This window comes from Bos indicus x Bos taurus, chromosome 19 (assembly GCF_003369695.1).
Source record: "Bos indicus x Bos taurus breed Angus x Brahman F1 hybrid chromosome 19, Bos_hybrid_MaternalHap_v2.0, whole genome shotgun sequence".
Lineage (NCBI taxonomy): Eukaryota > Metazoa > Chordata > Mammalia > Artiodactyla > Bovidae > Bos > Bos indicus x Bos taurus.
In genome coordinates, this window is record NC_040094.1 from 34,876,675 (window position 1) to 34,947,884 (window position 71,210).

A 71,210-nucleotide genomic window follows, 5' to 3' on the forward strand; every position below is an offset into this window, starting at 1 on the left:
ATGTTAATGAGCTGGTAGGAAAGAAAACTCTTTTAGGCCCTTCAAAGGAAGCCGGAGGCCACGCTGCAGGACACCCAAGGCTGGGAAGCAGTTTCTCACTAGAGCCTTGAAAACAACCAAAACTGAGTCTACGAGCATTCGCATTTATTTCTCTAGGACTGTCATCAGTTCCTCACAGAAGCCAAGTGGCCGCAGAAGGTGCAGGATCCCTGACCTACACACCCATGAGGGTAAATGCAAAAGGGTGGGGGCTTGGCGGCGAGGCCTCTGGCTTCGCAGGGCGCGGAAAGGCCTGGATACAAGAGATGCTCCTTTGCCCTCATCGCATCAGTGGGGTCCACACTGCACAGGGATGCCCCCGTCCCTCCTGCCGCCCCTTCCCGGAAGCCCGCCTCCCCGCGGGTCTAGCCCTGGGAGCCGCCGGTTCGCGCGCTTCTTCCCGCCTCCAACGGCAGCTGGGCACTCATTTTCCCGGCGGAGGTAGCGCGTCCGCCGCGCCGCGCACTGCGGCATTCAAGATGCGCTGACGTCGCGGAGGGCCGGCAGTCGGCGCGGAGCGGCCGGCGCGCGCGTGCGGGCCCTTCGCTGGTTAGGCTGGCGAGGGCACAAGGCCGGGCCCGCGAAGGGCGGCGGCCGGGCGGAGCCGCACCCTCGGAGAGGCCAACGCGCAGACGGGCGGGGATGGGGGGCGCCGGGGCCCGCACCTCTCCCCGGCGCTCGCGCGGCCCCGGGAGTGCTCAGTGACGACGACGGCGCCGCCCCTGCTCGGCAGCGCCGAGTCCGCTTCCTCAGGGAGCCCGCTTCGTCAGGGAGTCAGCGGCCGGCGGCGGCCGGCATGAGAAGCGGCCGGGGCCGGGCCAGGCCTCGCTGACCCCGGCCCTGCGCGGCGCTTCCCGGTTTCTGCCCGGCCTCTCGGCATGAGCGCCCGCCCAGGCCCGGGGCCGCGGCTGCCCCAGCTCGGCGGCCGGCGGGCGCGCTCGGGGCCGGCGGGCCCGCGGTGCTGATCGCCGCCCGCCCGCGCGACCCCGGGGCGCGGCCATGGAGGTGGTGGGCGACTTCGAGTACAGCAAGCGGGACCTCGTGGGACACGGGGCCTTCGCCGTGGTCTTCCGGGGGCGGCACCGCCAGGTGAGCCCCGCCTCAGGCGGGGCTGCGGCGGCTGTGAGGCTGCGGCCGGGGTGGCGCGGGGCCGGTCCGGTCGCGCTCGGACCCTCCCCGGTGGCGGAGAATTGCAGACCTAGCGGAAAATGGACAGGTGGCCCGCGAGCCCCGGGCTTCCCCAACTCAGTGTCGCGTTTCCCCGCGCGGAGCCCCGACCGCCCACCCACCTTCGTTCCTGGGCTGGGCGGACGGCCGGCCGTGGGGTGAGGCGGGGAGACCCAAATCGACCCGAGAGCGGGCTCAGCTTTTTTTTTTTTTTTTTTTTCTTTTTAAGCTTATGCTGTTTTGAAAACAGGCTCCCAGCAGGTTTTAGAATCTAAAGAATTCGGAAAGGCACCTCAGGAGTGGAAATAATCCTAAGAGAGTTTGAGCCAAGGGGCAGGTCTGAAGAGGGCTGGCTGGCCTGGTTGCTCAGCCTGTAAAGTAGTAAATACAATATTACCGAGTTTTCCTTTATCGTGAGAATAACTTAAAACTCAAGAAAGAAAAAAAAAAAAAAAACCACCACGAATCGTTTAATCCTGCCTAGCTGTCAAATCCTATTTTCGGTTAACTGTTAACCATCTCCCAGCTTATCCTCCATAACTTTTAAGTCGTTGTAGATAAAGTGTGTCCTTTTTTTTCCCCATTTATTGCTAGTTACTACGGAGGCTTCATATTTATTTTTACTGGCTGTCTTGTGGGACGTTAGCTTGCTACACCTTTGTAAAATCATTTTCTTGTTAGAAATTTGGGTTCTGTTTTCATCTTTATGCTTATAGATTCTTTTTTCTTTGTTTCTCTTCAGTTGTTTCTGTGGAATAATTTTCAGGAGTAATTGTTTTTCCTTTCCAGAAAACTGATTGGGAGGTAGCCATTAAAAGTATTAATAAAAAGAACCTGTCAAAATCACAAATACTGCTTGGGAAGGAAATTAAAATCTTAAAGGTATGTTTCTTTATGGGGTATTTCATACTAGATACACTAGAATAAAACTTAAATGAACACAAGATGACATCCTTTCCAGTTTGGGTAGTTGACCCCAAGTTTGAGAATGTTCACCTGTTGCTCTCATTTTTGCATGCTCAGTTTTTTGAAACATTGAGTACTTGCAAGCTGTTTTTAAGAATAGATGCTTGCGGCTCTTGGTCAGTGCTTAGAGGGATTAGATGAAAACTGATTTTAGCTTCTCATCATTCCTTTCCCTTAGTTATTGCGTTGTCCTTTGAGAAGAGGCAGGCATCTCTTGGAGGTTTCCCTCGTGGCTCAGATGGTAAAGAGTCTGCCTCCTGTGCAGGAGACCCAGTTTCAATCCCTGGGTGGGGAAGATCCCCTGGAGGAGGTCATGGCAATCCACTCCTGTATTCTTGCCTGGAGAATCCCATGGACAGAGAAGCCTGGCTGGCTACAGTCCATGGGGTTGCATGGAGTCGGATATGACTGAGTGACTACCACTACACACAGGCCTCTCTTACGCATTATTTCTCTCTTTTTCTGTTGATTCCTTTCTTGTTAAATATTTTTTGGAGAACTGGGGGCAGTTGTAATCTATTTTCCTTATAAATTGAGCAAAGTTATTTTCCTTGGAAGTTGTCTTTTTAGATCACTCATAAGCAGAATTATCCAAGTGGGATGCTTTGAGGGGGGAAAGGAGTCCATGGTCAAATAAATGTGGAAAGTCATGTTTACTTAATACTTCTTGGAGAGTCACAAAGCCCTTGATTCATTATAAAGAAATTCGAAAAAAATATGCAGTGAAGAAATAGGTTTAGGTGTGTTTAATCCCAAAGTAATATAAACATGGAACCTTCATCTAACGTTCATCAGAACTGCTGTTCTGTGGACAGCTCTTGGGTAAGAATTATAGCTTGTTGAATTATATTTTGTTTTCTTTTAGGCAAATCATGCTTTCTAAAAGCAGTTTGGAATTTTAGGCCTTTCTTGTTAGAAATTATGTATTAAATCTAAAAGACTAGCAGTAAAATATGTGGTCATACTGACGTTTTATTTTGTAAATGAGAATAAATTAGGACAGTGAAAAAATGTTTGCCCCAAGTAGTTTGATCAGGCACATTTCTTGTTATTCTTAATTAGACTGAATTGTTTTAACTAGTAACAAAAGTGTAGTATACTAGAAATAGTATAAATGGATATAAATGTGTGTATATACTTAATTTTATTTGCATATTGAAAAATTACAATTCTTAAATACAAATATTTTGAATTCTCAATTTTCTTAACAGGAACTTCAGCATGAAAACATTGTAGCACTCTATGATGTTCAGGTACCTTATTTTGGATTTTCAAAGAAATATATGTATGTTTGTTAATAAAGAACTTAATAGAAATTTTTTCCATTTCATACAAATTTAAATGTCATCATAGAAACAGAAAAATTGCTTTTTTCTTGTTGAAAAGATATATAGCTGGAGTTGTGTGTTTATTAAGAATTTGTATAAAATAGTATAGGGCAAAAGGATAAAATAATGTGCTGCATAAGTAAACTTACTGATAAATGATAATATGCTACAGTAGTGTTGTTTTAGGTCAAGTAGAGAAATATTGACGCGAGATCTGGCATTTCTGTGATGAATGTAGAAAGGACTATTTTGGGCTATTGAAAAATCAACTAGAGCTTTTTTTCTTATTGCAGAAGCAATGTTTGCTAATAGTGGTGATATTAGGCGATAACATGGCATGATAACAAGGAAACTGCAGATTCATCACCTGGATTTGTTTATGTTGATTGGGTACAGTAGAGTCGTATTATTTTTGGAGGTGGGAAGGCTGGATTCTGAAGTTACATTCTAAGGCAACATTTCTGTATAGTCAAAATCACCCTTGGAAATCCTTTTCAAAAGCCCAGGTTTAGAGAAAATTCCTGCTTATTGGGTGGAGCACCAGAGCAAGTAGTTGGCTTGTATTTAGGGGCCATATTGTGTTTTAAAATCCTTGGATCCTAGAATCACCCTTCTAGTGGTATTCACCTGATGGGAACTCCAGGAGTCTGATCCTGAGGGGCGGTGCATTCAGCTTTTCCCTCCACTCCTTCCACAGCCGACCAGGTGCTTGATGCACATTACTCTGTTCTTTTGTTTTCTTAGTGTGGACAGTGGAATTCCAGGAAGTAAATGAGTGTGTTATGTGATTCTGCTATTTTATTTCTAGCTAAAACCATTTCCCTATACACTTACATTATTCAAATTCATTCATTTTGTGAGGTTCCATGCGGTGAGGTGCTGTGTGCCAGGCATTTGTAAAACAGGCCTTGCTCTCAGTGTGATTAATTTTAGTGGGCTCTTCTGTATGTCCTTTAAAAAATAGTTATTTTTTATGTAGTCATATCATACAGCAAAGTATTTATTTAACTCTACCCAAGTTGTAAGATGTTTAGATTTTTCCCATTACAAAAAAATGCTCCAAGGATAATACATAACTTCTGAAGATACCTGATTATGTCTTGTGAGTTCAGTTTCTAGAATTGGAATTATTGGGACAAGCAGAACGATCAGGTTTAAAGTTTTTGATGTCAGTGTGTGATCTCCAAAAATACAACAGATTCCATATACAGAACATGTATACTCTGTGGGTATATTTTATTACCTATTTAAATAGATACAATTCATTCCTTCATTTGAGAAATTCAAAGCAGCCTAGAAAAGGGAAAAACAGTTAAAGTCAAAACTAATCTGATGTCACAATCCCTATTGAAATGCTGGTTCTCCTCAGAGCTGTTTGTGTAGTTGTCAGAGTTTCTGTAGATAGAGGGCACCACGAGGTACAAGTCAGTGCCTCGTGTAAAAATTGGTAAGTAATATTAACTCTTCTTTGCCTGTCTCTTGAGAGGTACAGAAAACGCTATCAAGTTCAGAGTTGATTTTGCTTTCAGGGTGGAGAGTGTAGTTAGATTTTTGTCTGTCGAAATGAATATTTTAAAGTACTGGCTTTGGCTGCAGAATGAGATATCATTAGGGAGAACATGTTCCAGAAACCAGAACTGTGGAACAATTGGAAATATCAAGGTGACTGCTGAGAAATGTTTACTGTTTTGTGCATTGTGTACTCCTGGAATTAATTTATAAAAATAGACTTCAGAACTCTTGGTCAGATGAATATAATCTTGACGCTTGGCTGTTGAGTAGACAGAGTTTAGATTTGCTCGCTGGATTCTGATTGGGGTACAGGGTGTGGGGTGCAGAGGTGGGTGCAGTCATTTTATCCACTGGAGACGAGCACCATTCACACTGGCCGCCACTTGTGGAGGTCTATCTCAGACTTATGTGCACTTTGATGAACTGAGAACTTTTGACATTGTAGTCCTCAGGTTTCACTTTAGATGACACTTAAACACATTTTCCCTAATTACAGAAGTAATATATGCTAACAGTTTGAATGGGGCTTCCCTAGTGGCTCAGCTGGTAAAGAATCTGCCTGCAATTCAGGATACCTGAGTTCTAGCCCTGGGTTGGGAAGATCCGGTATTCTAGCATGGAGAATTCCATGGACTGTGTAGTCTATGGGGTTGCAAACAGTTGGACATGACTGAGCGACTTTTACTCACTCACTCACTCACTCACAGTTTAAATATTCCAGCATTATCAAAATGAATAAATTAGAAAAGATATGGCACTTCCCAGGGATAACCACTGTTTGTTATATTTGTTTTAGAGTTTTCTAAACACATATATGAATCTATAGTCATGTAATACAGTGGGAGGAGGCTGGGCTGGGCATAGGCAGGTCAGCTTCCCACGCAGATGCAGCCTCTGTGAGGACCCGACAGGAAAGACAAGAGTGAGGACCTGGAAGAAGGGATGTGGCAGGAGTGCTGGGAGTGGAGGGAGTGCTGGGTGATGTAGGGGACGGTGGAGGGCTCACACGGGATGGATCGCTAGTCCAAGGATGGTGCAAAGCCGTTCGGAGGGTGATATCATGACTGCTTTTGAAAGATACATATCTTTGAGTATTTTGGGCATGAGGTAAGTATTGTCAGCTGGGAATACTTCCCTGCATGAATGTCAATGGTCTGGAAACATCTACCTCTTGTTAATTTTTAGTGTAGTGAAAAAGAGATTCGTTCAATACATGATGCTGGCAAACTGAGACATCTGTCCTCATCATTTTTCCAGAATAATTTTCAGTGACTCAAAAGCTTAAATATATAAAATAAGCAGTAATGATCTTAGAATAATATTTATATGACTATATGTAATCTAAGAGCTAGAAGGGTATTTTATTTATTTTTATTTTTGGCTGTGCTGGGTCTTCATTGCAGTACGCGGGCTTCTCATTGCGGTGGCTTCTCTTGTTGCTGAGCACAGGCTCAGTAGTTGTGGTGCAAGGGTTCAGTTGCTCAGCAGCACATGGGATCCTTCCAGACCAGAGATCAAACCTGTGTCCCCCGCATTGGCAGGAGGACTGCCAACCACTGGACTACCAGGAAAGTCCCTAGAAAGGTATTTTAAGTCAAGATAAACTCAGAAGCGATAAAAGTAGGGACATAAAAGTTTTGAAAGACTTATTTTATGTCAGATGATACAGCCATAAATGGGTGAAATTTTCATAAACAAGTAGAGAAAGGTAAATTAAGGTGAAAGATGTCACTTCTCACCTTTCCTATTGGCAAAAGTAGTAAGTGCAGTAATTCTTACTGGTGTGATTGAGGAGGAGATGTGTCACTGGTACAAATGTCAGGCTTTGGATATGATTTTTGGAGTGTGTGACGACACTTTGCCTCCACCCTGAGGAAGAGTCTGGGCATTACAGTCCAAGTACTCCCAGTAATGCAGGTCAGGGTGTGTTCCTTATCTGCATGGGTCCTGCAGGGGCTCCTGTTTCTGTGCGTGAAAGACAAACCCCGCTATCCCCGGTCTCCCCTTCTCTGCATGTTGCTGCTTCTGTTTTGTCTACTTGGGCCTCCTGTGGTTCTTGGCCACTTCCCCCTTTTCCTCATGCCGAGGGCCTCCTTCCTGCAGGGAGATTATATGTGCAGGTGGATCGCCATGTCTGTTGTCTGCACAGGTACACCTCAACCTTCCTTATGTCTTCACTCAAACGGTGTGTTTTCAGGAAGCTTTCTTTAGCCACCCTAAATGGAATTGCAGTCCCCTCCCAACCCTGTTTCTCCTCCTTCCCCAAAGCACCTATCATCATCTCCAGGCTCTGTGTACTTAATGCTTTTGTTTGTTGACTTGCTCCTGACCCTCCCTTCTTAGAATTTAAGATTAGGGAGAAAAGGATATTCTACTCTGCTGTCTTACTGCTGTACCCTCGGGGCCTGGACCAGTGTCCTGTTTATAGTAGGGAGTTAAAAAGTCTGTCATTGAGGAGTATCTGCCAAGGATGTTAGAGCTGCACATCCTTGACTAAACAACCCAGAATCCTGGACATCTATCCGAGGGCCATAAAAGCCTGAGAACTAGGATGTGTGTCCAAGAAACAATACAGCTTTGCTTATAATGGCCCAGACTGGAAACAAGTGATGTTCCTTGGTAGGAAACAGCTTAAATGGTGATATAGTCACACAATGACATATGACAGTTAGGAAAAAGACTTGTGCATATGCATTTGACTTGGATGGATTTCTTTGGTATATTATTGAGTAAGGAAAGCAAGGTTCAGATATTTATATGTGATATCCCGTTTTTTCAAAGTAAAGTGTGTTTGTGTGTGTGTTTAGCTTCTGATTATATGAGTAGGAGAAGGGTATGGGGTTACATACCAGACGTAAATATTGGCCAGCTGTTGAGGTGAAGATAATCAAGCAAAAAGGTGGAAATGTATTATATTACAGTTAAGAATCCCAGCAAGTACATGCTTCCTTCAGGTGTGTGTGGGCCGGTAGGACAAAGCATCCCAGACCATGTGTTTCAGAATCGAGACTGCACATTTAGTGTTGCTCTTCCTTTAGTTCTTTGCATGAATAGACTTGAACTTCTTGATGACTACATTAGCCATTTAGTGTCATTGAAGCTGAGATGCTTATGTCAGTGTTTAGGGGATTTTAAATTTCACTTACTAATGGATTTTGTGATTTCATTTTACTTCTTTAAAATGAATACGTATACTATTTTATTAACAATCATTATTTTAAAATTTTTGCTTGCTTTTTTCTCTAATCTAGACCATGTATAATATGTTTACTTTTCAGGAATTACCCAACTCTGTCTTTCTGGTGATGGAGGTAGGTAGTATCCAGGTTTCTTTTTAATTTTTTTCTTTTGATTAATGCATACCTTAAAATTGACAGGTTATTTGAAATTTGAATTAATAAAGTTTCAGTGATTTAGATTCTATTTTATAAGGAATATAAAATTTTAAAATGTTGATTCTATGATTCTTATAATTTGTTTGGGACTGGATTTATAATATTACAAATGTATTTTTAATTAAAATTAACTGATAGGATTTCCATGGTGATCCAGTGGTTAAGACTCCAAGCTTCCAATGCAGGGGATGTGGGTTCGATCCCTGGTCAGGGAACTGAGATACTATATGCCATGTAGCCAAATTAAAAAAAAGAAAGCTGATAATGAATTGAAATAATCTTGAATCAGTGTCTTATTTTAATTACTTTTTGTTTTGTATATCAGTATTGCAATGGTGGAGACCTGGCAGATTATTTGCAAGGTAATTTTTTGACTTTGTCAGTGGTCAGTATAGTACTATAGTGTGTTTAATCTTCATTTACTTCTGAAATATGCTACCCTTGTTTTCTGTACGTGTATAGAAACATCCAATAAATATTTGTATATGTTTAATTGTGGTTGCTTTGCTGCCTGACTGTTGTGTGTTGTGGTTTTACTCCTTTGCTTGTATATAAGTACTTGTTTATGTGTGCCTTTCTCTGACAGTTTGAGAGGTGAGGTTTCTCACCATCAGAGAAAAACCAACAAAATTTCTCTTCAAAGGATTCTAGTTAGGGGCTGGCAGTGAACCTTTAGTCTCTTTCATCTCCTTAAAAAAAAAAATAGTGGGAGAATATGTCCTAGGATGTGTTTATTAACGTGAATGTTGCTTGTAAATTTTAAAAGATGTCGTAAGGGATTCAGGGTAACCTTGACATTATTTTGTGGCATAGAGGTAAGGTTTTAGTACTAGATGTTGCTTGAAATTCCATATATAAAGTGTGTTCGTGTTCAGATCAAATTGTGTCCCTCCAAAGTACTTTTTAAAGGACATTAGATGAAGTCAGCACCTACTTGTTCACCCTTGAAAGTATATGGGAAATAGGCAAAACAAACAAATAAAAAAGTAGTAAAAGGTTCATCTCTCAGCCTAAAACTGCTGCTGCTAAGTCGCTTCAGTCGTGTCTGACTCTGTGCGACCCCATGGACTGCAACCCACCAGGCTCCTCCGCCCATGGGATTTTCCAGGCAAGAGTACTGGAGTGGGTTGCCATTGCCTTCTCTGGTATTTTTCCTGAGATTCTCTCAGATTATGTCAGTTTGGTAAAAAGGTTTTTCAAAAAGTCATTTGCTAGTAGATAAAATTCAGAGATGGGCATTTTTTTCTCTATTGGAGGAGAGGAGTTAGAGCTAGAAGACACCTTGCTTCTACCTTCTGTTAACCTCTGAATCTTGAGATCCTTGACTTCTTATCGATCCAGGTAAAAGCCCCTTTCCCCGGGGTCAAGCTGAAGGGCACTTAGCTATTTCACTTCCTTGTCGGAATATCAGTGTTCTTTTCTAACAGAAAGCCTGTGGGCTGACACAGGTGCTGATGCTGCTGTAGCAGGTTTGTTAGCTTCCTCAACAATCTATATGTGATGTTGAACTCTGCTTTGGATGTTCTGGAGCAGTAGTGTTAGATCAGGAGAGCAGGGAATGAAGAGCTTACCTGAATGTTGGGGTCAAGACAGGCAGGCTGGTTTGCAGTAGTTCCTTTGTTATGTCACTTAATTGCTGGTCATACTTAATGGTCATACTTAACCTCTCCCTGTCTGCCACTTGAAGAGATGTGTCGAATAACTTAGGTACTCAAGGCATTGTCTAGAGCTGTACTGTCCACTACAGTAGCCACTGACCACATGGGGCTGTTGAGCTATTGAAAGGTATGCTGTGATATGCAACACACATTGCATTTTGAAAGAAAGAGTGATTATATCAAGATTTTTAATGTTGATTATAGGCTGAAATGATATTTTGGAAGTACTAGGTTAAATAGATATTATTTCACCAGTTTCTTTTCATGTTTGAAAATGTGGCTACTAGGAGATGTTAAGGTATGTATAAGGCTCACATTATGTTTCTGTTGGGGAGCATTGATCAAGAAGATCTGTCAGAGGTCTGGAGGGCATAATGCCATTAAATCACAAGACACCCATTTAGTCCTTGTATTTGGTTTGATAAAGTGCCTTTCACATCTTCAAAAGATAAAAAACAAATTCTTTTGATTGCAAGTTAAAATAAGGGAAGTTGGAAAGTAATTGGTAAGTTGTACTTTAACATTATTTTTAGCAGATACCTTCAGTTTGGCAGCCACGGCTGAGCCTGCCCTGTCAGGGCCAACTGCTCAGGAGTTCATCCGTCTGAGAGTTTTCATGTTGGCTGTGCCTTTAAAATGTTAAGCTTTTACCAAGAGAATTTCAGTTTGTGGGATTGTGTTGAGAGTAGGCATTCCGTGTTCATAGAAATACGTGAATTTCTACTGTAGTTTGTGCCCAGAAACAGCCTAAATGAGATCATTAATTTTTCTGCACAGAAACAGTGTTAGAATTTGGTCTCTGAATCAGATAAACTTGCATGTATCATGGGGCAAAGATACAAGTTCTAAGCAGCTGCAGTCATTGACAGTAGCAAAAGTTTTCTAAGCCCTAAAATGAAAATGTAAATGAATGAGATGGAAAAAGCCGTACCATCCATTTTTATTGCTTCAGTGTAATTTAAAATGTTACAGCAGTAAAGCTCCAGTTGTTGCTTTGCTGCTGCTGCTGCTAAGTCGTTTCATTTGTGTCTGACTCTGTGAGGCCCCATAGACAGCAGTCCACCAGGCTCCCCCGTCCCTGGGATCCTCCAGGCAAGAACACTGGAATGGGTTGCCATTTCCTTCTCTAAGGCATGAAGGTGAAAAGTGAAAGTGAAGTCACTCAGTCGTGTCCAACTCTGTGGGACCCCATGGACTGCAGCCCACCAGGCTCCTCCATCCATGGGATTTTCCAGGCAAGAGTACTGGAGTGGGGTGCCATCGCCTTCTCCGCCAGTTGTTGCTTTGACCCTCCCACTAATGTGCTGTCATCGTTGCGTTCATCTGCAAGGGAAGTGTCAGTAGAGCTGGGAGAACCGGGAGAACGTACTCCAGAGTTTAACAGTGTTCATTCATCTCTAGGGAGGGGAGCAAGGAAGCTTTCACTTTTTGTATGTTTTAATGCATTTGGATTTTTCTTTTTAATAGTGAGCATCAGGGAAAGAACCCCAAGGAATTTTTAAAAGTAGATGAAAATAGCCCTCACAGAAAAAAGTATTTGGTAATTTTTAAACCATGGGGATTTAGTTCATTTGAAGATAATCAGTTCAGTCGCTCAGTCGTGTCTGACTTTTTGTGACCCCATGGACTGCAGCACACCAGGCCTCCCTGTCCATCACCAACTCCCTGAGTTTACTCAAACTCATGTCCATTGAGTTGGTGATGCCATCCAACCATCTCATCCTCTGTTGTCCCCTTCTCCTCCCGCCTTCAATCTTTCCCAGCATCAGGGTCTTTTCAAATGAGTCAGTTCTTCGCATCAGATGGCCAAAGTATTGGAGTTTCAGCTTCAGCATCAGTCCTTCCAAGGAATATTCAGGACTGATTTCCTTTAGGATGAACTAGTTGGATCTCCTTGCAGTCCAAGGGACTTTCAAGAGTCTTTTCCAACACCATAGTTCAAAAGCATCAATTCTTTGGTGCTCAGCTTTCTTTATAGTCCAACTCTCAAATCCATACATGACTACTGGAAAAACCATAGCTTTGACTAGATGGACCTTTGTTGGCAAAGTAATGTCTCTGCTTTTGAATATGCTGTCTAGGTTGGTTATAACTTTTCTTCCAAGGAGCAAGCATCTTTTAATTCCATGGCTGCAGTCACCATCTTCGGTGATTTTGGAGCCCCCCAAAATTAAGTCTGTCACTGTTTCCACTGTTGAAGATATTAAGGACAAAATGTCACTCATTAAAATGATTTTAAAAGTAATATTTCACTTGTTCAGTGTATTAGTGTTATTTCTGTCTTTCCTAGTTTTAAGTGCATAAGAGAAGGTTATAAAGAACATGTTCTAGAGTTGTATGGGCAGAAGTATGTTCACAGAGACTCTAAAATGGGGTCGACCTAGGGATTGAACCCGGGTCTCCTGCATTGCAGGCAGATTCTTTACCATCTGAGCCAAAGAAGTCAAAATGGGGGCCCGGATATTAAATACCTAATGTAGATTGAAGGAATTGGACTTTTGACTTTTAGATCCACTGTTATAAAATACACATTTGTGTACTGACTACCTTGTTTCCCTGGTGGCTCAGATGGTAAAGAATCTGCCTGCAGTGCAGGAGACCCAGGTTTGATCCCTGGGTCGGGAAGATCCTCTGGAGAAGAAAATGGCAACCCACTCCAGTATTCTTGCCTGGAGAATTCCTTGGACAGAGGAGCCTGGTGGGCCACGATCCAGGGGGTCACAAAAGTTGGTCCGACTGACACTTTGCACTTTCACTTTACCTTTGAGTACTTATTACATGCCAGGTGTTTTCCTTAAGTCTTTATGATTAAACGTGCTGTCTTGTTTGAATGTTGCAACAGCCCCACATGGTTAGTCTGTTTTCAGTTTTCTGTAGAGGAGTTGGCACAGAGGGGTCAACTTCCATGGCTGTGCAGTGAGTATTAGTAAGTGAAAGAACTGGGATTTGAACAAAGGCAGCCTGACTCCACATCCAGCCATGCTCTGGTGTGCATGTGTGGGCGTGGCTGTTTGCTGGATAGCGATGACTCTCCAGTCGTGTCCCCACCACCTCTTGGTAGCAGTGAAGACGCAGCTTCTTACAGGTGTCTTTGGTTAGGAGAGGTGCCTCTGGGAGGTGAAAAGGAGACAGGTGTGGGCCTCGGCCCCCTGACAGGTCCAGTTGGGGGTAATGCCTTAGTCTCGCCAGCCAAGCATATCACGTGTTTTTAATTTGTACTCAGGTAGTGTTTGGGATTAAATATGGACATTTATCCCAAGTACTTGATGTGAAGGGGACTTACTTTTGGCTTGTGGAGGAAACTCGCATTTGCTAAGCATCTGTTGTCATGCTCATTCTTCCCAGTAAAAGTGGGAAAAGAAAACCATAAAGGATCGCTGATGAGAATAGAAGATATAAACATAAATCAGTTCTCTTTACAATAAGTTGATTAAAATTTTTGAGATATTTGATACCTCTTCATAGACTTAAATTGTTAGAGTAAAAACAATGAGAAAAAGTGAATTCCCATTCCTTACTCCCACAGATGAGACTTGGTTTTGTAGGCTTAAGTGTTTATGGAATGCCTTTTCTCCCAGCTAAGGGCACGCTCAGCGAGGACACCATCAGAGTGTTTCTGCATCAGATCGCAGCTGCCATGCGAATCCTGCACAGCAAGGGCATCATCCACAGGGACCTCAAGCCCCAGAACATCCTGCTGTCCTACGCCAGTCGCAAGAAGTCCAGTGTCAGTGGTATTCGCATCAAAATAGGTATGTGGCTATGTTGTTTCACTCAAAGAACACTTTTGAGACTCAATATTCTTAGGTAATTTTAGTTCAGTGAGAATGATGAATTTTGTTGAGACACTTTTGAGATTTTTGTTCTATTCACTGAAGTCCATTTGGATGTGGGAATGCTTTACATTGTTGGCAGCAGGTGCTAAATTTCAGAAAGGGCTGATGGGCCTGCACCAGGGCTCCGAGTAGGAATCTCAGGAGGAGATGCTTCTCTTCATCAGATGGAAGCTAACACACTGCGTTGCTGGCAGCAAATTAATACCCTGATTCTTCACAGCTCATGGGATTTTAACCTAAGGGATCTGAGAGACCATTTAGTTCAGGCTTCTTATTTGGAAGGTTTTTTTTTTTTTAGCTCACTCAAGGCAGACATGGCTCAGATGGTAAAGAATCTACCTGCAGTGTGGGAGACCTGGGTTCGGTCCCTGGGTGGGGAAGATCCCCTGGTGAAGGAAATGGCTACCCACTCCAGTATTCTTGCTTGGAGAATCCCATGGATAAAGGAGCCTGGCGGGCTGTACAGTCTATGGGGTCACTAAGAGTTGGACACGACTGAGAGGCTAACACTTTAGCACTCTCAGGATTATTTGAAGCACTTGGTAATGCTAGATTTTTTTTTAAAGCTGTTCTCATGGTTGTTGGAAAAACAATTTTTTACCAGTATTTTAAGAAATGTCTGTTATTATATAGGTTACATCTGGTATCTGGAGGAGGATGAAAACAGCTCAAACTCTGTACCTGGTGTTGATATTTTAATGAGAGCTTTATTAATGAATCATTTACTATTATTGGCATTTTCTCTTGCAAAGCGAGGAACTCCCTTCTGGGTTACAAAACTGGCAGAGCAGCGACCTGTGCCATTGGTGGCTACTACCATTATTTAACTTGTTGAAAGTGAGGTGGCCACTTCTTTCTTTGGTGGACAGTCTAAGTCAATAAGCTTTAGTTTCTCATAGTTCTTTTGTGCCTGCTTGTATCTTAAAGAATCATGATCTGTGTTAAGTGTGGGCAAAGGTATCATTTGACTTTCTCCCTTTTATTTTGTGAAACAGCTGATTTTGGTTTTGCTCGTTACTTGCATAGTAACATGATGGCTGCCACACTATGCGGGTCCCCAATGTACATGGTGAGTGTTTGCATCCTTTGTGTTTACAGCAGGAAGCATTGGGATTTAAGTATAAAGCTTGTTTCCAACTAAGATGTGATTTTTATCATAGTCTGAGTTTTTAGTATTTACAAATGTTAATTATATTACTGAAATGCTGTAATACACACGTCTTTCGCTTTAGCCTAGTGGACTATAAAAGTCATCTTTGCCCATTGGCATTTATTTTTTAACATGATTAGTTATGGTAGAAATCTTCTATTAGATTAAATTAGAAATAAAAATTGATGAAGTATGGTCATGCTATACATGATGTGTAATTTTAGGAATACTTAAAAAAATCTTTTGGGGCATATCTTCACCTATAGGTTGTAGTCATCCTTTGCATGTTGTCTCTTTTGACAGGATCCCTATACTATAGAAATGTTTCCCATTCGTGTCACATGTAACAGCTGAAAAATCTTACTTTTCTTCTTTATCCTCTCCTGTGGTTACTGTCAGGTCTAATAGGGTAAGGCTGTGACACTTCTGAACTAATGTGAGGTGGTAAGCCTGGAAACACCTTGATTCTGGAGCTTCAGAATCCTGTGAAGTAAATGAACCTAATTCAGTTTGAATTTAAAATAGGTTTATGTTCAGTTAGGGTTTCTTCTAATGTAAAATCAACTTTGAGATCAAGGGAACTAGTACTCAAAGTTCAAAAAAATTTTGTGTTAGGTTTACTTTTTCTTGATCATAACCTTACTGCTTATATAGTAAATCTTATAATTTAATATAATTAAATGCTACTTTGCACTTCTCGAGTGTGAAATCAGTTCAGTCTTGAACTTACAGCCTTGAGGATAGAGTACTTGGGCTGATTATTAAAGGAAGTTGACCCAGTAAGAAGTTTACTAGGAACAATAAATAAAAATGTTATGCCTAGAAAATAAAATGTCATTGTCATTCAGTGTATTTAGCACTTCCAGTCAATGCTTGCCTTGATTGATGGTAGTTTTAGAAAGCAACATCTAATGAGAGGGGAGAAAACAGCTGTAACAAAGTATCAGAGACTTTTTGTTTGCTTTTAAGACTGTTTTTATTATGTTTTGCCTAATAGATTTTCCGCTATTTTAGAGTTTTAAGTGGCGGAAATAGGACTAATGTAGCAAACATTTGTGTGCCTACCATCCGCATTCGACAGTTAACATTTTACCGTGTTCACCTTGGTCTTCTTTTAGAGGAAATGATATATTTCGAAAGTGGTTCATGTACCTTCTGTAACCCACCCTTCTCACTCTCCTACTCTCCCATCCCAGAAGTAACCCTGGTCCTGGGATTGGGGTGTACTCTTTGTTACTATTTTAATGCTCTTTGTGTATTTTGTGTGTCCATACTATTATATAGAAATATTTTCTTTCTGCAACCTGCTGCTTTTCCTCCAGTGTTGTTTTTGGGACTTGCCAGTAAACCTCAGTGTAAGAATGTGGGTCTATATTGGTTGCAGTATCATTTGATTAGGGCAGTATCACAGTGTGTTGTTTTTATTGTTGTAGTTTTGTTAGGAGTGTGATCTTCTCCAGTTAACACATGCAGGTCAATTATGTAACTGACATTATGCACGTCTCTTGAATTGCTTTCTCCCCAGGCTCCTGAGGTTATCATGTCTCAACATTATGATGCCAAGGCCGACTTGTGGAGCATCGGGACAGTGATATATCAGTGCCTCGTTGGAAAGCCACCTTTTCAGGTACCGTGACTCTTTTCAGGTATACTTAGTTCGGGGCTCTTTTCATTTTGCAGTTGCCTTTGACTTATAAAATGGGGAATGCGGTTGGCCCTTGAACAGTGTAGGGGTTAATACTAGGTAATACTAGGTTCTCCAGCTCAGGCTTACGACCCCGTGGGAAATAGGTGTGAATGGTGATATTAGCGCTTCCTGCTTAGCCTGGATTTGGGGTCTGGGAATCCGTGTGAGGGCGGGGGCAGGTCTGGGAAAATGGGTAACAGCTCTCCTCCTGCCTCTCCTGGAGGAGAGGTCATTGTTTAGGTTTTACACAATTTATCTTAGGTGGGTCTGCCTCTCCATTAACATTCTGTCAGAAAGAGCTCTTCTAGCATATGATCACAATGATTCTTCTTGAGTTCATATTGGCCAGTTACAGAGACAGTTTTTTTAAATTTGAAAACTAAAACAGAGAGAAATAATTTGCCCAAGATGGCATTAAAAGTCAGTGACACAGCAGGTTGAACACTTGATTTCCTAGCCTGGTTCAAAGGCAGAGGCAACTTCAGTAATTCAGCAGCTCTTACAGGGAGGCTGCTGTGTTGTGTTCTGGAGAGGCTGGAAAGGAGCACTTTCTTAGTTCTCTGGCTTGACTCCCTTGAAGGTACGTTGCACCTGACTTCACACAGCACACCTGTTGGATGGGCCATGTAACCTCCAGAGTAGTCACTCTTCTGAGCCTCAGGCCTCTCTGAGAATCTGACCTCAGAAAAATACATTATGCCCAGATGTGCAGAATCTGTACAGTGTCAGAGGTGTTAGAAGTTCCTTGTGCCCATCGATGGCTCCCTCAGGAGTCCATGGCTTTCAAATTCAGTCTCTATTCTATTGCAAGAATATGAGCATCCATCATGTAATTTGGAGTTTTTGCACTTGGTTTTTTAGGAAATTAAACCATTTTCTTCTTCTTTTTTTTAACAGGCTAATAGTCCTCAAGACCTAAGGATGTTTTATGAAAAAAACAGGAACTTAATGCCTAGGTATGTGTCTTGATTACACTGGGTTTTACTTTGTCGATACTGTGTTATTTATCTGAATTCTGTGTGTTTTATGTATGTTTTTCCATTATTGCATCTTTTTTCCAGTTAGCAGTAAAGAGAGCATTCATTTTAACAGGAAATTAGAAAGCTACTAGAGCATCATGCATGCCCATGTGCTGTGCCATTTTCTTCCTTTTTAAAATGTTAAATTTATTCAGAATAAAAACCTATACAAGTTATATGTGTTTTTTTGAGAGAAGGGAGGGAAATGCAAACAGAATAGATGGGTGTAAAGCAGAAAGTGGCTGGGCTTCCCCTGCTCTTACGGAGAACAAGAGTTTGCTGTGTACCTTTTGAAATTTTTTTTCTTTAGAAATATTTTTGGTGTGAGTTCTCTTTACATGTTTGACTGCTTATTTATGTATATATATTTATTCTGTTGTTCAGTTGCTAAGTTGTATCTGACTGTTTGTGACTCCATGGACTGCAGTATACCAGGCTTCCCTGTCCTCCCCTATCACCCGGAGTTTGCTCAAATTCATGTCCATTGACTTGGTGATACTATCTAACCATTTCATCCTCTGCCACCTTCTTCTGCTTTTGCCTTCAGTCTTTCCCAGCATCAGGGTCTTTTCCAATAAGTTGGGTCTTCACATCAGGTGGCCAAAGTATTTGAGCTTTAGCTTAACATCAGTCCTTCCAATGAATATTCAAGGTTGATTTCCTTTAAGATTGACTGGTTTGATCTTGCTGCTGTCCAAGGGAGTCTCAGGAGTCTTCTCCAGCACCACAATTCAAAAGCATCAATTCTTCAGTGCTCAGACTTTTTTATGGTACAACTCTCACATTCGTACCATGACTACTGGAAAAACCATAGCTTTGATCATACAGAATTTTGTTGGCAAAATGATACCTTTACTCTTTAATAGGCTGTCCGGGTTTGTCATAGCTTTTTTCCCAAGGAGCAAGTGTCTTTTAATTTCATGGCTGCAGTGAAATTTAATGCACTGTCCATGGTGATTTTGGAGCCCAAGAAAATAAAGTCTGCTACTGTTTTCCACTTTTTCCCCTTCTATTTGCCATGAAGTGAAGCCATGAACTTAATTTTTTGAATGTTGAGTTTCAAGTCAGCTTTTTCACTCTCCTCTTTCACCTTCATCAAGAGGCTGTTTAGTTCCTCTTCGCTTTCTGCCATTAGAGTGATGTCATCTGCATATTGATAGCTTTACCGACAATCTTAATTCCAGCTTGTGATTCATCCAGCCCAGCATTTCGTGTGATGTTCTCTGTGTATTAGTTAAATAAGGAAGGTGATGATATACAACCTTGTCGTATTCCTTTCCCAATTTTGAACCAGTCTTTTGTTCCATGTCTGGTTCTTACTGGTGCTTCTGCACACATATAGTTCAGTACAAGTTACTTTGCAAATTGTTCTGTGGCTATTTTTAACTTATGTATAGCATTTGTTTGCAGACATTATTATTTATTTAAGCTCTACCCTTTTCCAGGCAGAATTGGAGGTTGCTCTTTGTTTAACAGAGAACTCTGTAGCAACTCTCGGTGCCAGGTTGAAGTTGTGTTAAAACTCAAGGTGGCTGTGCTTCTGAGAGGCTTTGTCCTGCAGATGTTCTGACAAAGGCAGTAAGAATCTCAAGACAAGAGTCTTCCCAGACTGATGCTGCTTCTCAGAGGCAGCTGCTTAGTGGGTTGTTTCTCTTTTAAGGAATGAGGCTTTATCATGGTTGTCTTGGTATAAAATGTGGTATTTGTGAAACTGCATATACATTTTCATTTACCATAATGAAAGCAAAAGTTGTGTAGTTAATATATATAAACTCACCACTTTAGTGTTTTTTTTTTCCCCTCCCCTGCAGCATTCCCAGAGAAACATCACCTTATTTGGCTAATCTTCTTTTGGGTTTGCTTCAGAGAAACCAAAAAGATAGAATGGACTTTGGTAAGTAATATTTTCAAATTTTGTATCTGGTTTCTAATTTTGTGTATTTTGAAAAGTTTTTTTTTTCTTAATTTATGTTTTATTGAAGTATTGTTGATATACAGTGTTTTTTAGTATCTGATGTACAGCCAAGTGATTCTATTACACACACATATATATTCTTTTTCATTATGGTTTATCACAGGTTGTTGAATATATTTCCCTGTTATACAGTAGGACCTTATTGTTTATCCATTCTATATATAGTAGTTCACATCTGCTAATCCCCAACTCCCAGTCCCTCCTTACCCTCCTTTCTCCTCTTGGCAACCACATGAAAAACTATTTTTTTAAGATACTGTAGAGGTTTCAGAGGAAAATGAAATTCATTTTTACTTTTCTTTCTATCTCTGTGTTTTTCCTTTTTACATATTTTGTAAATGTATGGAAAGAATAACAAATATTTAATATAATCAATAATTTGCAAACTATTATCCTGTATGTCATTTCATTATTGGCCCATTTTTCTCATGGTTACTGGGCAATGTCCATTTAATTTCTTTCTTTTAAAGATAGAAATATTTACCAATTTCATGATCTAAAGTTTAATTTCAGTTTTTATAGAAGTTTCAGAAAAGATATATCCAGATTATTTCATCTTACTCCCTATACAGAAATTGTTAGAACTACTTTCTACTGAGGCCATGAACTGAGTGCTTCAGAGAGTGAGGTCATTTAGACTAAATCTGAGTTAATCTCACTCCTGATCTTGTATTAATCCGGCAAATTTCCATGCTGTGCTATTCTCCTTGTCCACTCTGTGCTATTTAGTAGCACGTAATTTGGAGACCTAATGATAAATGAGATGGTCTTTGTGGGCTTTTAAAGAAATAATGAAATAAATTATACATACAGGAAAAGAGAGTAAAATAATAAACTTTCATGTACTCACCTACCTATTTATCTTTATCTAATTAGCAGGCTTACTGTGTAGGTTTTATCCTTGGTGAATAGCTGAAGGAACTAAATCAAATTAATAGCTTTTTTAAAAACGTGAAACCAGCTGTAGGAATACTTCTTCTGGGATAGAAGGATGGAATTTACAAATGAGCTGCCTAAGACTTCTTGTCAGGACAGTTGACAGCCGTAGTTCACATATGTGCTTAACGAGGGCCTGGCTGCGGTTCTCTGTGTTGTCGTCTACTTGAAGACAGCCACGCAAGAGGACAGATCCACTTTAGTCATCTTGGTGGTACTGTGTTAGTAATGGGCATTTGGAGAATTCACAGCCATTATTTTTAAATTTTCATTGATTGAGAACTATTTACAATTTGATGATTTTTATAGATGATTTACAAAAATAACATGCTGTTACATTGAAAGGAAATTGTGTTTGTATAAAGAAGGTAATAATAATTATGAGCTTCCTTGGTGGCTCAGTGGTAAAGAATCTGCCTGCTAATATGGGAGACCTGCGTTCCATACCTGGGTTGGGAAGATCCCCTGGAGAAGGAAATGGCAATCCACCCCAGTGTTCTTGCCTGAGAAATCTCATGGACAGAGGAGCCTGGCGGGGTCTATGGGGTTGCAAAAGAGAGTTGGACATGACTTAGCAACTAAACAACAGTAATAATTATATATGATTTCAAGGGTACTATGTTGACTACATTGACAAGATCAACCTGTCTGCCAAAATCAACGTCAGTTTAAAGGTTGCATTCTCATTTTCATTGCAGAAGCATTTTTCAGCCATCCTTTCCTTGAGCAAGTTCCAGCAAAAAAATGTGAGTACCCACTTTTTACATTTTTACTAAACAAGTAAATGCAACCATAAGGAAAAATTAGTATTTGATATCACGAAATTAATCTTTTATGTGCTTCTCAAGATTTCATTGGGCTTTTCTTAAATACCTATAGTTGTGTTTATTTAGTTACAGTTCTGTTTTTCCTTCTACATCCAAGTTGAAATAGTTCAGTAATTGCTGTGTTGTTAGTGTCATCCATGGGAGTATGTGGATGTGAATTTCTGGTCAACATGAAGCTGTGGCAGTTGTGGGTTTTTTAGTGGACGACTCACATAATTACACTCAGTAGCCTCTCTTCCCCTGGTGTTTCTCCCCAGCCTGCCCAGTCCCGGTGCCCATGTATGCCGGCTCTGCCTCTGGAGGCTCCTATGGCAGCTCTCCGTCCTGTCGTTTCGTGTCTCCACCAGTAAGTCCTGGGGTTCTTAGAAGTGACTGTAGGGTCTGTGCTAGTGCATCTGCTCACAGACAGAGCTGCAGATATGTTATGGGTGTTCTCTTTATGTATGGAGTTCCCTAGCGCGGCTGAGGCCTGAGCAGGGAGCCTTGTTGCTGAAGATCCCAGTTTGGAATCTGCCCCTACCTAGATGTGCACACTTCAGCAGAACACAGTACCTCTCAGGGCTGCCTTCCTCTGAACCAGGAACACAGTGCTCTCACCTTTTCATGCTCAGTAAGGTTGGGAAGGGTTTCACTGTGACAGGTAGATAGGTAGCTTTGTATTTATTTTATGAACGTCATAAACATCAGTCTGGAGAGTTAGTGCACACAGAACTCCAGTGGTAGAGGAGTGCCCTTTGGGCCTGAGACCCTGTCATCATGGCAACAGGCCCTGTGAGCTGCTCCCCTGCAGCTCCCTCCCTCCAGACTCAGTGCTTCTTCCTGGTCCTGAGAACGCCTTCCTCCTGCTTTGCTCTTCCAGGTCTTTCCCTCTTCTGTGCTTTCCTGGACTTTCCCCCACATCTCTCTTGCTGCCTGAGAGAGTTGTGACCTTGAAACTTTTCACAAGTCAAAGTCCAGAGGCCATTGTGTCAGCCTCTATGGGCATTTTTCAGATTGGCTTGCAGACACGCATTTCTTGACTTCTGCTGGCAGTGGGGCTGGGGAGCTGCACAGGAAGCTGGCTGGGGGTTAGCAGCCTGCTGCTCAAGAGTCTGGGCTTGAATATGTCCACATTCGTGACTCACCATGTTGCCTGCGACAGGTGACTCAGTCTCTTTGAGTCTGAGTAAAGTGAGCATAAGTTACATGCTTCATGGCATTTTTAAGGATAAAGAGGAAAAGCACTGACCGCACTGCTCGGCACACGGTAATACTCAGGCAGTGGCAGGTGCTGTTATTCCTGTTTTCTAGGGAGACCCTATGGCCCCTGGTGAAGGCAGAGGCTGGAGCAGCCTATGGCACATGACTGAGCCCTAACACTGGCAAAGCCCTTCTGCACAGCCTGCCAACTCAGACCAAATAGAAAGGCAGAGGGCTAAGAAGACTTACGTTATATTCCCGTGGATTTAAAGACTAAGAGGGAAAAAAAGTGTCGTATATTTCCTGTTTCAGTCTGGAATAAAGAAAAACACTGAATATGGAATGAGTGGGAAGAGTTTGAGGAAGTGCACTGTCAGGGAGAGACTGCAGACTGTGTCTGGCCCTGCCCCTTGCCCCTGTAACCTGCTGGGAAGGTCAGCTCCTCATCTGTAACATAGGCCTGGTTACCCTCTGGTTGCAGGGTGGGTGGCAGTATGTGGTGGGTACATGATGACTGTAGCTGCCGTGATGGAGCATGTACGTGATGCAAGGTGACAAGGGGTGTGGAGAGCACAGTGTGTGCTGGAGAGGGGAGGGCAGGGGAGGACCTGGGTATGCAGAGGCCTCTGGGGTGGCTGGACAACCATGGGAGGAGACAGAGAAGGGGTCACCAGGGGAATGCAACTGGGAAAGTGCTTTGACAGGACAACACATGTTGGGTTTTTTGTTGGATGAGACGTGTTGAAAGGGAGAGCAAAAGAGGAGTGCTTGGGCTGCTGGAAGAGCATACCATTGCTCATAGGAGCAGGGAGAGGATGTGGTGGGCAGGGGAGGCGTAGTTATTATAGATGCTCAGAACTTTGTATGTGCTTGCCAAGTCGCTTCAATCTTGTCTGGCTTTTTGCAGCCCTATGGACTGTAGCCTGCCAGGCTCTTCTGTCCATGGGATTCTCCAGGCAAGGATGCTGGAGTGGGTTACCATGCCTTCCTCCAGGGATCTTCCTGACCCAGGGGTTGAGTCTCTTATGTCTCCTACATTGAACCCATGGATTGAGTTTCTTATGTCTCCTGCATTAGCAGGTGGGTTCTTTACCACTAGCACTACCTGGGAATCCCCAGAACTTTGGTGGAAAAACCTTTTTTAGAAGGCCTTTATGAAGAGCTCACGCTTGAAGTGAAAATAACATATCTGGAAATAAAAGGAGAGCAGGAATGTTTCTGTATAATTTCCAATTAGAGATTAGAAAGTGGAGTGATCTGATAGGCCTTGCGTCAACATAATCTGCAACAGTGAGGTGACATCCTGCTTGCGCTCCTTCCCTCCTGGGGCTGGGCTAGACTCCTGTACTGAGGGGGATGCAGGCAGGCATGCCTGTGTGACAGTCTGTTCTTTACATTCTCCCAAAATACCCAGCTGCTACTTTACTCCAGAGAAGTCTTTGAAAGGTAAAAAACAAAAACTGTGTAACAAAAAAATTCAAATAATTCTGTTAGATCTGATACTGGCTATAGGCTAAATGCTATGTAGATAATACCTCCTGAATATCTACTCTTTTAATTATACGTATTTAATGCCCACTTTGTGTGATGTTTTGGTTGATACCAGTGACAGGGCAGGTCCCTTTGTTGAGCAGCTCTGGGTTTGGTTGTGTGGAGGAGAGGCCGGTGGAGCAGCCTGTGGGAGGTAGATGGCTCCTCTTGTTGCCTGTGGGACTGGGGATGAGACCATGAAATCAGACTGAGAGCTTGCAGAGACCCTCGGCAGAGACATTGAGCTGAGTTTTGAATTTGTAAGAGTGGTAATGTAAGCAGAGGAATCCCCGTGGAACCATGACCTGTTGCAGCAGTCTGTAGCCCACTGTGGCCACGTACGTTTGTTAGAATTAAGTGAATTGCAGATTCAACTCGGTAGTCTCCCTGGTCACATGTCACATGTTCATAGCCAGCTATAACTGATGGCCACTGCCCTGTACAGAGCTGAACCCTCTGGCATTGCAGGAAGCACTATGGGACAGGCTCCTCTCATGGCCCAGCCTGAGGGTACAGAGAACAAGGTGATGTGCTGGGGGCGGTGGAGCGAGTGGAGCCAGAGTGGGGCAGTCTGCATCCTGGCAGAATCTGGGCTACAAGCAGAGCAGGCTGTGTGCGCTGAGCCATTTGAGTGGCTTTCAGTGGAGGGTGACCTGATCCACTGTGTGTTTTAGCAAATAAATTCCTCTGTAAGCAGGTAGGTAATTGGATGGAAGATCAGAAGAGAGGCCTCTCTCCTAGAACAAAGAGAACAGCCTGTGACCATTGCACTGTTTTTGGTTTGTTTTGGGGTTTGCTTTGTTTGTTTGTTTTTGAGAATGAGGGCCTGAACTAAGTCAGCAGTAGGAAAGGGGAGGACAAGGGGCCAGAAAGAGCAAGATGAGGAGTCTGCAGTGCTTAGAGATTGCTTGAATTTGGGACCTAAGGAAGAGGAAGGTCTTGGTGAGCCCTGAGTGATGTGAGTTGATGGAGCCACTTAGCGGGGGAGCACAAGGATGATGCACTGTGATGTGCAGGCCCAGGGGCAGGTCTGAGCCCGGGAGTCAGCTCTCTGCAGGGGTAGTTGGTGTAGGAAGGTGACAGTGGGCCCCAGGTGGGTATAAACTGTGAGGGTTGGAGGCCAGGGTGGCACTGGGGAAACTCATACTCCACCGGTCTCCTTAGAGGGGCACAAGAGACTGAGAAGTAGAAGGGGAAGCAGAGAGCAGGGTCCCTGAATGGAGGGCTGGGAGCCCAGTGTCTGGGAAGCAGAGTCCAGTACCTGAAGAAGTAGTGGAATCACTGGGAAGCTTAGTAAAGGCAGTTTCATTGGAGGGTTGAAGGCAGAAAGAGGCTTATGGTTAGTTAAGCGATACTTTTGGGGAAGGGAATGGCAACCCACTCCAGTACTTTTGCCTGGAAAATCCCATGGACAGAGGAGCCTGGTAGGCTACAGTCCATGGGGTTGCGAAGAGTCGGACACGACTGAGCGACTTCACTTTCACTTTTCACTTTCATGCATTGGAGAAAGAAATGGCAACCCACTCCAGTGTTCTTGCCTGGAGAATCCTGGGGACGGAGGAGCCTGGTGGGCTGCCATCTTTGGGGTCACACAGAGTCAGACACGACTGAAGTGACTTAGTGGTAGCAGCAGCAAGTGATACTTTGAAGGTGAGGAGTTTGAGTCAGTGAAAACTGAAATTTCAAGAAACATTGTTAAGTGAAGAAGGGAGATAAGATGGTAATTGAGAGAGTTATATTGATTTGAGATGTGAAGAAATTAAACATGTTTGTGTGCAGAGGGGAAAGCAGAGGGGAGTTGAATAGGGTCCTTGAAGAGGGAAGAGATTTAGTGGAAGATGACCTTTGAACCCGAGAAGCATCTCTTCCACCAAGGTGGCTGTGGATGAAGGTAACTTTATAAATAGCAAAGGGAGACATTGAGAGAGTTCCTGCCTGGGGAGCAAGGGCACAGGGAAGAATTGGTGGAGTTAGGTGCTTAGAACCTGGCCCAGCTCACCTGTTCTCTCTTCTGAGTTTTGTTTGTTTATGTATGAAATGGATTTCAGAATAGGGCTGGAGTTAGATAATACATGGAGAGCTCTTAACAGGGCCCAGTGCCAAGCTCAATGCCAAGCCCGTGGTGAGTGCTCTGTAATGTTACTCCCTCCAGCTTCCACTCTGTTTATAACCTTGAAGCATAAGTGCTCTTCAAAAAGTGATAAGGAGAATTTATATCATGTGTATGTCACACACACACACAGAGAAGTGATAAGGAGATTTGAGACTGGTTTCACTGTGCAGTGACAGTCAAAGGAATAGTAGCGGTTTAAAACTGGGCTTTACAGAGCATTTTGTCGTATTTTTCTTAAATAGAAACAAAGGTTAAACAGGGTAATGGGGACCTAACACAGTAAGTTATGAAGTTCATTGTTTTAGGAGACTGTTGTAGGATGAAGATATTCAATTAAGGTTGTGACTACTGTCCTTGAACTAGACAAGTGCCAGGAGGTATATAGCTACTTATGCCCAAGGATCTATTCAATATATTCATATGCTTTTCTTTTTTTTTAACTTTATTTTTTTTAGAAAATTTTTTAAATTTTACTTTATTTTTAAACTTTACAATATTGTATTGGTTTTGCCAAATATTGAAATGAATCTGCCACAGGTATCCCCATCCTGAACCCTCCTCCCTCCTCCCTCCCCATAGCATGCCTCTGGGTTGTCCCAGTGCACAAGCCCCAAGCATCCAGTATCGTACATCGAACCTGGACTGGCGAGTCGTTTCATTCATGATACTATACATGTTTCAATGTCATCTTCCCAAATCTTCCCACCCTCTCCCTCTCCCACAGAGTCCATAAGACTGTTCTGTACATCATATTCATATGCTTTTCTTCCTTTACGGTCCTATCTTCCGCAAATCCCTTATGATTTTATCTTCCACAAATCAACTCCTTCCTCTGACAAAAAAGAAAACAAAAGGAACACACCCACACCTGTAAGGCTTTCTAAATCTTTCTTTCTGGAAGTGTCAGTAATTCCCTGTGCTTATACACAGTTATCCTTACTGATTTAGTTACTTTTCTGTATAACATAGTCTCTTGCTTTCCCTTTCATGATTTTTCTTCATTGGAGATTGAAAACTGTGTGCAGAGTGTCATTCAAGTCCCTGGACATTTTGTTTTAGTCATTAGGTAAGCAGGTGTTGAGTATCTGCTTTGCTAGGCCATGAGCTGAAGCGGGGATGGGACATGGTACAGATTCAGAGCAGACCTTTCAGGGGAGGCAGACCTGTGCACATGATAAGAGGTGTGATGTGTTTTAAGTATCACTTTTGGGAAACATTTTAGATGGTGTTATGCAAACACACCTTAAACTGTGCATCTCTAAGGGAAAGGTTTTCCAAAGAGATTTTTAAAATCTTCAGTGGAATTGAACTCTGTGCCACTTTCATGAAAAAAATATTCCGTAGTCTAATGGCTGTTCTGACTTGCATTTTATTGAGGCCACTTTTAATTTTATGTTGTTAATTTTAGTCCCTTCCAGATATGCAGCATATTCAGGAAGAAAACTTATCCTCCCCACCATTGGGTCCTCCCAACTATCTCCAGGTGTCCAAAGATTCTGCCAGTACTAGTAGCAAGAACTCTTCTTGTGACACGGATGACTTTGTTTTGGTTCCACACAACATCTCGTCAGACCACTCATGTGAGAATCTTTTCTGCTTGTACACATTGTATTTCTGAATTTACTAGACTAGCATTTTTTAACCTTTATGTCACGCTCTTGTGTGTACGACACCTTTCCAGATGGACATTTTATTTAGTTGATGGAATTCCCAGAACTATATACTTACGTTCCTGTGACGGTAACCTTGGATTTTGAAGGTAGATGAAAACTTTGCAGGAAATGACCTCAAATTCTGTTTGTATCCAAACAGAAAGGAGTGGCAAAGCCAGCAGAATGAGAGAAATTAAATTTAAGGAAAGGATACAAAGGAAGACCTCTTTTGGAAAAAATCTGAGAGTCAAAGGGTCTTATAAACAGTCTGGTTGTGCTTCAGGAGATGCTGGCCAGAGTTCAGGAATGAGCTTCATAAACACACAGGAAGGATGTTTTATAAAGGAAGCAGAATCCAGGCTGCCTGAATCCAAGCCAGGATTCTGTGGAGTAGTGCAGGGCACTGGGAGACCTACGAGAAGAAAAGTTAGATAAAAAAGAAGGAACCAGGGTTTGGTTGCAGAGGAGTAGGATCAGAAGAGCTGGAAACTTGAAGACTTTAATGATTGACTAGTATCAGGTTGACTGTGTGCATATGTAGGAAGCTGGAGAAGTCTGTGTCAAGAGGTCTCAGGATGTTTGTCAAATTCATATTTAATAGCTGCTTACATTAGCCCTTTGCTAGCTGTCATGAAGGCTGCGACCTCAGACCAGACACACTTTAGGGCTGCTTGGCTGGGGTAGGGGAATCATGCACAGCATGTAATAGCAGGTGGCAGGTTCTGACCAGAGCACCGAGAGCTGGGAGTAGTTGCCTTTAAAAATCATCATGTGGGGTAGTTTTATCCTACTGAAAAAGTAATGAAAAGTTTTCAATTGTGAAATATTTCAAACCAAATAATACAGCAGATACTCAAATTGTCTACCATGCTAATTTTATTTATGTCACCATTTTGCCATGGATGTTTTAGATGTCTTTTTAAAGGTATACAGTGCTGTAGGTACAGCCAGAGCACCTGGCCTCATTCTAATCTTGCCAGAGATATATTTTTCTTCTTAATTTATATTATAATTCTAATATGCCTGTATCTAAGAAAAATAGTATTTTTGTGATATTACAGTTTTAAGGAAATGTTACATAGAATATTTGTTTCTATGGTTTGCTTTTTTATTCCTATTTTTGATGTGTATCTACATATATAGCTAGGTGTGTATCTAGTTCATTTTAACTTATGAACTTTATATTAGTAGTACAACTGAACCGTAGTTTATCCATCTCCCTACTGATTGTGACTTGGATCATTTCCATCTTTTTACTGTTCAGAATGTGTGGTAACAGATGTCCTTGTGCCAAACTTTTCTCCAGGTGGCTGTAGGTATGTACAGCTTCAGCTCTGTAAAATGTTGGTACAAGCAAGTTGTAGCCTATAGCCACTAGCAGCAGTGTCCTATCATGCTGCCCCAGTAGTACCATGGTGCCTTCTAGAGATTTTCATTATTTTTTCCATATTTAACTTTACCTGGAACTAATTTGTGTAGATGATAAGGGTTCTATCAGTTACCCCAGGATTATTTATTGAATGTTCTGTCCTTTCCTCACTGATAGGCAATCCCAGACTTGCCCTATCAGGCTTATATAAAGGATTTGTTTCATTGTGTGTGTGTGATATGGGGTCAGAGGTGAAGGTGAGGGGGCACCCAAGAATTCTGTGGAATCACCCAGGCTATTCTCAACCCCTTTCCCCCCATGTAGTTTAATTTTGACTTGAAAATGCTACAAAAAAGCCATTTGGGGATTTTGATTCGAATTGTGTTGATTCTCTAAGATGTGTTCAGTGACAGGATCTTTACAGTGTAGAGTGTAGGAGGGTTCCTTTCTCCCACACCCTCTCCAGCATTTATGATGTGTGCTGCTGCTGCTGCTAAGTCGCTTCAGTCGTGTCGGACTCTGTGCCACCCCATAGACGGCAGCCCACCAGGCTCCCCATCCCTGGGATTCTCCAGGCAAGAACACTGGAGTAGGTTGCCATTTCCTTCTCCAGTGCATGAAAGTGAAAAGTGAAAGTAAAGTCGCTAAGTCATATCCGACTCCTAGCAACCCCATGGACTGCAGCCTACCAGGCCTCTCCATCCATGGGATTTTCCAGGCAAGAGTACTGGAGTGAATTGCCATTGCCTTCTCTGTTATGATGTGTAGTCTTTGTGATAGGAGCATTTCAGACTGGCGTGAGGTGATTACCTCGTTGTGGTTTTGATTTGCGTTTCTCTGATAATTAGCCACGTTAAGCACCTTTTCATGTACCTGTTGGCCACCCGTATGTCTTCTTGGAAACCTCTGTCTTTTACCTGTGCAACCATTGATGTTAAAAATGATTATTGATGATATACCTGGATTAGTGCCTACCACATTCATTACTGTTTTCTATTGTTGTCCTTGATCTGCCTTCCTGTTTATCTTCTACTCTTTTTCTACCTTTTGTGGTTTTAATTGACCATTTATTAAGGTTCTATTTTCTTTCCTTTCTTGGCATATCAGTTATACTTCTTTTTTATTTTTTTGAGTGGTTGGTTTGTCTTAGATTTGCAGTATACATGTGTAACTAATCCATTTTGAAATATACCATACCATTCATGAATATTGTAGGTATCTTATAATAACAAAATAACCCTAATTCCTTCCTCCCTGTATCTTTGTTGTCATTAATTTCACTTATATATAAGCATACACAAGCATATACATATATACACACATACACACACACACGCACACACACACACATACACACACATAGGGCATGGAGGGAAGCACACATAACTAAGTACGTCGTTGCTGTTGAACAAACTGTTACCTATTAGATCAGTTAAGAATAATCAAAATAAAAGTTTTCGTTTTACTTTCACTTATTTCACTTCTTTGGTGCTCTTCCTTACTTTGTGTAGGTTCAGTTTTCTGATCTATATTATTTTTCTTCTAAAGAACTTCTTGCAAGGCATGTCTATCAGCAACAAGTCCCCTCAATTTTTGCTTGTCTTGAGAGTCTTTATTTCTCCTTCATTTTGGAGAATAATTTTGCAGGGTATGAAATCCTAAGTTGGTAGTTTATTTCTCTCAACACCTTAAGTATTTGATTCCACTCTCTTTTGGTTTGTGAGGTTTTGGAGAAGTCTGTTCTATCTTTATTTCTCTGTAGGTGTTTCTCTCCTCTGGCTTCTTTCAGAATTTTTTCTTTATTTTTGATTTTCTAGAATTTGCAAATGACACGCCAGTGTGTAATTGTTTGGGGCATTTACCCTAAGTGTTCTCTGAGCTTCCTGGATCTGGGGCTTGATGACTGACATTAATCTGCAGAAATTCTCATTGTTTCAGATAGTTCCTTCTGGTCTTCTCTCTCTCCTCCTTCTGGAATCACCATTCTGTACATGGTACACCTTTTGTAGTTGTCCCACAGACTTTGGATATTCTGTTCTTTTTTTTTTTCTTCCAAGTCTTTATTTTTTGGTTTTCAAGGATTTTGTTGAAATAATCCTCTGGCTCAGAGATCCTTTCTTCAAACATGCCCAGTCTACTAATAAGCCTCCCAGAGACGTTCTTCATTCCTGTTACAGTGTTTTTTATCTCTAGGATTTCTTCTTGGTTCTTTCTTAGGATTTCCATCTCTGCTTATATTCCCCATGTGTTCTTATGTGCTGTCTGCTTTTTCCATTAGAGCCCTTAGTATATTAATCATTCGGAGAAGGAAATGTCAGCCCCTTCCAGTATTCTTGCCAGGGAAATGCCATGGACATAGGAATCTGGTGGGCCACAGTGCCTATCATCATCGTTTTAAATTCCGGGTCTGGGAAACCCAGCATCCCCACTGTGTCTGGTTCTGATGCTCTGCCACTTCAGAGTGTATTTTTTGCCTTTGATATGCCTTGTACTTGTGTCTAGATAGCTGCATCTGATATATCGAGGGCTGAGGTTGGGTAGGTAAGCACTGTCCACAGGCCATTAGAGCTTTGGTCGTTAATGATGTGGTGAGGAGGAGGCAGCCCTGTGGTTAAGGCTCTGCCTTTCATGGAGTGCAGAATTGGACATGACTGAGTGACTTTCACACACTTTCATGGAACCTGAGCCTTTGGTCTGTGAACTTCAGAGCTATTTCACATTTCTTCTCTTGTCTGAGGTGGGACAAGGTGGCTGAAGGGGCCTGGAGTTGGGGGTTCCCCATCTCTAGGTCATTGAGGCTCTGAGTTCAGCCCCAGTTGGTGAACTCGGGTTAGTAGGTGTCCCTTGAGGACTGGCCTTGTTCCACAGAAGCCCCCTCCCCCGCTCCAGGAAGCAAAGTATCTTTCTCCACATTTACTGTGGTAAGTCGGCCTGGGCTCTCAGAGGTCAGTCTGACGGCCCTGTGCTCCTCCTATGACTGCGTCTCCCTGAAGTTTTCAGCTTTCAGAGCTGTCTGCCCCAAGGGTCCAGCAAGTTGTCAGTTCTCACTCAGGTGTTCCTGCCCTGGCTCTGGTTTCCACAGTCTTTTCGGTTGATGAGTCCCTTCTCAGGGAAGCCAGTCCTCTCTGTGTTTGCCTGTTTCTGCAGTCTTGGGGACATCTCTTCGCCCAGGGTCCTCCTGTCTCCTCTAGAGCCAAAAAGAGTTTTCACTTGTCAGGATGGAAGGGTGACTTCCAAGCTCCTTACATGTGAAATCAGGAGCTGGAAGTCTCTGAAGGAAACATTTAAAACGTCTGTACAACTTAAACAGTACTAATGTAACACATACCTGAGCATACTTCTGATTTTCTTAACCTTCTTTGTCTGATTTTGCATCTTTTTGTTGTATTGCTCTACTTTTAGGAAAGTTTCCTTAATGTTCTCTTATCGATGAAAAGTTAATAAGGACTGTTCTACTTGTTACAGGTCAAAGCACAATTATATGGGGGCTGTACATCAAATGATACGTTGCTAGCTACACAATCCAGGCCTGCATGTAAAAAGCCAGTGGTGGGTTGTTGTGATGACCCCTTACAAGATTAAGAGGGAAGGTTATTTCCTAAGGAGGTCTGGTTAATGCAGGTGCAAAATACCCACTAAAAGGAAGGGAGGAGACCCAAATGAGCAGAGAGAACTTTTGTTTAAATTTCTCTTGCCTTGCCATAAAATATGAATTTTATTTCATTAATCTTCTATTGGGTTTTTCACTTATTATGCTCTCATCTTTTCAGTTTTTAGAACTTCTTTTTATCTCCCTCTCAGTATTGTTATTCTTATTTCAAGATGTACTGTTTTATCTCTGAACACACTTCAGATCAGATCAGATCAGTTGCTCAGTCGTGTCCGACTCTTTGCAACCCCATGAATCGCAGCACACCAGGCCTCCCTGTCCATCACCAACTCCCGGAGTTCACTGAGACTCACGTCCATCGAGTCAGTGATGCCATCCAGCCATCTCATCCTCTGTCGTCCCCTTCTCCTCTTGCCCCCAATCCCTCCCAGCAACAGAGTCTTTTCCAATGAGTCAACTCTTCGCGTGAGGTGGCCAAAGTACTGGAGTTTCAGCTTTAGCATCATTCCTTCCACAGAAATCCCAGGGCTGATCTCCTGCAGAATGAACTGATTGGATCTCCTTGCAGTCCAAGGGACTCTCAAGAGTCTTCTCCAACACCACAGTTCAAAAGCATCAAGTCTTCGGTGCTCAGCCTTCTTCACAGTCCAACTCTCACATCCATATATGACCACAGGAAAAACCATAGCCTTGACTAGATGGACCTTTGTTGGCAAAGTAATGTCTCTGCTTTTGAATATGCTATCTAGGTTGGTCATAACTTTCCTTCCAAGGAGTAAGCGTCTTTTAATTTCATGGCTGCAGTCACCATCTGTAGTGATTTTGGAGCCCAGAAAAATAAAGTCTGACACTGTTTCCACTGTTTCCCCATCTGAAGTGACAGGACCAGATGCCATGATCTTCGTTTTCTGAATGTTGAGCTTTAAGCCAACTTTTTCACTCTCCTCTTTTACCTTCATCAAGAGGCTTTTGAGTTCCTCTTCACTTTCTGCCATAAGGGTGGTGTCATCTGCATATCTGAGGTTATTGATATTTCTCCAGCAATCTTGATTCCAGCTTGTGTTTCTTCCAGTCCAGCGTTTCTCATGATGTACTCTGCATATAAGTTAAATAAACACGGTGACCATATACGAACTGTCGAATGAACTCCTTTTACTATTTGAAACCAGTCTGTTGTTCCATGTCCAGTTCTAACTGTTGCTTCCTGACCTGCATACACATTTCTCAAGAGGCAGATTAGGTGTTCTGGTATTCTCATCTCTTTCAGAATTTTCCACAGTTTATTGTGATCCACACAGTCAAAGGCTTTGGCATAGTCAATAAAGCAGAAATAGATGCTTTTCTGGAACTCACTTGCTTTTTCCATGATCCAGCAGATGTTGGCAATTTGATCTCTGGTTCCTCTGCCTTTTCTAAAACCAGCTTGAACATCAGGAAGTTCACGGTTCACATATTGCTGAAGCCTGGCTTGGAGAATTTTGAGCATTACTTTACTATCGTGTGAGATGAGTGCAATTGTGCAGTAGTTTGAGCATTCTTTGGCATTGCCTTTCTTTGGGATTGGAATGAAAACTGACCTTTTCCAGTCCTGTGGCCACTGCTGAGTTTTCCAAAATTGCTGGCATATTGAGTGCAGCACTTTCACAGCATCATCTTTCAGGATTTGGAATAGCTGAACTGGAATTCCATCACCTCCACTAGCTTTGTTCGTAGTGATGCTTTCTAAGGCCCACTTGACTTCACATTCCAGGATGTCTGGCTCTAGGTCAGTGATCACACCATCATGATTATCTGGGTCGTGAAGATCTTTTTTGTACAGTTCTTCTGTGTATTCTTGCCATCTCTTCTTAATATCTTCTGCTTCTGTTAGGTCCATACCATTTCTGTCCTTTATCGAGCCCATCTTTGCATGAAATGTTCCTTTGGTCTCTCTGATTTTCTTGAAGAGATCCCTAGTCTTTCCCATTCTGTTGTTTTCCTCTATTTCTTTGCATTGATCGCTGAAGAAGGCTTACTTATCTCTTCTTGCTATTCTTTGGAACTCTGCATTCAGATGTTTATATCTTTCCTTTTCTCCTTTGCTTTTAGCTTCTCTTCTTTTCACAGCTATTTGTAAGGCCTCCCCAGACAGCCATTTTGCATTTTTGCATTTCTTTTCCATGGGGATGGTCTTGATCCCTGTCTCCTGTACAATGTCACGAACCTCATTCCATAGTTCATCAGGCACTCTTATCTATCAGATCTAGGCCCTTAAATCTATCTCTCACTTCCACTGTATAATCATAAGGGATTTGATTTAGGTCATACCTGAATGGTCTAGTGGTTTTCCCTACTTTCTTCAATTTAAGTCTGAATTTGGCAATAAGGAGTTCATGATCTGAGCCACAGTCAGCTCCTGGTCTTGTTTTTGCTGACTGTATAGAGCTTCTCCGTCTTTGGCTGCAAAGAATATAATCAATCTGATTTCAGTGTTGACCATCTGGTGATGTCCATGTATAGAGTCTTCTCTTGTACTTTTGGAAGAGGGTGTTTGTTTTGACCAGTGCATTTTCTTGGCAAAACTCTATTAGTCTTTGCCCTGCTTCATTCCATATTCCAAGGCCAAATTTGCCTGTTATTCCAGGTGTTTCTTGACTTCCTACTTTTGCATTCCAGTCCCCTACAATGAAAATGACATCTTTTTTGGGTGTTAGTTCTAAAAGGTCTTGTAGGTCTTCATAGAACTGTTCAACTTCAGCTTCTTCAGCATTACTGGTTGGGGCATAGACTTGGATTACTGTGATATTGAATGGTGTGCCTTGGAAACAAACAGAGATCATTGTGTCATTTTTGAGATTGCATCCAAGTACTGCATTTCGGACTCTCTTGTTGACCATGATGGCTACTCCATTTCTTCTGAGGGATTCCTGCTCGCAGTAGTAGATATAATGGTCATCTGAGTTAAATTCACCCATTCCAGTCCATTTCAGTTCACTGATTCCTAGAATGTCGACATTCACTCTGGCCATCTCTTGTTTGACCACTTCCAATTTGCCTTGATTCATGGACCTGACATTCCAGGTTCCTATGCAATATTGCTCTTTACAGCATGGGACCTTGCTTCTATCACCAGTCACATCCACAGCTGGGTATTCTTTTTGCTTTGGCTCCATCCCTTCATTCTTTCTGGAGTTATTTCTCCACTGATCTCCAGTAGCATATTGGGCACCTACTGACCTGGGGAGTTTCTCTTTCAGTATCCTATCATTTTGCCTTTTCGTACTGTTCATGGGGTTCTCAAGGCAAGAATACTGAAGTGGTTTGCCATTCCCTTTACTTAATTATATACATTTTAAAGCTTTTCCCTGTAAAATGTTTAGTTCTTTCCCTCCAGTTTGTTTTAGAGTCTAGTTTTCATTTAGATTCTTTCTTTGAATGTTTGGTGCTGGTCATGTGCTCATAATTTAGAATTAGCAATTAAGATGTTATTTGAAAGCTTCGTGTGTGGCAGATCTTATGGATAGTGAGTCTACACTGGGTCATCAGCCTGAGTCATTGTCACAGACAGCTTCCTTTTTGAGGGGCTGCTCAAATCCCTCAACAAAGACTCAGCCATTAGGGATGTTCAATTAAATTTCCAAGTTTAAAGTCACTTGAAAGGATTCCCCTCTGGTGGTTATGTTACCAAGCTGATACATGATTAGTTAGTTTTATTTTTGATTTCTAGGGATTGTTATTTTCTTCTTAGTTTTGTTTCACAGTGATATATGATTCCAAACTCAAAGCTACAAAATGAAGAGGTGAACTCCAGCTTCTAACCCTGTCCCCTCTGCCCTGTTTTCTCCATTACCCTTGGGCAACTGTTGTCTTTAAAACTAACTTCTTTGTGCCCCTCCCTTTATCCCCTTACTCTGACTTATTTTCCTGTTATACATCTTATCACTCCCTGCTACTGTTAACCTTTTTTCACTACTAGTGTAAGCTTCATGAGAGCAGGGACAAAAATAAATGTATTGATATTCCTCAGTTCCATGTAGGGCCGTTCAAAGGGAGGTTTGTGATTATTTTTTTCCTTTTTGAGTATTTTGAGGTTACCATAGTTTATTTTATATTTAAAAATTTATATTATTAGTCAACACTGCTATTTCACATCAGCACATATGAATTATACCTTTGCAGCCATGTAAAGGTCACACAGGGCAGTGTGATCTGACGGGTGTAGAGGTGGTAAGGGATGAGAGACACTGTGTTCTGAGCTGCACTCTGTTCCCATAGATGGGTGATGTCTGAGCATGAAGACTGCCTGTGGCATCTGTGTCCAAGAGGTCCAGCTTCATGACATCTTGTTCAGCCACCCATGCAAGACCCAGGAGAGTGTCACGCAGGAGTGGGAATGCTCCAGCGTTAGAGTGAACTGGACTCGGGGTGCAGGCAGCTGTACTAGAAGGTGACATACATGTTCTTAAGTCACCACACTCTGCAAAGTAGTAAAGCCCACAGTGTTTATGGCAAATTGGGGTTAGGAGAACAACACCCAAAACCTTTGTCGGTGACATGTGAAATGGAACATGGTAAAAACAGTAGTACGGATTTTGCACGAATTAAATGATAAAGAAATACATACTTGTGGCAAAAAGCATGACAGTTTACCTTGAAAAAAGGTGATGTTGGCAGCCTGTGAGTTCAGCTGGGTGCAGTGTTCCCTACTAGCTTATTGTTGCAAAATCAAAACATAAGCAAATGGTAAATTTGTATTGTGATCAAATTGTTTCCTAATAGTCAAGTTGGAACAATAAACACTTTAAGCCAGTGGTTTAGCAAAACTGATTGTGTTTTTCTCTTTTTTTCTTCAGATGATATGCCAATGGGAACTGCTGGAAGACGTGCTTCTAATGAGTTCTTGGTGTTTGGAGGGTATGTTTGCATGTTTCACTAAACACTTTTTCATGTTTTTTTGTGTGTGAGTAAAGTTACAGAACTCTATATTCTTGATTCTAAAATTTATTTTGTTTCACAATGGTTTCTTTAAACATTTTTTAAAATTGTAGTAAAAAAAAATATGAGAATTTGCTGTCTCAACCATTTTTCAGTTTGAGTTCAAAAACAGCATTAAGTATATTCACAATGTTTTACAATAGGTCTCCATATATGGTCTCCACTCGGACATATGGTTATACATTATGTTGTGTTTTTAGGTGGTTTTTGTATGTGGCATAAGAGAACGGTCTAGTTTCAATTTTGGCTGGTGGATATCTAGTTTTCCCAGCACTATTTGCTGAAGAGACTGTCCTTTCTCCATTGAATGATGTTGGCACCCTTGTCAAAGATCACTTATTTATAAACTCAAGAGTTTGTTTCTGAGTTCTCTGTTCTACTCAACTGGTCTGTGGGTCCGTCTTTATGCCAGTGCCACACTGTTTTGACTACTGTAGCTTTGTAGTACGTTTTGAAATCAAGAAGTATGCAATCTCTCAGAATTCCCTGGTGGTTTAGTGGTTAGGACTTGGCACTTTCAGTGCCATGGACTTGGGTTCAATCCCTGATTTGGGAACTAAGATCCCTCAAGCCCATGCTGCTGCTGCTGCTAAGTCGCTTCAGTCATGTCCAACTCTGTGCGACCCCATAGACAGCAGCCCACCAGGCTCCCCCATCCCTGGATTTCTCCAGGCAAGAACACTGGAGTGGGTTGCCATTTCTTTCTCCAGTGCATGAAAGTGAAAAGTGAAAGTGAAGTCGCTCAGTCGTGTCTGACTCTTAGCAACCCCATGGACTGCAGCCTACCAGGCTCCTCTGTCCATGGGATTTTCCAGGCAAGAGTACCAGAGTGGGTTGCCATTGCTTTCTCTGTCAAGCCCATGTGGCACAGCAAAAATTATAAATAAATAAAAAGCAGACTGAGACCTCCAATTTTATTATTTTCCATGATTATTCTGACTATTCAGGGTCCATGCAGAGTCCATATGAATTTTAAGATAGATTTTTTTTCTATTTATATAAAAATAGCCATTGGGATTTTGATAGGGACAGCACTAATCTGTATAAAACACTTTGGGTATTGCTGTTAACATCTTAATATTAAGTTTTCCCATCCATGAATATGAGGTGTCTTCTTTAATTACATTTAACAGTGTTTTGCAGTTTTCATCATGCAAGTCTTTGATCTCCTTGGTTAGACTTATTTCTCAAATTCTATTCTTTTTGATACTAGTATCAGTGAGATTGTTTTCTTAATTTCCTTTCTGGATTATTCGTTGTTAATATATGGAAAATACAACGGATTTTTCTGTGTGTTGATTTTATATCCTGCAATTTTGCTGAGTTTACTAGTTCTGATGTCTTTTTTTTTCCTTTCATGTAAAATCTTTCGTTTTCTACATTTATGATCATGCTGTCTGTGAAGAGATAATTTTATTTCTTCCTTTCCAGTTTGAATGTCTTTTATTTTCTTACCTAATTGCTCTGGCTAGGAATTCTACAATGAATAGAATTGTTGAAAGAGGCCGTTCTTAACTCATCCCTGATCATAGAGGAAAAGCTTTCTGTCAGTCACCATTGAATATGTTGTTAATTGTGGGCTTTTCATATATACCTTTATTATTGTTGAGGTAATTTCCTTCTATCCCTATTTTATTTAGTAGTTTTTGTCATGAAAGGGTGTTGGATGTTGACAAATGCTTCATCAGTTGTGATTATTGTGTGGGTTTTGTCCTTTGCTCTGTTAATTATGGTGTACTATAAATCCTGTTTGGTCATTGTGTTTGATCCTTTTGATGTGATCTTGAATTTGGTTTGCTAGTATTTTATTGACGATTTTCACTTCAAATTTCATCAGGGATATTCTGTAGTTTTCTTTTCCTATAGTGTCTGTGTCTGGCTTTTGTACTAGGGTAAACTGAACTCATGGGATGAGTTTGGAAGTGTTCCCCCCTCTTCAATTTTTGGAAGAGTCTGAGTGTTGTGTGGTAAGTCTTTAACTGATAGAATCCACCAGTGAAACCACAGGGTCCCAGATTTTTCTCTTTTGGGAGGTTTTCAGTTAGTGGTCGGAGAAGGCAATGGCGCCCCACTCCAGTACTCTTGCCTGGAAAATCCCATGGATGGAGGAGCCCGGTAGGCTGCAGTCCATGGGGTCGCTCAGAGTCGGACAGGACTGAGCTACTTCGCTTTCACTTTTCACCTTCATGCACTGGAGAAGGAAATGGCAACCCACTCCAGTGTTCTTGCCTGGAGAATCCCAGGGATGGAGGAGCCTGGTGGGCTGCCATCTGTGGGGTCACACAGAGTCGGACACGACTGAAGCGACTTAGCAGCAGCAGCAGCAGTTAGTGGTTTAGTCTCGTTACTAGTAATAGGTCTATTCAGGTTTTCTTTCTTCATGATCCAGTTTTGGTAGCTTGTGTATTTATAGCATTTATCTGTATATTCAAGGTGGCATTAGTTATGACCTTTCTTTCATTTATGATTTTGAGTCTTTTCTCTTTTATCTTTAGTTAATATCACCAAGGGTTTATCAATTTCATTGATTTTTATTTAAATAACTAAATATATCATCTCTTTATCTCTCTAATATTGTAACTAGGCAAAAGTGGGAGATTTTTTTGCTTTTTCAGAATTAAGGAAAGGCAAAAGAATGAAATCATTCATTCTTTCTTAAGGCCTAGTGTCACCCCTGATGTTTCAAGGTGTGTTGTAGATTGAATTGAAAGTTATGTAAGGACATGCCATTTCTGAATTTGTGAAAAGCAAGGAAAGAAACCAGCTGTGCTGCACAGTGTGGATCTCACATGAGTTGTGTGCTGGGAGTCACACAGTATGTTTTTAGTCTTCATCAAAGTTCCAGTTCCTGAGAACGCTTACTACACTCATAACTTTTGTAAACATTCCAGGCATCTCTGCTCTTGAATTTCCTGTTTTTTTACCCAGCATAATTTCCTAGAAGTATTTTTCCTCTAGATCACATAAGGAATAAGTCACAGAATGTAAGCAGATGCAGCTGTATCGCGCCGGCCGTGGGCCCTTCCTGTTGCTGTAGAGGGGTGTGTATCCCCTTCTTGTTGCAAGTCTTCCTCCTCAGTGTGTGTGTGCAAACCAGGAGACTTCTTGAAATGACAGGTGTGATGTATTCGGCTATATATATATGTATATATTTAAGATCATTTCTTAATCACATTCAGATGTGATCACTTGGCTTCTTCTAGAATTTTCTCTCAATATCACCAGTGGGTCAAGTGAAAGGAGAGTGGTCTCACTGGATTTATTTCCTTTTCCATGACTCATGTCTGCAGGCAGTGCCAGCCCTCCGTGTCCCCACACAGCACAGCTGCCCCCATTCCCGTCCCCACGCAGGTGAGGAACTACCAGCGCATAGAGCAGAACCTCACCTCCACTGCTGGCTCCAGCACAAATCTACATGGCTCTCCACGGTAGGTGGGCACTCGCCCCTTTCCCAGTTCCTCCACCTGTCTTTTAAAGTCCTTGTTGTTATTGAAGGTTCATCACTTTCCATAGCTGACTACTCTCTTACGTGGATGTGTGCTAGAGGTGTACGAAGTTGAATAATGATAAATGTTTTTGTAGTGGATGTTTAAGCTTGGCCGGGTAATTCATATGGTGTGATACAGTGCTAGTGGTAAAGAACCCACCTGCCAATGCAGGGGGAAAAGGAAATGGCAACCCACTCCAGTACTCTTGCCTAGAGAATTCCGTGGACAGAGGAGCCTGGTGGGCTGCTGTCCATGGGGTCGCACGGTGTCAGACAGAAGTGAAGCGACTTAGCATGCATACATGCGTTGGAGAAGGAAATGGCAACCCACTCCAGTATTCTTGCCTGGAGAATCCCAAGGACAGAGGAGCCTGGTGGGCTGCTGTCTATGGGGTTGCACAGAGTCAGACACTGAAGTGACTTAGCAGCAGCAGCAGCAGCCGCCAATGCAGGAGACTTAAAAGATGTGGGTTTGATCCCTGGGTCAGGAAGATCCCCTGGAGAAGGGCATGGCAACCCACTCTAGTATTCTTGCCTGGAAAATCACATGGACAGAGGAGTCTGGCAGTCTACAGTCCTTGGGGTAGCAAAAGCGACTGAAGTGACTTGGCATGCATGCACACGTGCATGATACATTCATATTTGAATTAAGGAACTCTGGAAGGATACATTAGAAATGAACATAGAAGTAACCTTTTGAGTAGGACTGAGGAAGTGTTGGAAATTAAGTAGAGGGATCCAAGGTGGGAGGGAGACCTCACTCTGTAGTTTCACACACTTGATGTCTGTTCCATGCAACTTGCTCCATACTTTAAAAAATCTACTGCATGGCATACTGTTTGGAAGCTTTAGGAAAAAAGACGGAAATACAGTCCTGGAAGCTGCCAGCGAGGGAGTAATTGTCTTTCTCCCCAGATCTGCAGTGGTACGAAGGTCTAACACCAGCCCTCTGGGCTTCCTCCGTCCGGGATCTTGCTCCCCAGCGCCGGCAGATGCGGTTCCAGCCATAGGACGAAGACTCTCCACTGGCTCTTCCAGGCCTTACTCACCTTCCCCTCTAGGTAAGGAGAATACGTGGCAGTTGATTCCCTCCTTTTTCATGATGACACCTGTGACAGGACCCTCCCTTAGGAGCCCAGCTCTTGGTGGCCTTGAGTCCCAGCTGATAGGGAGCCATGTCTCTCCCTCCAACCCTCCACTGCTCTGACTGCTTCTTGAGGGTTTGTAAATCCATTCAGAGCACTGTTGGAAATATGATAGTATCCATGGGTCTTATGGATAAAAAGCATCTCTAAACACAAAATCAGATACCCTAGGTTAAAGCATATATAATTCCTGCCCTTCTTTGGTGCTAGGATTTAAGAGGGTTACAAGGCAGTGGTGTACATAACTGTGCCAGGCTGTGTCCACCAGAGGCCCTCCTGCTACAGGGGGCAGGGGCGGTAGCTCCTCCCCCCTCTCCCGGTCACTTTGTACAGCAGCAGGGGGAGCTCGGAAACCACCCCCAGGACACCCTGGGAGGCCACAGAACAGCAAATCCCAACCTAACAGAAAGACCCCAGACCACATTTTCAGGAAAACTGAGAGACAGAGAAAATGCTCCAACTTGAGAATACACATCGGAGAGGCCAGAGCAACTGAGATTGCAGAGTCTGAGAGAGACAGCCACCCAGCAGAAATGTTGGGGGAGCAGGACAGGGAGGGCCAGCATACACAGACACTTCCAAGAGGAGGGCTGCACCCCCCATCACAGCTGCTGGAGGAAACTGAGAGGGCAGGGGGAGACACCTCAGCAGGAGGGAGAGCGAGAGACTGCGGCAGCGCCCAGGTGCCCCGGTCGCAGAACAGGACCCCAGTGACACTTTGTCAAAAGGTTACATCAGCACTTGGCCTGTTGCAATGGTTTTAAAAGTATTTTTAGCTGAAAAATATTCTTCAAACAAAACTGTGGCTCTTCCTCATCCCCTCTGTAACCCTTAGGCTCTCCCAGTTCCAGGGGCGAGGCCCAGCCACACTTAAGTCAGTGCCTCTTCTTTTTGGTGGACACGTGTCTCTCGTCTGCCGAAGCTCCCTGAAGCCTTCCCCGGCTCTCCCTCTGGTTAGTTTGGCTTCCCAGAGGTAGATGCAGAGAGCATTCCAGAGAGTGCCTGGGAAGACCCTGCTGGAGATCAGGGAGGAAGCAGGGGCGGCAGGTGCCCTTCAGAGCACCTATGGGCCTGACCCCCAAGGGTGAGGGAGCGGGGAGGAGTGGGCAGGAGTTCTGAGGTAGTGAGTCCTAAGGAGACATCCCCCAAGCTGAAGGAGCATCCCCAGGCACCATGCCATCCAGATCTGTGACCCATCCAGTCACAGTTGGGGCGGCATGGGAGCGACCTTGGCAGGAACATGGTGGGCAGAGGGCCAGCTACTGGGCCCCGGCAGCTCCATAGGCTGGACGCTCGGGACCAGCTTTTCACATTCTCTGTCATGAAGGCATGTCGAGGGTGTGCCTGGCTCTCTCCCCGGACTCTGCTCTCCAGGTAGGCCCAGTGGGGCTCTATTCTCCGTGAGCCCAGCACCCAGCATGTGGGCCACGTAGCATGCACGAGCTGAACTACATCTTTGCTAATTAAATTCTGTGAGCTGTAATATACAGCCTGTGCACCTGTTGCCTGTTCCATCCTTTACTAGTTCTGAGCCATTTCTCCATCCTTTCCCCTTTCTTTCTCTCAGTGGGCACCATTCCTGAGCAGTTCCGTCAGTGCTGCTGCGGGCATCTTCAGGGCCATGAATCCAGGAGTAGGAACTCATCAGGTAGGCAATGTCCACACAGTGTACATAGTTTAAGTCCCATCGTGAGTGAATTCAAGTTAGATTTTTCCAGTCTTAGCAAACCAATAGATTTATATGAGATATTTTCTGTGCTCTCCTGTCTTGGTCTAATGTCCTCTAGTGCATCATTGCTGATTGGTTGACTCCTGGGCATATGATTCTTTCATGAAACCAAGTCTTAGGAATTAATGACTTGGCTAAATTCTGGTTGTCAAACAGACAATGGAAATCAATCTAGAAAATGAAATTTCATTACTTTGATTAATACTGGTTTTAATAAGAGCTACCAGTTAGCATCATATAAAAAAGAAATGTGGGTGTTTATTTGCTTTATTATATAAAATATATATGTCTGAAAAGATATGTGTAAATCACACACTGATAAGTCAAATCTTACACGTGCATTTGAGGCACTGGGCAGTTAAAGGAATGCTCCATTACTTAGAAAAGAACTCTTTTCTTGGTTTAGTGTTACAGATTTTATGTTCCCTTAAAAATAGAGCTCCAATAATTTTCTCCAGATCATAACATTTTGTCACTGTTTATTGGTGCATGTGTATATGTATACACACACGTATGGTAGAATGCGGGTCTAAAAACTAAAATACTAGATTTAGGATGAGATTAACCTAAGAGTGGTCAGCAGCAGTATCTCATATTTACTGGTGTCTGTTTTGGGGAAGATAATGGTTATCAGCCACCAAGAAGGTTTGTATGTCTTTAACGTTGGTGGTGGTGGTTTGGCTTGCAAGAAGCTCCAAGGAATTTGTAACTGGAGCTCCCAGCTTATGGACGTTAGGTCAGTAGCAGCAGGGTTGGGAGGGGAGTTCCCAGGTCATAGCCAACAATTCTTTGAGACCTTGTCTCCCAGTGTTCCCCTGAGAGGCAGGAAGTCTGTCTATGAGTATTCTGTTTGTAGAGAAGATGGATATTTTAGGTTTCAAATGAATTTCATGAAACTGACAAATATCCATATATGCTTGTTATTTTTAGACAAAAAAACTAGGAAAAGTATATTATCTTTCCAATTTTCTTGCTAACATTCTTTACTTGAATAAGGAGTTTTTTTCTAGGTTAGCTTGAGTTTCTTTTAGTTGCTACATGAGAAGAGAGAATAATTTCATTGATAATACACATGTGTGTTGTCACATAAAGAGTAGAAACCATCTTGTTCAGTGTAGATTTGTGTTATCTTCATTAGCTTTAGCCATTTACTCTTTAATTTTCTTCGTTGGTAATTAGACATTGCATTAATTGAGTTATGTGCTTGCTGTTGATAAAAACAGCTGATAGCCCACAGTCATTAACTTCTGTCTCAATGCCTTTGTCAACTGTTTTGTAAAGGAGCCAAAAAATTGTGTCTTGCCAGGTAAACAATTTTTAAAATATCTCATGGAAAACAAGACATTCGTTAGAATTCTCATTTGAGAGGTGTCTTCTTGACTCCCCTTTTCTGCTCTGTGCTTGTTCTGTTTGGGTTAACGTTGCCTCTGTGTCCTTGGCAGGTTCTCCCGTACCGCAGGCCCAGTCACCACAGCCTGTCCTGTTGGGCGCTAGACTGCAGAGTGCCCCCACCCTCACCGACATCTACCAGAACAAGCAGAAACTCAGAAAACAGCACTCTGACCCCGTGTGCCCATCCCAGGCCGGGGCTGGTTATAGCTGCTCCCCCCAGCCCAGCCGGCCTGGCAGCCTTGGGACCTCCCCGACCAAGCACACCGGGTCCTCCCCGCGGAGCTCAGACTGGTTCTTCAGAACTCCATTACCAACCATCATTGGCTCTCCTACTAAGGTGTGTTTATTTAGCCCTCATGTGCATGTTATGACTTTGCTAAACGAACATTTCTCAACTGGGGCACTGTGTTCTGGATGGTCAGTTGGATCCAGTAGCAGACCACAAGAGAAATTGAAATAGGGAAGTTGATTACTCCCAGGTCCCGGGAGAAGCACCCAGGGGCTACACAGGGAAGTTGAGTCAGAGCACAGACAAAGACAGGGCCTTGGGCATACGCCTCTGTTAGGTCTGTGGGTAGAGTGCTGTGGGGTTCTGGCCTAAGGCTGGATGGGTCATTCCAAACCAAAGAGCAGGGTCTGGTAAGTTCTATGAGGGTCTTGTCTTAAGGGGTGCATAGTGGGAGGGCCCCAGGAGACGGGAAGGTCACCAGGCCTGTCAGCGAAGCCTGATCCGGAACTTACTCACTCTTGACTCTGTGCTGCTGTCTAGGGCGTGCGCTTGTACAGGGAGCTAATGTCAACGTAAGGTCCCTGCAGTCGGTTTAGCAGTAGCTTAACTGAGCTTTCAGGAGTAGAAAGCTAGGTCATGAGCTAGTCTAACAGATACTTGTGGAAAGCATTCAGGGGTGAACAACCACAGTTAATCAGCACCTGCTCTGTGCCAGGCAGAGTGTAAGGCCTTTACTTGCTGCATGTTTTACATTCATTATCCTGTTTACCCTGAAGAAAGGAAGCAGGCTTAGTGTAAATGAACTGGTCAGGGTCACAGAGACTGGATGTAGAGGAGCCAGATTTGAATCCAGGCCCTCCACAGTCCAGAGTCTCTGCTCCAGCCTCTGCACCACGAGCCTGGCGACTCTGAATGGAATTACTCCATATGTTGGAGTAATTTGCTTATATGTTTTTCTTTAGACCACAGCTCCTTTCAAAATTCCCAAAACGCAAGCATCTTCCAACCTGCTCGCCTTAGCCACTCGTCATGGGCCTTCTGAGGGGCAGCTGAAAGATGGGAACAACCCAAGGAAATGCACTCACTGTGTCCTGGTACAAGGAGGGGAGAGGCAGAAGTCCGAGCATCAGGTCAAGGCAGCGTTTGGCAGGTAAACAAGGACATTTCCTTCCAGCCTCAAACTTGAAGACTGTAGCAGTGCCTCTATTTCTACGATAAAACAACCAGACCAAACTAGCAGCTGCTCTATGCCAGTGGTTAGTGATACTGTGTACAGTTAGTGACTCTGTGTAAACGTAGCATCTCAGAAAACTAAGATGCTTCCTGCACCTGTGTGAATCATAGCTCATCCTAAGTTTCCTGAGGGGTCTGTTTATACCTTCTATTTTTCTGGTTATGAAGTTAATCTCTGCCTTGAATTGTTTGGTCTCTATTTTTGTCTCCTTGTTCTTTGACTTCCCATTAACCCTTTTATGGCTTGGCTTAAGTCACCCTTGTTATTGATATGTCTAGATTTTTTAAAAGTATACATTTACATTATTATTTTTCTTTTTAGGTCCGTCAGTACTGGGAAATTATCAGATCAACAAGTAAAAACACCTTTTGGTGGACATCAGGGCAGCACGGACAGTTTAAATACAGAACGACCAATGGATACAGGTAAGAAAAATCTGGTTTCCTTTAGGCACATAATTTGTTAGTTTCCTCTTGCTGCTGTGACAGATTACCACAAGTATATTAGTTTACGGTTCTCAAGGTCTCACTGGGCTGAAGTTAAGGTGTGGGCAGGGCTGTGTTCACTCTGGAAGCTCTGGGGAGACTGTATTCCTTGCCTTTCTAGCTTCTAGGGATCACCTGCTCCCCTTGGCTCAGCTGCTCCCCTTCCATCTAGAAAGCCAACCATGGCCAGTCTAGACTCAGACCTTCTGCCTGCTTGTTATCCATTTGAAGGCCCCTTATGATTGCATTGGACCCACTGGATAATCTCTTTAAGGCCAGCTGATTAGCAACCCTAGTTCCATCTGCAACTTTAATTCCTCTTTGCCATGTAATGTAAGTATTTACAGGTTCCAAGGGTCAGAACGTGAGCGTCTCTGGCTTGGCTGTGGGGGTAACATTCTGCCTGTCTACTCCTATTGACTGTTCATCAACCTGCTGACCCACATCTCTTCATCCAGCCTCTGTCATCTCATCTGGTTTCTTAGGAGCCTGCCAAGACAGCAACTTGTGCAGTGTCTGGATGATAAGCAACCCATGAGTTAGGAGGAGTTCTGACCAAGATTGTTTTTTATCAGTAGGATAACACTGGCCAAAGTTACCTTAAACACATACGTGTTCTTCAGCATTTCTTATGTAGCTGGCCTATCCTATAGAGAGCCATGGGTCACTGAGATCCCTGGCTCTTTCAGTTGTTCCAGAGATCTTTATGTCCATGGGCCCACACCAAGATTACTTTGGACTGCTTGTCAAAAAAATGAAATCAAAGGGCTGGTTCCATGTCCTAAACCAGACTTGTTCAATTGAGCTTTCTGGAAGTGGATTTTAGGAATCTGTGTCTCTAGCAAACTCCGCATGTGATTACTACGGCACACTGAAATTTGAGAATCACTGTTGTAACCTTTGTTCTTGTTTTCTCTATAATACTTTTATTGACTCTCCCGTGAATCTCCAAAGCAGGGGATGTCTAGACCAGTAAATATCTTGAGTGTGGTTTGTGGTTTCTGTACAACAGGACTTCACTTTTCACTCCACTCTCATCTGGCATGGTTTCTAAAGAGAAATCTGGTGTAAGTCTTACCCTTGTTCCTGATGTAATAGATGAGATGTTCTCTCCCCACCCCACCCCACCCCCCCGCCCCCCCCCCACACACAGTTTGACTTTTTTCAGGAATTTTTCTTTGATTCTCTGCTGTTTGAATATGAAGTGCTTAGGAATAGATTTTTTTTTTTTTTTTTTAATTCTAACCACTTGGTGTTCTTGAGGTTTCCTGGACCTGTGGTTTGATTCTGCATTTGTTTGGGAAATTACTTGGTCTTTACTATTGATACTTCAAGTGTTTCTTTCGTTCTTTTCTTTCTCCTTCCGATATTCCCATTGCATGTATATTACACCTTTGTGGTTGTCCCACAGTTCTTGGACATTCTGGGGGTTTTGTTTTTGGTTCTTCTTTCTCTTTGCTTTCCAGTTTTGGAAGTTCCTACTGACGTACTTTCAGGCTAGCTGATTCTCTTCTCCACCACGTCCTGTCTGTTGATGAGCTTGCCTTTTAATTTTTTGTTGAAAGCCAGACATGATATACTAGATATAAAGAATCAAGTCAAATAGTGTGAGGTCTTTTTTATTTTTTGCCACAAGTGAGGCTGTGTGTAGGGTTTGCTGTAGCTGTAGGTAGCAGGGTAAACTTTTCTCTGGTGTCTTTGCTTTTGTTCCCTTTTCTTGGAGTCTCCCTAGATACTCCTATGTCATGCCTAACTCTGCATTTTCTTCTAAGAAACTATAAGCCAAAAGGCAGCTTAGCTCTTAAGTTTCTCCACATCCTCACCAACATTTGTTATTTGCTGTTTTTTGAGGATGACCATCCTGACAGGTATGAGGTGGTATCTCACTGTGATTTTTACTTGCATTTCCCTGATGATTAGTGATGTTGAGCATCTTTTCATGTACCTATTGACCATATTTTTTTGAAAAGTAACTTCTCAGGTCCTCTGCCCATTTTTTAATCAGGTTTTTTTCCTCACATTTTTATTTCCAATTCTTAGTTTCCACATTTTCAAATTATTCTCAGCTGTGACTGCAGTTCACATATTTTAGAAGTGCACAGAAAACTGACTTCTAGGCTTTGGTGAAAGGAAGATTCACAGCTGTGAAGAGATTACTGTAAAATATTTTTCATGGAGCTCTAAATTGAATTCTGTTTTTAAGAGTAATAAATGTTTATTGTAAAAAGCCAAAAATCTAATGTAACAGTGAAGTCTCCCTGTAACCCTGCCCTCTGGAATATAGCACGCGTGGTGAACTTCTTCTTTCAGCCCCTGCAGGAGCCTGTGGTGTTGCCCTGGCCCCCGCTATAGGAGCAGCAGCAAGTTCTAGGGCTGTGATGTTCACAGTGGGGTCTCCCCCACACAGGGCCGCAGCCACCACATGTACCCACACCGGCCTTCGGATAAGAACCACCTCAGGTGAGGATTGACTTAGTTCTGCCTTGGGCTCTTGTTTGGGGTGCAAGTTCTGAAAAATGCCTTCATGGTGTGATATAATTTCAGTGACGTGGATATAACAATCTTCTTTACCTTAAAGGGTTATAAAAAGTAAATGAGGGGACTTCCCTGATGGCCCAGTGGTTCAGAGTCCACCTTCCACTCTAGAAAGCACCAGTTCCATCCCTGGTCAGGGACCTAAGGTCCCTCCACGCAGAGCGGCTGAAGAAAAGAGAGAAAGAAAATAACAGTTTATACCTATTAACTAAGCCAACATTTAAATAGTATAACCCAGTGCTGTGGAGGCTTAGTGGGAAGTGTGTGCTCACTTTTGGCTGCTTTAGAAAACAGCATGATGATTCTTAGAGCTGTAGAAGTGTGTATAGTAATATTTGACCTGTGGTAACTGCATTCTGTTTATGAGACCACTCACAGCAAAACAGTCTTATAAAGTATTTATCACACATAAATAACTCACAAGAAGGTGAGATCTCATCACAATGTTGTTCATGGTATTAGAAATCAGAACTGGTGTAAGTGCCTCCAGACCAGCGCTCGGATAGAGTTTTAGTGATGTACCACCTATGGCTGAGTTTTCTCACCTGAGGACTGCAGTGCAGCAGGGGAGAAAGGCGTATACTGCTGCTGCTAAGTCGCTTCAGTCGTGTCTGACTCTGTGCAACTCCATAGACAGCAGCCCACCATGCTCCCCAATCCCTGGGATTCTCCAGGCAAGAACACTGGAGTGGGTTGCCATTTCCTTCTCCAATGCATGAAAGCGAAAAGTGAAGTCGCTCAGTCGTATCCGACTCTTAGTGACCCCATGGACTGCAACCTACCAGGCTCCTCCATCCATGGGATTTTCCAGGCAAGAGTATTGGAGTGGGGTGCCATTGCCTTCTCTGAGGCGTATGCTAGAGTTTGTCTAAAACAATTTAAAAGCAGCTGTGATGAGTCTGTGAAGGATGCCTACAGCTGAGGAATGAAGGTGAGCGTTGGAAGACAGAGCCTGTTCTTGGGCTGGGGTGGGAGCGGGGTTTCTCTTACTGGTTGCCATACTGCCTGGTGATCACTGGGTGCTAATCACTGAGCGCTGTCCATGTCCTCTCTCCACAGGGGGCTCTAGCGGCTCCGGGGGCTCTCTGTGCTCCATCGGTGGCCGCGTGTGTGGGGGCTCCCCCCCTGGGCTGTGCTCGGGGTCTCCTCCTCCTGGAGCAGAGGCAGCTCCCAGCCTGAGACATGTGCCTTGTGGTGCTTCACCCCCCAGCCTGGAGGGGCTTGTCACCTTTGAAGCCCCCGAACTGCCAGAGGAAACGCTGATGGAGGTGGGAAGAGACCCTACAATGTGTCCTTTAAGGCTACAGTGAGGAGAGAATTGATAATGAGAGGGGAGAATCAGAGAGCAAGTCCCAGTGGTTCTCCCCATGACTTTTTCTATCTGAAACCTTGGTGGTGTGTTTTTAGAATTATGTTGACAGTGACACTTATTCACAACAAGCTTTGGTTCACAGGAAGTGACACATACAAACTTTGTATTCTTAGTGCTTTTATCTGAAGTTTATTTACTACTTATGGTGGTAGTGATTTAGTCTCTAAGTTGTGTCTGACTCTTGAGAACCCATGGACTATAGCCTGCTAGGCGCCTCTGTCCATGGGATTCTCCAGGCCAGAATACTGGAGTGGGTTGCCATTCCCTTCTCCAGGAGATCTTCCCAACCCAGGGATCGAACCTGGGTCTCCTGCCTTGCAGGCAGATTCTTTACTGACTAAGCTATGCGGGAAGCCCTTTTACTACTTATAGGACTTTTAAAACATAATCTTTTCCCTAAAACCATAACTTTTTATTCTCAAAGCTTACCTTACCTTACAAGATAAAAATGATATGCTTAAACTTAGGTCTTGAAAAAGTAGATTATAATGCCAACTGAGTCAGTAACGCTGAGAAATACAGCTTCCCAGCAGATTGGACAGTCAGGTCCCTCCATGGAGCTTGTTCTCCAGGGAAAAACAGGTCATAATGTGCAGCATGCTGAGCACACATCCAGAACGAGGTTAATGTTACGATTCCAAAGCCTGTGCCAGCTAACTCCTCAGCATCGACTCTAGGCCATCTTCCCGTGGACTGCATCTGACCTCAGTCAGTGCAGATCACCCTGCACTTCAAATGAAAATGACCTGTTCTCCAGACCATCGAAGGCACTAAGTGTCCATGCTGGACCCCTAGGATTTCTGTTGTGTGTGGAGGAGCATTAAGTATCTCACATAAAATTTATAAAATATTGCATGCAAAATCTTAGTAGTGATTCTGTGGTAAGTTTAAGCTGTAATTTTGAAAATATGTATAATGTAAATTATGTTCTAGTAAGTGTTGGAACATACAGTCCAATTTGCTGTTGCAGAGCAGGGAGACTCTCAAAAGTTGGTTCGTTTATTCTCCTGTCTCAAGGAAACTGGTTTTCATCCCTTTTAACCATGGAAGGAGAGTGAGAAACTTAGTCTTATTTTAGATTTCAAAATACATTGCTAGCTAAAAACAAATCTCAAAACAGCATTAATTTTAGAATACCAATTTTTAATGCATGGCTATTATGTCTGTCTGTACTTCATTCTAACTGAAAAGATCATGAAATTTAAAAGCTTTATTATTAGGAATCACTACTAACTGAGGAACCACCAGAAATTTAAATAAAGTATCTCTGAATTTTAAGCCAGTAGAATTCATGAAACTATTGAGAAGTGTAGTCTCATGTCCAGAATATGCTGAAGTTCTTATATCTCAGTATCTATTTGGTCATGTTTGGTCAGTGTCTCGTGTACATTGATTTAGTTCTGTGTTTCATTTTTTCCTGGTGAAAGCACAGTAGCCTCGTATCTTTGAGGCTGAATGTTGTGGTTGCTCTCATACATGCCACAAAACACATGACACATCTTTGATTTCATTTGTGTTTATCTTCTGACTAGTTTTCTGGAATTTAGAAATTTCAGCCTCCTCTGATCATTCTGATATTGATATGTATAGAAAAATATCAGCAGTGGCCACGGTTGGTATACAGAAATGAGTATGCACCTCTCCTTAACCTGCAAGTTTCTAAGACAAGTTGGCTTTGCCTTAGCAAGAACATGCAGACACCTTACGCCACCTGAACTCAATGCTGCTGTTCACGGAGTGTGTGCTGGACCTGACGGCTGTGCGCGGGGGGAGCCCGGAGCTCTGCGCATCCGCCGTCTCCGTGTACCAGATCCAGGAGAGTGCGGTGGTGGACCAGATCAGCCAGCTGAGCAAGGACTGGGGGTAGGTGGCCCCTACTGTCCGTCTCCTTCCTTCCTTCCTGCCCTCCATACACTGGTGTCCAAGCTGGAGGCCTCGCCACCCACTGCAGGTCATGTCTGGTTAACAGAAGTGTTGAGGAGTCTCTGAGTTATTTCAGTGCTCAATTTCACTGTGTGAGCCAAGACCGGAGGTTCTGCAGCCTTGATTTTAAAGATACTTGATTATAAAGAGATGGTACTCTTATCTGAGTGTGCCCCTAGTGTTAAAAGTACACTTTTTTCCACGCCGACCTTTCTCCTTTCAGGAGTCCTTTGTGCACTAAGAGTGTCAAGGCGGGTTGAGATGGGGCCTGGTCTGTTGGTTTGCAGGCTAACACTGTGCTTGCTGTCTCTGGGCCAGGCGGGTAGAGCAGCTGGTGTTGTACATGAAAGCTGCACAACTCCTGGCAGCCTCTCTGCATCTCGCCAAAGAGCAGATCAAGTCCGGGAAGCTGAGCCCGTCCTCAGGTGTGAAGCAAGGTAGGCTGGGGCATGATGAGCTCTTGGAGGCCCAGCAGTCCTCTCCCCTTGCACTGAGAAAGGGGTTTTTGATGAGGGGTCACTGTGTTATTAAGTCTTCTTCAATGGGAAAAGATGCTGGCTTCTCTGTTTTTAACATAGAACAATCAGGTGCTTTGTTGTCAATCCTCTCCTAACTGAGAGAGAGGACATAGGAAAGAATGATTTCCAGGCGCTTTTCTCAGTGATCATTTTATGTTGCTTTCCTTAAGTTAGCAGGAAAGTTATATGTCACCATGACTCTGTTTCTGAAAGAAAACTGAATTCTTATTTCAACTTTTTTCCAGTTGTCAAAAATCTGAATGAACGATATAAATTCTGCATTAGCATGTGCAAGAAACTGACAGAAAAGCTGAATCGCTTCTTCTCTGACAAACAGAGATTTATTGATGAAATCAACAGCGTAACTGCAGAGAAACTCATCTATAACTGTGCTGTAGAAATGGTAACCCTTTTTAAGGTGTAATATTGTACAGTAATAGTTGTGGTGTTTAAGAGCATCTTTTGAATTGCACACCTGCTTGACATCATCCTTTTAAGCAGAGTTTATGCACCACCACTCCCAAGTCCCAGGTGTTATGGTACCTCTTCCTGAAGGAGTATTTGGACTGAATTAACATGCAGCAAACATAAGCTGTGTTGGTTACCACTTTTGGTATTAATAAGTTTACCATACCGCTTAAAAATTGCTAACATTAGGCATGATCTAATCTTTTGATAGTTTGAATCTAAAAGCTTTTGCTGGATCTGTTTCTTCGTTTCCCATTGTTTAAGAAATTTGGCTTAAAATGTTAGAAAAAAATTCTGCTCTTTTACCCTATCTGCAAAAATTCATGTGCTCTGGTTATATTCGTAGAAATAATTTGTTTTCTGTATCTCGAAAGGAAAATTGCCTGAGGTAAGCATGAAATTAGAGGCTGTTAAAGAAGTAATTCAGTGGGGAAGAACTTAATTATTGACCAACCTTATGATTTTTACCATACTAACACAATTGACCTTCCTTCTTGGCCCCAGATTTACCTGAACTCTGAATTGTACTGTTATATTACCCCTTGGCATTTTTTTGAAAGTCATCATAATAAAAAGTCATATGAAAATAATTTTGGAATATAAGCTATTGATGAGAATAATATATATTATATCGCTATAAACTGTTGACATGAATAACATTATGCACTGTATCATTTTGTACCAAATAAAGACTTCGTAGGATAGGTTTTCTCTTAAAATTTGTGCCAGGACTGATGTCCTGTCGTGAGGAGTGACAGTGCTGTTGTCTCTGCTGATGACATGGCCGCGTGCCTCCAACAAATCTCTCCTGGGTCCTGGCTGCTGAGTAGCTTGGGGGCACTCACCTTACATGTAGTTCTTTCTTTCTCCCTCCGTTTCAGGACTTTGATTTTCCATATCCATTTTATTTATCTTATTGTAAGTGGCTTTGCTTTTTGAAAGAGACAGCATACTGACAGATAAATTAGCACACTGGATCCCTCACAGACTCAGAGATGAATGATTAAAGAGAAAATTAGGATGCTGCTGGGAAAACAGAATGCTCATAAACCTGTGAATGACACTAAGGAGGCCCTGCCCCCCTCCCACTACCCAGCTCACTCCTGCTTCTCGTGGCTCGGCCTCAGTGTCACTTCCTGGAGGCTCTCCTTACCTTCCCCTCCCTGATAGTCTGGTTAGGTGCCCCTTGAGTGTAGTCCACTGGGATCCAGGGCTTCCTCCTGTGATATCGTGTGGCCCTTGGAGGACACCGCACACCTTACCTGGACTGTGAGCTCGCCTTCATCATATGCCCAATGCCCTGTAAATTCAAGAGGTGCCCATTAAATGTCTCTGAGTGAATAAATCCCACACACCAGGAAGTCCTTTAACTGAAAGAAGCAGCTGATAAATGGCTTTTAATATCATTTAATTATTTCATTGTAACAAAATCTGCTTTAATGAAATGCCAGGTTACTAGTATGGAAGTGTATATTTAAAGTAAACTTTTTATTGAAGTCAGATATGAGCCAGTTTAGAAGTGTTAAACCTTAGTTTTGAGTCTCTGAGTTCAAGAAGGTTATGTTTGAATGCAGAGTTAGTAATTCTTTTGTCAAGAAGCTTTTCCTTTATATCACTCACCCAGTAAGTTATATCATTTTGTCAAAATGTACTAATTTTAGAGAGATTCCATTTAAAGCTGCATTGTGCACACGGATTCATATTTTCTTGGAAAAGTCGAGAACCTTCTTGTCTTTTTTTTGCTGGTTCCAGGTTCAAGCCGCAGCCTTGGATGAAATGTTTCAGCAGACTGAAGATATTGTTTATCGCTATCATAAGGCAGCCCTTCTTCTGGAGGGCTTAACTAAGATTCTTCAGGACCCAGCAGACATCGAAAACATCCACAGATGTGAGTTGACTTGGAAAGCAGTGTGTTTGCTGATTGCATCTCCTCGTCTTTTCCTGGCGCAGCAGGAAGACCCTGGGGTGTGCAGTGCCCTGCCCGAGGGGGTTGCATCTTGGTTTCCCAACCTTGGGCTAGTCACATCCCCCTTCCGTGGCCTCAGGTTCTTCTTCTGTGAGATGAGGGACAAGGCCTGCCTTGCAGAGCTGTTGTGAGGAGTAGATACTAGGCTTGTGAAGAGCAGATGAGGTGGTGGTGGGCCTCTTGGAGGAGGTGTGGTCATCCACATTCTGAATAGCAACCAGGGACTGGCAGTTCTATACTTATTTGCAGTTGTGAGCAAACTAGCTGTTAAAATCTATGTGTTCTTCGTTTGACTTGCTAATCTAGCTTGTACACCGTGCAGCACTAAGCTAGACAATTAGCAGGCAGAAAGAAGAAAAAGCACTGGAACTGTTAACTTTGGGGCAAAGATAGGACAAAAGTGAGGGTGGATGTGGAGAGGTTTTTCTTAGTGGTGATTCTTTCCTCAGTTTTGAAATATTAATGGTATTTATCATGGATTTTATTTCTAGATAAATCTAGTATTGAAAGAAGATTGTCAGCACTCTGCTATAGCACCTCAGCCTTGTGAGCAGCAGCAGGCCTGCCCCCGGGACCAGCGGTGGGTGTCAGGTGATGCCATTGGGAGCACAGCTTGGGTCCTGTCGCCCCACCCTTACATGGTGACTACCAAAGAGCACGCAGTGGTTTCACAAAGGAAAACCAATCCCAGAACTACATATTGTAGGAGGTCTGCCTAACCAGAGAAGTCACCCCATCCCTTTCTCTTTATAGAAGCAGATGCAAAAGTGTTCCACTGGGCTTTCGGTTTGATTTTGGTAAATAAACATACCTTAGAACTAGAGTCACCAATATGGTTACTGTTAAGGAGAGTTAGCATGAAGTGATGAGTGGCTCTTTGTAGTAGCCACCAGAGCACAGTGTGGGACTCTTCGTATTCACTGAGGCGTGGAAGTAAAAAGCCCCATCTCCTCCGGGCAGTTCAGTTCTCGGGGTGAGTTTGTCTGAGTCTGAGCATGCACCCATAAACAGCTCAGGAAGAAATAGCTTAAGAAGGAGTGAAAGATGACTCTTGGAAGATATTGTGAAATCTTCAATTTGAGCTAACATGGACATATATTAATAATCTTCCAAAATCTTTCATATTGCACTAATTTATTAAAATAACTGTATTGGATTTTGCAATTTAAAACTAACTGAGGCACAATGGACTTGTTTAGAGCATTTTACTTGATTATATATGCGTACCCTTTCCAGAATTCACATGTAATCTCTCGTGGACTTTTCAGTGGTAAAGACTTACGTTTTATGAACCTCTGCATTTTCTTATTCATCTACGCCTACAGGTTTTCTCTCACTGATGTTTTTAAGTTGCTTGGTTGTCTGCTTTAGTTTTCATTTTTTTACTGTGCATGCATAATGTGCATTCATGCCTGTGACCGCTAGGTTTATTCGGGCAGCATTAGAACAAATCGCAGGCCAGAGATACACTCAAGAATTGCAGTAGGGCCAAAACAGAGTTGGTGACCTCTAGGCTTTTTAGTGATGTGGAGTTTTACATGAAGTCAGAGAAAAATTAGGTTTGTTTTCTCTTAGGATAAGGGGCGGCTCTCTCCAGCCTGTGTGCATTTTCCTGTGGGCCCTTAACGTCCCTCCAGAAACGGTGCCCTTGCGGTCGATGATTTGGTTTCTTTGACTTACATGCTTGGATACTTGAACAAATCATTCTCCAGTTTTAATCCTCTTAGATGATGTCATCTAAACTTGGACAAATTGCACAGAAGCTCTTTGGCATTAATCTAATTTAAGTGTACTGATAAAAACAAAACAAGGTTTTCCTTTACTTTGACAAAGTAATGTAATTTTTACCTTATTTATCTGTATAAAATTCCAGCAGTTAATTTGAACATTTATTTATATGATGTTTGTATTTTTAGGTCTTTAATACAGTGTTTCTACCTCTCATTTGTAACTGCATGCATTACTCATGAAACTAGGTAAAACTCACTGAATTGTGTAGTAGCCTTTTTATTATTGCCTGTACAGATGTATACTAAGATAAATAAAACTGACCAGGTGTTTCTAGGACAAGGCTGGGTCCCTGTGACGTGGCTTGTCAGACCAACTCCCTCAGTGAGTTTGGAGGCTGGGTGGTTAACGCACATTGCCTCAGGACTTCAGGTTGTGGTGACAGTTCTGCAGGCGATAGGAGCAGGGCTGTGCTGGGGTCTCCCCCACCCCCAGCAGGGTGACAAGCACCATTACTGGTGATGCTCTAGTTTGTACTAAAGGGCAGTTTCTAGTATGTTCTCTCAGTTACCACCTAGGTTATCTCAGTTGATCCTCCAAAGCGGGTGGGTGCATTCTGGCCCCTCCTCCCCTTTCCCATTGGTTTTAAACACAGGATGGAATGAGTTCACAGTGAGGAAATGCTTGGTCTGCCGTCAGTACCTAGGGAGTGGTCTCCAAGTGCATTCTTCTTGTGCGAGAAAAGTCAGGTGGTAGGTGGTGTATGTGTGAAACCCTGCAGTCTGAACAGCAGAAAACAAACTGTAAATGCAGGAATAATGATTCTGATTATATTTCCATTATCAAGGCCAATTGTTTTAAGAGATTTTGCCTTGATTATAGCAATAATAAACAAATGCTTTATGTTTCCATGTGTATCTTTTGATTTTTCTATCATCTGTTTCATGACATGGAAATGGACCAGTCCATACATTCATGGATTGACATCTGGAAAGTTATGGACCGTACAAATGCAGGTAGAGGAGTAATCCGCGAATGTGCTAGCTGGCTGTTCCTGTTGTAAGGATTTCCCTGAGCTGGGCCTGCACTGGGCCTGAGGGATGATGCCCACACCCCCTTCTCCTGAAGAGGAAGAGCCAGAATGCCCTTCTGTCGTTCCACCCTCCTGGGGTCGAGAAGAGGAGGCTGGAGAAAAGGTTACTGTTTGGGCTGGGTGGGCTCAGTCCCCACAGGTAACAGGAGGGGAGTCGAGCTGGACACCATGGATGTGAAGTTGTTACTTGGCTCTAGAAAGCCCATGAGGTGATGGGGGGACTTATGCATGGGCCTTGGAGGAAGTCTTGTTGCTTCCACCATAGCCTCCACAAGCAGTCACCTGTTCTCACTGGGACTGAGTGAACTTGTATTGTTCCAGGAGGATACCTGCTGCTGGGGAGCTTGGCATCTTCCCTCCCTGACAGGCACCACCTGGAAGTATCGTGTCTGCTCTGCACCCAAGGAGACTCTGGCTGTGCCCTGGGCCCCGAGTCTGCAGCTGTGGAGGCTCCTGAGTGCTGCCCGAGTCTCCTTGTTTGTCCCAGCCCTGGCAAGTGGGCAAGGGGTCAGGATGGCCAGGTCCTCACACAAACAAAGAAGACATATCACAGTGGCCCACCTGGAAAAGCACCCACCATGGGAAATGACTGGTAGCCCCTAAAGTTTCAGCCTTTGTGGACAAGGCAGGGCCAAACAGGTGAAGGGTCATGGTAGGCCAGTACCCAGACTGTTCTGGAGGAAGGGGCCAAGGCTTCAGGTCCCCTTCCCCAGGGCCTTGCTTGGCCAGTTAGTAATGTGCCATGTAAATCTTTGTTGTGGCCGTTCAGTGTGTCCTTGTTGAAGAGCCTTTGGAGTGGATCTGAGTGAGGTCACCGAGCCCTGGGCTTCCTCTCATCCTCCCACTCCCAGGCTGTCACGTCTTGGCTGTTCTCTGCCTCCTTGGGTGCAGCTCTCTTGGTCTCGGACTCCCTCGTGCAGCGGTGGCCCCTTGACACATTCCTTCCTCGCCTCTGCCTCCCAACAATCTCCAGTCTGGAGGCTTCTGTGAGTGGCAGGGTGAAAAATCCCTGGTACGGACTGGCTGAGGGTCCTAGGCTCTGGGCTCAGATGGGGGGCGGATCTGAGCCAGGGATGGGGGCTCTGAGGGAGACTGAGGCTGGGGACCCTTCTTCAGTCACAGGCTGTCTCTTCATCATGTCTGGTGTTCAGAGACGTGAGTCTTCCGTGGACTCCGGACACTGAAGATGTGGAATAAAATCTCATTTCTCAGACCAGCTGACCTTGAGCACATGTCAACATTTAAGAGGTCGCTCACAGAGGAACCAGCTTGTGACCAGAGCGTGTTAGTCCAGAGAGGATATGAAAACTGGGGGATTCTCGGGAACAGATGCTTGTTACGTAAGGGGCTTGTTTACTTCCACATGGGTCCCAGCTTCCTTCCACATGGTCACAAACACATCATCTGCTCTGCAGTGTCCTGTCCAGGAGGCTGGACAGGATGCCCCGTGTTGCCCACTTGCTCCATTCAGGACTGAATGGCCAGCACCTTCGGCAACTACTCAGCCCTGCTGCTGAGCTGCAAAGCAACCAGATGACACACCTGAAATTTGAGTATCACATAACTTCCACATGTCACAAAATCTTTTTTTTTTTTTTTAATATCCACTTTAAATGTAAGAACCAGTCTTAATCTGCAGGCTATTTTGTGTGTACCTGGTGCTCAGGTGAACCACAGAAGAGCCAGGTGTTGAGGTGCATATGGTGGGAGAGACAGGCCCCTGGGGACGTGTGCTCCCCACCATCCATGTGTCAGTTAATCTGGGTGTGGACAGTCCACATCCGGGCCAGCAGCACAGCCCTGGTGATGATTCTGACCTTAAACATTTCATTGGATGGTTAGTAAATACTCAGGATGCAAAGTTTGCACCATTTCTAGTTTTGGAGCATCTGGAGACACTTATCTTTTCGGTCCTTTGACAAGTGAGGCCCCTTTCACTCGTGCTGTGTGGCCTTGGGCAGATCCTTCGCCTTCTTGCAGCTTTGCTTTTCCATCCAGTGAAGAAGGTCACAGGGGCACCTACTCATATGGTCCTGGTGGGGAAAACGCCCTGCGAACAGGGAAGGGCACTGAAGGGCCTGAGGAAAACCTAGGAGCAGGGGCTTACAGGGCTACGCAGGTACCTATTCAGCCCTGCTCCCCAGAAGCCCAGCTCACTTCTGAGAGGAGCAGGGAGGCAAGTCCTGGGCCCCCTTCCTCCAGAGAAACCACCCCAAAGACCCCTGGGCCCCTCCAGGGGCTGGTGAGCCCAGTCTTTCTCTTGAGAGTAGTGGGGCATGGCGTTCCAAAGGAGAGACAAAAGGGTCTCCAGGGGAAAGGCTGCTCCAGGTCTCCCCCTGACTTCTGCCTCCAGGGGCCTTCATGCTCCTGTGTTGAGGATGGCCCTGAAGGGGCTTCAGTGGGTGAGAATGGCCAGGCCTCCAGCCAACAGGGTGCAGAAGGAACAACCCTTAGTTGCTGTATGCTTGGATTTAGGGGTAACTTCCTGGAGTGGAGGGAGGAGGGGTCTTTGTGAGGCAGGGTCTAGGGGAGCCATCTCCTCTTCTGTGAGGTGTGTCCTAGGCCAGAGACTGATGGATAAATTTCAAGAAACTGCAATGTTTGACTTCAAAGTTGGTCTCTTCGTACTTACGCACCTGCCATGCTGGGACTGCAGCAATGCGAGGCTTGACTGCTCTCACAGGGTGTACCTTTCAGACAAGACTGATAACCACATGGTGAGTGCAATGAATGCCATGAAAGAGAGAGGGACAGTGTCATTGCTGTGAGCGGGCTCATGATGGGGGTGATGGGACCAAAGTCAGGAAAAGATGAGTAGCCATTGCCCAGGTTAAGGAAGGAGGGGAGGGTGTTCTGAGAGCGGGACCAGCCTGTGCAAAGGCCCTGTGGCAGGGAAACCTGCCTTAATGGAGGCAGCGACAGGACAGCAGTCCTCTGTCCCAGCACCATGTGCTTTTTGTAGCACAGTAACCAGTTTCTGAAATTACCCTGTTTATGCTTTTACTTGCTGTTCTGCTCACCTCACTAAAGTGTCATCTCTCTCAAGCCAGGAATTTGTCTTGTTAATAATGCACCTAGTTCCTAGGACATTTCTTGGCAAAGAGCAGGTGCTCAAAACATATTTGTGGAAAATGATGGTGGCATTTATGGTTTTGGTGGTGATGGTGGTGGTGGTGAGGATGATGCTGGTGGGTGTGTGGTGAGATGGTGGTGGTGATGTTGCTGTTGGTGGTTACGATAGTGACAGTGGCGACGTCCACATTCCAGGCAGATAGACACGGTGTGTGATCCTGTGTCGTCACGCATCCAGGAGCTTCTACATGAGCATGTATAGATCTCGCAGGGCCTGGGAGGGGACTGAAGGTGCTTGCTGACTCTCACGATGGTCAGTGCCCACATCAGGATCTGCCTCAGGCAGGCTCCCTGGAGCCCACTCCCTGACACGCCTCCACAAGATGCAGATACAGCAACGACTCTGCTTCTGCACAGGGACTCTTTTATGCACCTCCTTGCACACATGAGTGCATCCATCCTGTGATGGACACAGGCTCTCGTCACCGGCCCTGCCTGACCAGAGGTCAGTGCATCAGGTCAAAGTGTGCGGCTAGGAAGGCTGGGGAGGCCCCCCTCAGAGCCGTGGGAAGGTTTGACACAGGCGGGTGGCCTGATTGCACTGGCAGGTTGGAGAAAAGATGGGAAGCGCCATAAGTGGACGCAGGGACACCCCCCTGAAATGTCTTCAGAGGAGAAAGTGCCTGGTTTCTAGAGACAGGGAGGAGCTAAAACCCCTGTGACTTGGAGATGAACAGGATGGGGGTGTATCCGGGAGGGCTCTCTGTTGCTAGGAATTGTGTATGAGTGTGTTTTTGCTGTGTAACAAAACCACTCCAAGAACAGTAGCTTCTCACAGTGAACACACCTGATTCTCACAGTTCTGCGGTCCAGCTGAATGGCTCTGGTTGGCTTTGCATGGCTGGTGCTCAGTGGCCTGGGGGCCCTCACCTGTGCTTGTGGGTTTGCTTGACATTCTGCTGTCCACTGCTGGCCCAACCCCATTCAGGAGCGCCCAGTGTCAGAGGACAAGCCCCAGACACTCACTCCTCAGCCCTACAGACGGATCTGTCACTGTCCCGTTGGCCGAGTCCAGGGTCAATGTGGGAAGTAGAGTCCACCTCAGGGGGAGCACAGCCCTGTGCGCCCGGGGGGTGGTGGGGGGCAGAGTCCTTGCAGCTGCCATGCATGGAAAGGACTCCAGCTGGTTTAAGCAGAATGGAATTGGTAAAACAAATATTTGTTAAGAAGAATCTTGGGGAGGCCTGGGAGCAGGATCAGGGCTTAGGACATGCAGGATGGATGTCATTGCACCGCTGTACCCTTCGTCCACTGCTGCTCTGGGGGCTTGATCCTGTGGTGACTCCACCTCGTGTGCAGAGAAGACCCAGGGCCACTTTGTGCCTCCTGGGTCACATGAAAGACCCTGTTGGCAAGGCAGGCAGAGTTCGGGCCCAGTCATCGCCTTTGCGTGGATTGGAGAGGTCAAGGGTAAGGATCTACACAGAAATGTGGGTGGTGTCCTGAGAGGTCAGGGCCTAGAAGAGTGGAGACCTGGAAATCCGATGTGAGGAGGTCTGGGGGTGGCCCATGCTGATGACCTAGGGAGCAGGCACACAGCATTGCATTTCACATCAGTGGCCACCAGGGGGAGCGCCAGGCAAACCAGGTTGCCGATGACTCATCCAGAGGTGGACCAGCCTCATTTCCAGACCCCCGGGTGCTGGCCTTGGCGCCAGAAACCACAACCAGCGGCCCAAGTGCCTGGCGTGCAGCAGCCCCACCGCTGACCTCCAGGCTGGCTCTCAAGAGGCCCACAGCAGCAAGCATCCAGGGTGGAGTGGTCACCAGGTCAGCACCCCACCTCCTGTGGGCTCCCCTTTTCTGTCTCATGCACCCCTGGACACTTCCCAGCCAAATCCTGCACGGGAGCTCGGCTCCTCACCGCAAGGGCCCCTCCTCTCTCAGCGTCTGCGAACTGACCCCTCCTGTTTCCCCGTGGATGATGATGATTCTCTTTATAAGTACTTTGTGTCCGTTGCAGAAATCCTTACAAAGAACAAACTTTCCGTCATCTCAGAGATTATATTAACATTTTGGTTCATCCACTCAGATGACCTTCCTGTGTAAACGACATCTTTTATAAAAATGCAGTTACAGAAATTATACTGTTTAAAAACTTGTGTTTGAAGGTATTATGCACAGCTGCCCCTTTTAAGGATCTCAAGCCTTTTCTCGAATGGCTACACCTTCATTTATCTCACTGTTCCCAACCTGAAGGGCCTGAGGGCTGTTCTGATCTGTGCTGTTCATCAGCAATGCTGCAGTGAGGCTGTTGGCACCTGGCGGTTCACTCCTTCAAATTTACTCGATGAATTCCTCTGCTGAAGCCACACCCGAACCCATTGCTTCTTGCCCCCACTGTTCCAGCCCATGGTTTCCGGGGTATTCCACCCTGTTATCCCTTCTGTGGCTTTCAGGGTGCCCCTCATCAGCTGCACCCCACAGGAAACACTCCCATGACCAGCAGACACTTAGCGTGGACGCCCCATGTTTCTTCTTTGCTGCTGCTGCTGCTAAGTTACTTTAGTCGTGTCCGACTCTGTGTGACCCCATAGACGGCAGCCCACCAGGCTCCCCCGTCCCTGGGAGAAAATCCTCTGTGTGATGTGATAGCAATGGATACAGGTCACGATCCATGTGTCCAAACCCACAGGAGGTCAATTCTGGGCTCTGAGCGGTGATGATGTGTCCACGGAGCTTCATCAATTGTAACAAATGTACCCACCGATGGGGATGTTGCTGGTGCCTGTGTGGGGGCAGGGGATGCACAGGAAGTCCCTTACCTTCCCCCCACATTTGCTGTGCCCAAAACTGCTCTAAAAGTAGCCTTAATTGTAAACAATGAAGGGTTTGGGGCATTCAGAAATATATAAAAATACTCAACACTGTTCCTTCCACCCAGCTTTAGAAATTATGTACACAGAAAGCCCTCGGTGCATTACCACCCCCTCCTGGTCTGTTCCTCTCTGTGCCCCTAAAGGTCACCGCTGTCCAAATCCGGCTTGTCATCATTCACCCGTGTCTCAGCAAGTCCAGCCTCGCTCACTTGAAGCCAGAGCTGGTTCACACTTGGACCTGCTTCCTCTGACCCGCTCCACCTGGAGCCTCCACCCTCCCCGAGGGCGTGGCAGGGGCTGGCTCTGCCCTTTGTCCACCCCAGCACCGGCAACTGGGAAGGGGGATCAGTAGATGGTGCTCATGTGTTTGCTGCATTCCTGGGTCCATGTGGATGGGCTTTTAAAAAAAAATTTTTGCTGTGTTAAAACATGCATGACATGAAGTTTACCATCTTCACCGTTTTCAAGTGCACAGTTCAGAGGCAGTAAGCACATGCACACTGTGCACACAGCCACCACCACCACCATCTCCAGAACTTTCTCTTCTTCCCAAACTGAATCTCTGTCCCCATTACACCCTCACTCCACACCCCTCCCCCACCCTCCTTTCCGTCTCTGGAATCACGTAGTCTGTCGTCCTATGACTGGCGTCATTCAGCACAATGCTTTCCAGGGTCATCCACATTGGAGCAGGTGTCAGGATTGCCTTCCTGTTTAAGGCTGAGTTAGTGTAGTAGTGGTGCAGTGCTTTTGACCAGGCCATGCTCTCTGTAGCGGCTCTGTGGTCCCAAGGGCAGCTGTCGACCCCTCCCCAGCACCCCCAGCATAGACTTAGGGAAGTCTGCGTGTGTGCCAGTCCAGGAATTACCAACTCTCCAGCCCCCGCAGGGGGTCCCAGAGTCTGAAATGCCCCCTCCCCTTGGGCTCCAGCTGTCCTTCCTTTGTGCACTGGCTTTTCACCCATGGAGACTTCACCCAGAGTGAGGGAGGGAACTGACTCCCTCATCTCCTCCAGCATCTCGCTGCCATAGAAACAAAACTAGAAAGTATAGCACTTGTAAGAGGAAGTCGGGAGCCTAACGGGGGCACTGTGGCCTTTCCCTCCCAAACACCCCTGAAGGATGGCATCCCCACCCCTCCAAGCTCACTGAGGGGGAGCCCCAAGAGAGATGGGGGTGCCTGCAAAAGGGACATCTCCTCACGCAGGGGACTTGTTGAACTATCCTCACCTGAGCTGATGGAACTGGAGAGGGCTGGTCAGAGGGCCCGTTTGGGTCATGAGGATGTGAGTTTCCTCCAGCTGACTGCACTCTGAGGAAGCATGGCCTCAGACCATCTTGCTGATACCCCGGGAGCCTCAGCCAGCTGAGGGGACCCACAGATGATGCTGTGGAGGGTGGGGCAGGGGCAGAGGGGACTGGAAACCCCTTTCCTGGTAACTGGGTGGAGGCAGGAGCTGCGGGGCCCCTGGACATTCACAAAGGCTGCCAGGAGCACTAAGTAATGGTAAGTAGCAAAGACTCTGCCCTGGTTCACTGTCCTGCCAGCAACACTCCGTCCCTCTCACCGCCACCCCCACAGTGGACAGAGCATCAGGGAATGTTGGAGGGGAGTGAGCTAGATCTGTCCTCTTCCTGGGGACGTGGGCCAGAGCTGAGCTGGCACAGGCCGTGCACTGAGATCAAAGTGCTTAGTTAGCCTGGACGGAGCTTTGGGCACCGGAAATTGACCAGAAAGTGATGGGAGCCTCTTGGAATGTTTGAAGGGGTGGAAAATAAAGATCTGAGGAGGCCCAGCTGGAGCTGAACTGAAAACAAATTGAAAAGCCATTTTATATTCATACTTCACTTGGTCCAAATTTTTGTGTAGAACTAAAAGCACGAGACTGTCCAAGGGGTGAGGAAAGAGCAAAAGACACATGCTGGGGAGTGTGGAAAGTGATTCACCTGAATGTCAGGACAAGGGGGCGATTCCTTGAGTGCCTCCTGGGGCAACAGAGGCACAGGGCAGCTTAGGGACAGATACTTGGGGTTTTGCTCTCCTCACTTGTAGGATAGTGTGCATCTGATTACAGAGCTGGGAGGAAGGGGACCTTCGAGGCCATGCAGGGGAGAAGCGCTAACAGATCAACAGGGAAAGTAGGGAACCGGGACCATCAGAGAGGAGAGAACAACACGAAGAATGGGCGCTAAGGAAATGGGAAGAATATGATGGCAAGTTCCAGGGAGACTGTCAGGTGGGCATCTAAGACTAACCTACCGTCCATCATTTACAAGAAATGCATAAAACAGCAGGATAAGTTGCTGGAGGTAATGAGGTATACAGACAGGTGCAAGCAAAAATAAGGCAGGAAGAGCTGTATTCACATCAGATAAGGTGGCCTTTATGGCTGAAACGTGAAAAGGAAAGGCAAAAATCATAAGGAGGGTCAGTCATAAAGTTGTATGAGCAAAGCAAAATGTGTTTAAATGAACACAGCAGAAGTATTGAAATTGTAAGGACAGTTGGATAAAAATACAGTTAACCATGAGAGATTTTTATACACATTGCCTAGAGTTAGACCAAGTAAATAAAAAGGAATAGTGTCCAGAAATAATCAGTGCATTTGATAGGTAAAGATTCTTACAGCTATGAACAGAAAACATACCTCTCATTCATATGTCCCTGGCATGGCTACAAAGATTATGTGACCACAAACAAAGCCTGAACCAATACAGGAAAGCAGAGAAGAAGGCCATATTTTTTATCATAATCTGAGAAAGTTTATCATAATCTGAGAAAGTTGTCAGTAACTAATAAAGGTGGGACAAATATAATGTTAACTGCTTTGATAATAGGAAAGTGTGTTAGTCTCTCAGTCGTGTCCAACTCTTTGTGACCTGTGGCCTGCCAGGCTCCTCTGTGCATGGGCTTCTCCAGGAAAGAATGCTGGAGTGGGTCCCTCATAAATAGGAAACACGCTTCTAAAAAACAGGCCATCAAGGAGGAAATTAAAAACTATTAGAAAGCAGTGAAAATAGGAATGTTACATTCTCCAGGACATAGCAAAACCACATTCAGTGGAAAATAAAATGACTTAAAAGCCATCTGTATTAAAACAGAAAAACAAAAGACCAAGGACCTGCTTTTTCAGTTTAAGTACAAAAGAAAACTGTGTGCTTAGTTGCGTCTGACTCTTGGAACCCCTTGGACTGTAGCCCACCAGGCTCCTCTGTGGAGTGTGTTGCCATTCCCTTCTCCAGGGGATCTTCCTGACCCAGGGATTGTACCTGGATCTCCTGCATTGGCAGGCGAATCCTTTACCATCTGAGCCACCTGGGAAGCCCACAAAAGGAAAGTAGGAAGATGGAATTGATGAAGAACAGAAATGAATCAGAAACCTACCTGCACACTTCTCTTAGAAGATAAGTGGGGCCTGGCCTTTGTGAACACTGATGAGCAGAAGAACCGTGGCTCACCCTGACTTCCTTTCCTTGTGAATGAAAAATGAGTTACAGAAACACACAAGGCTAAGATTCAGAAAGGAAACATGATAACAGAGTCAGGTGAGGAAAGCATTTTGAGGAAATGGGTGAGGCCGAAGGGTGTGAACCTCCAAAGGAGGTTGAGGAATCAATGCTGGGTGAGGCCTGGCTCCATCACTCACACGCTGTGTGACTTTAGGCCAATTACTTAGCCTCTCAGACCTTCTGTTTCCTCATCTATAAAGTGGACATAATAATTGTTCCTATCCCTTGGGCAGTTATGAGGATTAAATGGGCTCATATAGGGAATGTGTGCACTAAGATAGCCTCTCAAAGGGCTCAGAGTAAATGATAAAATACTGCAAATCTAGATGAACCATGCAGGGTTGGAGAGAGCCCGCCTCGTTCAAACTAAATCAGATTTCTTGGCTGTGCAGACACTCATCTTAACCAGAGATGCCATAAATCCAGTCCCCGGACAAAAGACAGATCAAGGAAAATAGTACTAGTGACCCAGCGGCTGTCACAGCAGGAGCTCCTAAACACGAAACAGGAAAACACAAAACAGAAGTGGCCTGGGAGGGAGCTTGGGGCACATTTGTGAGGGCCCCCCCAGCACGGGGTTGGGAATAGCCGAGAAATGGTGAGAGCACAGGGCGCCGGCAGCCCAATTGGACCGTGGCCCAGACGGCCCGCGGGCCTCTGGGGACCGCCATCAGTTAACAGGCAGGAGATCAAAAATGCCAGCATTCCTGGGAGTCTGTTACAAAGAAACAAAAACACCAGTAAGTTCAAGGAGGCTTCTGGAGCATTGGTCAAAGCTAGCGGCTTCCCCCAGCAGGGAGCATTCTGGTCCCATCACATCAGACTTTGTGGATATTAGTGATAAACGGCTATGAGAGGGGACAGAGTGGACCCCATTGTCCCCCGCCTGGGTGGTGGGGAATTGTGCCCACCACTCAGAGGCAACACAACATGGGGGATCAGAACCCATGTTCCGTGAGACCCTGTCTTAAAAATGGGACAGCTGCCAGTGTGTCTTGCACATTTAACTGTATCAGATGTTATCTAAGGATTGGGACAAACACAGGCACGACATGTTGGAATTTGCAGGGCGCTGATGGGAGCGGTGAGCCGGGTTCAGTGAGAAAGGAACCGGTGTCTCTAAAAACCAGTCATCACATTTGTGCAGGTTCACAAGACTATATCTGTGGGATCATCATGCAGAAATAAACAGAAAGATACTTGCCCCTTTTAGAGTAATTATTAAACTTGGTGTGCAATGGGGTGCACTCTATGTGTTCATCAGTAGTCAGGGTGTGGCTTCCCACACTCAGAGGAGCAGGAGTGCCAGGTGGGCCACAGCCTGCCCTCCAGCGGATGTGCAAGGGCTCCAAGCAGGGTTCAGGCCAGGGGCCCAGTTCACCGTGACTTGCACTTTGCTGCTGCAGGCTGGCACTAGCCCTGGGCTGCCCTTGGTTCAGGCTCAGCCCCGGCTTCCTGAGTGCTTCCTCAGAGTCTGAAGGATGTGAAGGTCAGGGCCAGCTGACAGTGGGGGACCTTTGCAGCACCCTTTGGGGAGCTGCCCACCTGCTCCCACTGCCTCCCAGGGTTGCAAACCTGTACCTTCTCCGACCCAAGTCTCAGCCCTCGGGTGGATAGAAGGTCCTTCCTGCATTTTCCTGGACATGCAGCCAGCCTCGCTCACCTTGCTGCTCCCAGGAGAGGCCCTGTAAACAGTCATTGAAATCCCAGTGTCCTCTAGTGGCTCAGTGTCCAGCTGCTGACTGGAGGGACAGGGAACCCTCAAGTCAGAAATGGAGTGCTGTTGGGCAAAGCCGAGTCCAGCCTGCCCCGTGCACCCTGGCACCCTCACTCCCTTCAGGCCCTGGCAATCAGCCCTCTAGGTCTGTGAGCCCCACACTGCACTGCATCTGGAAGTTTATATGGCAGGTGCACAGATGGATCTCAGTGGACTCTGCTGCACTGGAAGCCCAGGGTCTTAACCACTGGACTGTCAGGGAAGTCCCACGCTTCAGCTCTTGATGTGGTCTACTTACCTTTTTTTTTTTTTTTTTCTGTCACTCATGCTTTTGGTCGTATATCTAAGAAACCATTGCCTAACGTAAGGACGTGAAGATTTACTCCTGTGTTTTCCTGTAGTATGAAAAGCAAATATGGCTTAGATGGTAAAGAATCTGCCTGCAACGTGGGAGACCCAGGTTGGCTCCCTGGGTCGGGAAGATCCCCTGGAGAAGGGAATGGCAATCTACTCCAGCATTCTTGCCTGGAGAATTCCATGGACAGAGGAGTCTGGTATGCTACAGCCCATGGGGTCCCAAAGAGTTGGACATGACTGAACAACTAACACTTTCTTGTAGCTTTAGCTCTTACATTTAGGTGGATGATACATTTTGAGTTAATTTTTGCATATGGTGTGGGGCAAGGGTCCAAGTTCATCCTTTTGCATGTAGATATACCATTGTGCAGTGCTATTTGTTGGAAAGACCATTCTCTCCTTGCTGAATTGTCTTGGCAGCCTTGTCAAAAGTCAGTTGGCTATATGTGT

General features: G+C 44.3%; 1 protein-coding gene across 6 annotated transcripts; it reads left to right on the forward strand.

The window, feature by feature from the left end:
* The first annotated feature begins 987 nt into the window (after positions 1-987).
* On the forward strand, positions 988-59,044 carry ULK2 (unc-51 like autophagy activating kinase 2). 6 transcript variants are annotated; one of them, XM_027519593.1, is made up of 27 exons: positions 988-1,128; positions 1,996-2,088; positions 3,384-3,425; positions 8,291-8,323; positions 8,733-8,769; positions 13,644-13,817; positions 14,897-14,970; positions 16,577-16,678; positions 17,636-17,694; positions 19,569-19,651; positions 21,367-21,414; positions 21,753-21,841; positions 27,726-27,897; positions 37,781-37,841; positions 41,213-41,350; positions 42,325-42,470; positions 44,122-44,202; positions 45,726-46,012; positions 46,867-47,054; positions 47,460-47,563; positions 49,934-50,083; positions 51,218-51,426; positions 53,215-53,393; positions 53,772-53,890; positions 54,217-54,374; positions 56,192-56,327; positions 56,897-59,044. In XM_027519593.1, exons 1-27 carry the CDS (start codon positions 1,039-1,041, stop codon positions 56,953-56,955), a joined length of 3,111 nt encoding a protein of 1,036 aa, XP_027375394.1. In that variant the 5' UTR covers positions 988-1,038; the 3' UTR covers positions 56,956-59,044. The 6 variants fall into 6 exon arrangements, with proteins under 6 accessions (XP_027375394.1, XP_027375395.1, XP_027375396.1 ...); XM_027519594.1 differs by lacking the exon at positions 41,213-41,350; XM_027519595.1 differs by lacking the exons at positions 21,753-21,841; positions 27,726-27,897.
* Positions 59,045-71,210: the final 12,166 nt, after the last annotated feature.

Coding starts and splice junctions, on each gene's coding strand:
- ULK2 (XM_027519593.1), top strand. CDS start 1,039: ATGGAGGTGGTGGGCGACTTCGAGTACAGCAAGCGGGACCTCGTGGGA. Junction 2,089..3,383: donor AGGAAATTAAAATCTTAAAG/GTATGTTTCTTT, acceptor TTTTCTTAACAG/GAACTTCAGCATGAAAACAT. Junction 51,427..53,214: donor CAGAGGAAACGCTGATGGAG/GTGGGAAGAGAC, acceptor GCTTTGCCTTAG/CAAGAACATGCAGACACCTT.